Source organism: Schistosoma haematobium, chromosome ZW, assembly GCF_000699445.3.
Source record: "Schistosoma haematobium chromosome ZW, whole genome shotgun sequence".
In the NCBI taxonomy this organism is placed as follows: domain Eukaryota; kingdom Metazoa; phylum Platyhelminthes; class Trematoda; order Strigeidida; family Schistosomatidae; genus Schistosoma; species Schistosoma haematobium.
This window is the reverse complement of record NC_067195.1, coordinates 27,295,268-27,367,356: the sequence shown is the minus strand read 5'-3', so window position 1 is coordinate 27,367,356 and position 72,089 is coordinate 27,295,268. Positions and strand designations below refer to the sequence as shown.

At 36.7% G+C, this 72,089-nt stretch overlaps 2 protein-coding genes across 4 annotated transcripts in view; both read left to right on the top strand.

Moving 5' to 3' along the window:
• Positions 1 to 5,650, top strand: part of MS3_00003160 (uncharacterized protein) — a 6,590-nt gene extending 940 nt beyond the window's left edge. Inside the window, exons 3-5 of one of the 3 annotated variants that reach the window (XM_051210881.1) lie at positions 1,827 to 1,982; positions 3,243 to 3,451; positions 3,488 to 4,239. In XM_051210881.1, the coding sequence (XP_051070898.1) occupies positions 1,827 to 1,982; positions 3,243 to 3,451; positions 3,488 to 3,686 (564 nt within the window). In that variant the 3' untranslated portion in view covers positions 3,687 to 4,239. The other 2 variants (XM_051210880.1, XM_051210879.1) reach the window with 2 other exon arrangements.
• A 7,096-nt stretch (positions 5,651 to 12,746) lies between these two features.
• On the top strand, positions 12,747 to 51,782 carry MS3_00003159 (uncharacterized protein). The gene is made up of 19 exons (XM_012942223.3): positions 12,747 to 13,956; positions 15,312 to 16,322; positions 18,664 to 19,215; positions 21,132 to 21,383; positions 23,143 to 23,886; positions 24,418 to 25,110; positions 28,424 to 29,032; positions 29,609 to 30,184; positions 31,488 to 31,775; positions 33,784 to 34,037; positions 35,996 to 36,149; positions 37,119 to 37,361; positions 39,864 to 40,151; positions 40,347 to 40,817; positions 41,945 to 42,370; positions 43,535 to 45,078; positions 46,244 to 46,282; positions 46,994 to 47,152; positions 48,158 to 51,782. Exons 1-16 carry the CDS (start codon positions 13,006 to 13,008, stop codon positions 43,763 to 43,765), a joined length of 7,743 nt encoding a protein of 2,580 aa, XP_012797677.1. The 5' UTR covers positions 12,747 to 13,005; the 3' UTR covers positions 43,766 to 45,078; positions 46,244 to 46,282; positions 46,994 to 47,152; positions 48,158 to 51,782.
• The last annotated feature ends 20,307 nt before the right edge of the window (positions 51,783 to 72,089 follow it).

Sequence of the window (72,089 nt, the reverse complement as noted above, 5' to 3'; positions counted from 1 at the left end):
TAACTACTTGATACATCTAATGCCCGGTTTCACACAGCTTCTGAGATTTACCGGCTTTGAGATGTAATACAGGTTCGTTGGGTTTCTCGTAGTTAACTAATCCAGCTAAGAGTTTCATCATTAAACTAGTTCACTAACTTTTTTGAGCCGAATACCAGTCAGTCAGTTAGTCAGCTACAACGTAGGACCAGGCACATATATGCATCGGTCCAAGTTGTCAAACCTCATTAGCACAACAAGATGAACACCGAATTCGTAGTAGCTAAACCAGCAGTAGTAATGTATAAATGAAAGATTGCAAATAAAGACAGTACAGGAAGAAAGAATTTGTTCGTAGGAAGAAAGATATGAAGCGGTTTTAATCTCTTAGTTTAAGGGAAGACAAAGAATGTATACAGCTACGCCACTGCGAACGATTCTGAGTCATGTCACCAAGAGTCTCCAACCATTGGTCACGATAGTCACGCGGACCCCAACCAAGTAGCCTGCATCTTCCAACATGGCTCAGACTAGAAGTTAGTGACTTCAAGCACTGATGCCACGTTTTGGTTTGGCCGTCCCTAACTTTCTTCCAACCATCCCCAACACCAGTCAGCATTACGTTTTATGTTAATCGGTGTTCAAGCATGCGTAACACGTGGCCCAACCATCTCAGTCGATGAAGATTCACAACCTCATCAACTGATTTACCATCATTCCCTAATACCCTGCGTCTAATATAATAATATAATATAATATAATTATGTAAAAGCACTCGAGTTTACAGAACCAAATAGTCACAACTTTTTTCCCTCCTATTCCTTCATGCAATTTATGTATCTTACCCTTTGTTACTAGCTGGATTTACATCTGATGCCACCTCCCGCGCTCTTCTTGATCTCTAGATCATTATCTAATCTAATTCCTAAATTTATTTTACCATCTTAGTGCGTTTAATGTCCTATGAGGTGTAACCGTTGAGAATAGGTGTGTTTAGCCCTTTGTTTGTTCTAGCCTATGTAATGAATGTAGGTGGTCTGAAACAACACATTAATGTCATCAGTCGTCTAGAATGACCTCCACTATGGACAAATCAAACGCTTCCAAATAATCAATTACATATTGTCATACTATCGAAGACTGCAAGCTAAAATTTCTGAATTACTACTCCCATGTAAAAATGTTCGGGCCTAATATGTCGTTTATTGTGTTATTCAACTATCACCTTCTTAGGGTTTTGCCAATAAAAGATTAAATCTGTTATTCGACATAGAAACGGGAGCTCGAAACTCTTGTGCTGTGTTTCCTTGATATATGAATCCAGTGTGTATTGGCTTCGAAGTCAGTCATAGTTGCCAGCAGGACATTGACACCTTTGGATGTCGACTCAGCAGTCTAGCGGTTAGATGTGTCTACACGCGAAACCCAAGATCCTGGATTCGACGCCCACGTGTGGGTCCGTGGGTAAACACTCCTGGGAAGTCCCAGACCAGAACAAAACAAACGTCCAGTGCTTCCAGGTTTTCAACGATGACCTAACTTAGATCGGTTCGTGATTTCAATGAAATTCATAGCTTTTGTGAGTTAATGCTAATGGAAATAATAATAAACTGATCGTTTCATCAAATTAGTTCCCTCTTAGCGGTCCGAACTTCAATGTAAAAACCCGTTCATTTATTTTATGACGGCTGAATTTTTCAAACTCTTTCATCTATTCATTAAAAATTATATATACATCCCATGTATTCATCTGGTTGACTGTTGTCTGCTTCATAAAATAGGCTTGCGTGTATTGCGTACAGTATGCTATAATTTTCTGCCTTTTTTAAAAGATACTTCTATTTTAGATGTGGTTCAATGGTACACAGCCTAAAACACACATTGAGGAAGCTAATCGTCATCTCAACGCTTTAACAACTAGGATTAAGGAACTGGAAATACAACTCAAAACTAAGGAGGAAGAGTTAAACAAAAAGGAAGAAGACTTCAACATAGTTATGCAGGTATTATGGTTCATTATAACATATCTAGGTGAATATTTCATGCTCATTTTTGGTCATCACAAATCAGTAGAGTCTTGTCAAATCAGTCGGTTATTCAATAGTAGATAATAATACAATGATTAAATACTACGACTCATTTGTCGAGTACAGATTGGGATCAACTTGTGAAGTCTCATTATTACCAATCTATCCATACTGAATTAAGTGGGGTAAAATTCATATTTTAGATTTACTAGTTAAACTCCAAATGTTCTAACCACTAACCCAACATTGTAAATGAAAGCGACCAGAAGTCTAATAATAAATAAAGTTCTCCAGGTAGTATAGTGTCTGCATCAGTAATAATGACCAGATAAAATTGATTACTTCTCACTGACCGATTTATTTGTGGAGTCCTATTTAACACAGCTGAACTAGTGATGATACTTGTGACCGAAGGGCTATGTAGTAGGAGTTCGAATTTTTGAATCAAACTATACACCTTAAATGACTACCACTAAACAACGTACATTACTAGTGATTTAAAGATTTAGTCAGTGGAGTTGTAATTCACACCCTAAAACAATGATGTGGTCATTTAATAAATATGATTTACGATAGGAATATATGCTTTGCAGCACAATAGGTTGTGTACAATAAGGCTTAATTTGACTTCGTTCATATTTGATCATCGTTTTGCTGGATATTAGTGTTTTTATATGGCGTGATAAACCCTTATTTTTCAACAATCCACTTCAAAGGGTTAGTGATTCGTGGGGAAATATGGCATTTATTTAGATTTGTATTAATTGGTTAATCATCTTTAGCCACTATGCACGTAAATATTTCATAGTTTGCTTGTCAGTAGCCTAAGTAAATCTAGTAGTTTTTAAAGGTATTGTTGGTTTTTCTTATGAAATATCTAAACTTGTTATCTCTGGGGGGTATTCCCCTCTGTCATTCGTGTTGGAATTCATTTTAGTTCAGTTTTGCATCTTCCATGACAGTTGTGCTAAGGTTATGAAACAGTCTTATATGGAAAAATATTTCAAAGCTACGTGACTTAACACTTTAAAAGAGAATCTTTACTCTTGATTGAAATCCGAACTTCTAAAATCTTGGCAATCATTTTAGCAATAATATATTGATTTAAAACTTAGCAGTATTTTAAACTTGAATTATCACTTATATATGTGCTAAACAACGACCTCCCGTAGCATTAAGCACACTTTATCTGATGGTTGTTACTTGAATTTCTAACCATTTTGTCTTCAATTTTAGGAAGTACATGTAAAACGTGAAACAGAAGTAAACAATCTTAATGAATTAATATTTAAACAAAATGTAAAACTCCAACGTTTAGAACGTGATTTACTCAACCGGGACTCGGAACTCAGCGTTTTACGCAAACGTTGTCGTATGTTTGATGAAGTACTTAGATACAAAGCTACATTAGCGAAATTGACTATTACAATGGAGCAAGCCGAACAGTATGCAAATTTAACAGCTAAAAGTTACCCAGTTAGTGCTAATAGTAACGGTGTTAAGAGCCCTCTCGATGTTATCAACACAGATCCAAGTCCACTTATGATACGAAATGTTGGTTCGAGCACTGATATCACAGAAACTGATTGTTTAATTGAAGAAGTTGGGAAAACACTTATCCAGTCTGAAGGTCAACGAACAAAATCATTGGCCCATATTGTTAGTAATGGTCAGTTGTGATTTTCTTTTGTATATGTATTCTTGTTTACCTTTCTTACACTTTTCTATTCCTTTTCACTGTCCCTTAATAATTGGCTCTAAAACTGGTTATATTTTAACACAATAGTATGTTAATTATTCCAGTTTTGTTTTTTCGAACATTGTCTCTTAATCTCTGTGATTTGTTCTCTATAATGTACTTTAGTTTACACATAAAATTTTCAGTTAAAGCACACATGCCTTAACTAGAACTTTATGTGATCACTTGAGTTGACTGTGATATTTTTCAAGATACTTAACTTGTAATTTAACGGTTACTGGTAGAGTTTTATCACTGGAAGATTGATGGTAATTGGAGATGGAGGAAAATTCAAAGGAATCATCAATTTAAACTACAACTTGATTCAAATCTTAACACGATTTAGATTTTCGTGTAAAAACATTAGGTTGAGATTTTATGTGTATGATGAAAAATTGTATGTATTACTGTTATGGCCGCAGATTATTTCTTGTACACTGATAAATTGCAATTTGTTGTCCACATATGATTGATAAGATAGTTCATTTTCTGTTATATATAAGTTTTCAGTTGAACGGTAAATGTCATCCCGATAAACGACAGTAAAAAGTACAATACGTCATGCTTTTAACATAGGTTAAGTACTGTGACCTCAACTGATGGTATGCACACTATATTATAACCAAATGGGTGTAAAAGAAAAATGTACAAGATGAAGTTTTGTACTAATAAAGACTTCTTAACACATATATTTCTAAAAGCTCCATACTAGTTTCAAGAAGTTACTATTTTTTCTATCATAAACTTAACTCTTGCATAAAGAATATAAACGGATGATCAGAAGTACATTCAGGTTGTGAAGTATCCGACGGGCTAAATTTAAGGTAGGCACACGCTATTTCAAACCTAGTGTGTTTTGTCTTGCTTATTATTTTGATGTGTGCTATCAATAGCTAATTCTGTTCTTCATTAGTTGTCTGTAGACTACTTGAAATTATGCTCGACTAAATATCTCAGTGAATCCAAATAATCGCCTAAGTGTAGGAATTATTTGTTGTTAAACTTGAGGAAAGCTAGTAAACCAAAATAAAAGTTCCTGAACTTTCAAAATGAGGAATCTATCCAGCTGTTCAGACTTTATGAGAAACGTGGGCTAAATGACATTATTTAATCTGTACATTAGAATGGATTTGCCTAATACATTTTTCTAACAGTTAATTGTATGAAAATTAAGAAAGATGAACAATTCTTGAGAAATAAGATAAAAATGGATCGAAAGTTCGATAAGAACTTTGAAATATATTCCAATGGCTAGTATTTGAGTGGAAATGTAACCTAAAGCCAACATGAATTGTAAAATGAACTGAACTGATTTCCACTCATGACTTGTCACCCGTTTGAAAGAGAATAAAAATACAACTGCTGTTAAAGTTGATAATCGCATAAATATGTTTAGATTAAAAGCAGCACTCGGAATGCGCATCACATCAGTAGGTTAATAAATAAAATGTAAATCAGTATGTTTTGGCAGATGAAAATTTTGACAGTACATTAGTGAAGTGAGACTTGAGGAAATAATAATGGGGAGAGTAATTGTGTAACCAATAACAACAGAGGGTTTAAGGTAACAAATCGCGCAATTGGAAAAGTTATGGGTGTTGCAAAATCAGTGATAAAGTAATAATGAGATGCAGTTGTTATGGCAGTGTGATGTTGGTTAACCCACTTCTATATACAGGTGTTAGGTGGTCGAAAGCACTTGAAGACTCCTATAGGATGAATCACTCAATGCTTTCTGAGCGTTGTTTGCTTACAGGGTGTCTTGAAATGAGGTACCATCGAAAAGATAATTACGTCGGTACAGACGTCTTTTCAAACTGGTTTTGTATATCATCTCGTATATTTAATCCGTACGAGGCTTGCTCTGCTTCTTTTTACCACATTTCTCTGTTACCCGGCAGCGGGGAAACGTTCGATTTAGCACCAACTATTATAATTTCAATATCATGATAGAATGCTTTTTAGTGGCCATATATCTGACTCAATTTGGATTGTATGAATAATTGCTATCGAGACATACATGCCGTCAATCCTCGTATGTAATTATCGACTTAACTTCCGTTAGTGAATAACAATTAAATAATTCAAATACAATAATAGATTTCGAATACATGTATTTCATACAATCGTTGATCCAGAGAAACGAAGAAAAGAGCGAAACGAAATGACGATTAGTGGAGAAGGTGTGTGAGCCAATTTGATTCGACCAAATATAACTTAATATTTATAGTCAGACCGAAAATAAGTTACAGGCTCGTAATGAATAGAGTAAGCAATTGACCAATGGTGCATATGGGTTCCAGGATCCTGAGTGAATAAATGGCGTACAAACCTATTATAGGTCACCGGCTACCTTGGGACTGCATCTCCTAATGTTGTTCCACTGCCTTGTGGATTATACCTTCAGGTCAAAAGGTCGAGGTTCGGGCGCCCTGACAATATCACAGCCCTCACACAAATCAGTGATGACTACTACTGGCCTCATGGTTATTGTGTGGGGCATGTGTATTGGTTGACTCTGTACCATTGTTGTTATGGTCAAATAAATAACACATACGATCATATAAAAACAGTAAGGGTTAATAAACGAATATTCAATAAGTTCAAAATGTGGCTTGAGAACAATGAATAAATTAGTCTGTCCAGATACCGGGACAACCTATATGGTCTTGACATAGTACTGGACAGTACAAAGCCTTCTGTAAAAAACGCTATTAATAACAAAAACTAATTACCATGTATGACACAATGTACGTGATAAGATTGAGTATCCGTTGTAACGTGTTTCCTATGCTGCCTAATCTTAGCGTTAGCTGGGAAAGGGGAGATACAAATGAACCAGACCTTATATAAAGAGCTGGCAATAGTTACACAATATACAAACTGTTCCGGTGTTTGTTTCCTTCACACAGCTAATAGAACCGTTTCAAAGAATACGAACCTGTAAAGGGAAATAAATCCCTAAAATGAATTGTTCTGTAAGACTTTGACAACGATACTGACCTCACTAATTTTGCTGGGAACACTTAAATCAGAGCGTCCGGTTAAGCATCTGCACCAGATAACTACTGGGTGCGTCTTGCTGTGCAGTGATCAAAACAAGTCGATTATAAAGTTCTTGAAACACTGACTCAATTACTTACTCCTGTTGCCCCTTATGGAGGAGCATAGGCCTTCTACTAGCTTTCTCCATGGCACTCTGTTCTGGAAAATTATGAAAATTGGGAGTTTTCGGATTATTGTGCTAACTAAGAATTCCCGCAATAGTGAAATTTAAAGCCAGTGAAAATAGGTTGGCACAAACAAGAGTATTGTATTTGAAGGGAATCTAGTACACGAGAGTCATTAGTTCATGCAAATACCACAGGAATATCCTATCCATTTTCCTCACCTATCATTCACATTAGCTGAGTGAAGCATAGTTCCATCTTTTCGGAGATAGTCTCACTAACAGAAGACTTTTCTGTACCTGATTCTTCAAAAAGTCTGAATAGATGTCTAGTGTTTTTACCACTGATAACTTTCCCATCTCTTTCAATTTCGGTGATCACAATCATTTCTTAGGCCTTTTGTCAGTTTACGATTAAGTTGTCTTCTCTTCTGTCATGTTTAGAATTAGATGGAATGGATTTACGAGCACTTTCAAATTCGGCGAATACTAATAAAATCTACACGTCATTTCTAACTACCTGTTTTAATTTACTGAATGATGTTACTAATGTATCCCCAGATGTATGCATGTGATCCCAGACCTCTTCTGGATGAACATTAACTTCATGACTAGTTATTTGGCCCCGAAATGCACTTTTAACCTCTACATCATTGAGCTGTGCTTCGAGGAAACGTCCAATAATTCCTTTTGTCCATCCAGTAAAATTCAGGTTGATATCCAACCAACGCACATTGAGTGTCTTGCATAAACAATTGTTTATAAATACTTGTACATTTTTGATGATGTTTGTGGTAGTTCTACAAGTTCCAGCTCCGTACGGTAGAACTGTCTTGACGTTCGTATTGAGGATTCTGACTTTGATATTGGTTGACAGTTGTTTTGAGTTCCATATGTTCTTCAGCTGTAGGAATGCTGTTCTTGCTTTGCCAATCCTTGTCTTCACATCTGCATCGGATCCTCCTTGTTCATCAATGATGCTTCCCAGGTACGTGAAAGATTCCACATCTTCCAGAGTTTCTCCATCAAATGTGATTGGGTTGGTGTTCTCCTTGTTGTATTTGAGGACCTTACTTCTTCCCTTGTGTATACTGAGGCCTACTGATGCAGAGGCTGCTTCTACACTAGTTCGTGTGTATGGAATAGGAGGGTTAGGTCATCTGCGAAGACCAAATCGTCTAATTGGTTTTGAACTGTCCATTGAATTGCGTGCTTCCCCTCAGATGTGTAGGTCTTCATAATCCAGTCGACCACCAGGAGAAAGAGGAAACGCGAGGGTAAGCAACCTTGTCTGACACCGGTCTTTACTTAGTATATGTCTGTTAGCAACCAACCATCCAAGACTTTGCAGTGTAGTCCATCGCAAGGATTCCGTACGATGTTGACAATCTTGTAGAGGTAAGTAAATCCTTAAAATCAGTAGCTGTGTATGTCTTCAACATCTGATGTGAACAGAGAAATAAGAATCCCTGACAAACTACAGAAACTATTTTTTAGAACATTATTTCAGTAAATTCGAAGATTGTAAAACATTAACATTTATTTTTGTCCCTAGTCTATTCTACACAATATGAGCTTTTGTTTGATTTACGGTTCACTTCCATAGCCCTTTTTGTTCCAAAGCTTTTGTAATTTAAACATAATATTTTGTACTGTATTTTTTACACTAATCCCTAGTTTTGGACATAATTGAATTTTCCTAATTATTGTACATCGTTGTTGCGTTAGCCATCTTTTATTCATGTACTTTTTCTACATTAATCTGAAATCGGGAAGTCGGGGACCAGATCGGAATTGAGAATAAATCGACTAGTGTTCCAGTCGGCTTGTCTTCTCTCACTAGCGCTCCTGTAAGCCAATCAAGTGATAGAATAGTTTTCGTCTTGTAGCGGTAAATAAATCCCCAAAATAAATAGCCCTGTAAGTTTTCGACATTGCATGCTGACCATATGTTTTAGTGGACTCATCTAGCTGAAGGCACTCGGCCATGCATCCGCACCAGATCACGTGTGGTAACGCCGTGCTCAACATCTACCACAATCGCTAGCCAGATTAGATCAGAGAATTCCAATATATTGGTTATCGCCAAATATACTCTTCCGATCTCCTCGACTCTGTATTTTGATTTCTCTGGATGGTTACGAATTATATTAGGTGTTACTGGTAGAAGCGTTGCCAAACACTGAATACCTGTACCATCTTCAGTCTCTCTACCCCACTTCGAACTCACGCGTGCTAGCCTCAATGTTAAGCCGGTCAGCCTATCGCTTCAATGTCTTAATCTAGATTAGACAAGTGATCCTCAGCACCAAAAGTGGGTAGACAGATCAAGGACGTAACATGACTACACTAGTTTTAATGGACCCACGTATCTGAAGGTGCTCCGTCACGCATTGGCACTAGATCGCGAGTGGGAACGCCGTGCTCAACTTCTCCTTCAACCGACAGCCAGTTTAGATCAGTCGCTTCTTAATGTTTTGATAACCTATCAAATATGTCTTCGAACTTCCTCGCGCCTGACTTTCGATTTCACTGGGTGGTTACAGTTAAATTATAGGTGTTACTGGTTAAAGTGTTGTCAAACTCCAAATGCCTGTAGCATCTTCATTGGTGAATGCGATGTTATCTGGTACATCAACTCGTAAACTGTGTGTCTGTTCCTTTATGTAACTTCATATATCATTTCTTTATTTTAATTTTTATATATTGTGATATTATTTTCAGATATTTTTTCCTCCTTCATTTATGCACTTCATATTCGTCGCGATAGGTATTCGAGAAAATGACTATGACACAACCTTCATTCCAGCTAATGCCATGCACCGGACCACACCGAACCCTGGTTCTGCTACGCAGAGGCTGACTTCTACGTGCACGGCGTGACCGATACACATGCATAATTCCTCGCTATAGTTAAGGTACTACTGTGAGAATTCAACAGGTACGTCACACCTAGTATGTTTGCCAGTGATGTTTTTGAGCCCTATGAAACTCTAAAAAGGTATATTCTGATATGTTGAGATCGATAACATCGATTTGAAAAGTGTGTCAGCAACGCACATGTTAAAAAAGAGGAAGGTAAATGGTCAGAAGACTTTCGACGATGGTCTGTTCAGACAACTTTTCTTGTCTAGACTCCCTCAACAGGTGTGTTATATCTTGAAAGTTGATTTCTCGATATGCCGCGTATAACCGAGCACTAGAACACCGAAACCCTTCCAAGTCGCAAAAAGAAGACAGAAGATGAATGAAAGGAATATTATTCCAAACGGTGTCAGTATAGTACAAAAATTGTCAGGTATTTATAGTTTTTAGTGAGAACGAAATCACCATTACAATCTTCCAATCCGCATACAGGGGGTTATTAGCATCATCCAGTCGGGAAGCTACATTTAGGAATTCTAGAATATTCTTCCGAAAGGTGATTGGATGGAACGTCTTCGGCTCCTTCTGAGCCTCTCACAGCTTCCTCGAGTTCACCGGTGGTCCGTCGTCACAAGGTGCAAGTGGTGCTTGTCTCGTTTCAAAACAACGCTGTAGAGCAGCTGATTGCACCTGCAGACAGCATTTTAGAGATCAAATCTTTTAACACTGGGATTTTTTCTGTAAAAGAAAAACCTTAAGCGACACAGAATAACATTACGGAACTATGTCAAACTCTGACATGTTACCTTTGTATTCGTCATGACCGTGAACGATCCTGAACTCCTCGAAGGAGTTCTTCAAGAAGACGATTTGTCTCCAGATCACGAGGGACAGATAACCCCGACTGGTGTTGATATCAAAACCAGTAAGAAAATTTTTCTAGAAATGGAAAACTGAAAACACGAAAAACAATTCGAGAAATTTCCTAGCGGACACGCGGTAACGGCAACCGTAAACAGCGAACACAGCTGTCTGTTATACGCCACAGGTGTGATGACGAAAGTTCGCTACTTCGTCGATACTGGCGCAGAGGCTAGAGTTCTTCAAGCAAATCCTAACAACCGAATGCATGAACCAGTTGTAAACTCACAGGCCGCAGACGGAAAGCCAATCGCCACATATGGCAAGCGGTACGTCTATCTTAACGTGGGTTTATGCAAACACATCCACTAGATTTTCGTTGTCGCAGATGTTTCTATACCGATTATTGATATAGACCTGCTACACCATCATAATTTACTCATTGACACGCGCAAACGAAGGTTAGTGAACGAAAACACTAAGTTATGTGTTTGTATAACTTATTTTTCCGATTATAGATTATCTCCAGTCATAGTAAGGCACATCACCGATACATACTACCAACAAATACTCGATAAGTACCTCGAGATATACCAAACGCAACCGAAATTGCCATGTGTAGCCAGCAATGTTACACATCGCATCACGACTACAGGACTCTCTGTATTCTTGAAAGCGCACCGAATAGCTCCCGTAAAGCTGAGGTTGGCTAAAAACAAGATAGACTTGGCAATCATTCGGCCATCAAACAGCTCATGGGCATCGCCTCTGCATTTGGTCCCTAAAGAGGAAAACATCGATCGGCGTCCAAACAATAACGAACGGCGATTGAATGCGAAAAAATTCCTGATCATTACCCGTTGCCTCAAATTCACAATTTGACGGCTTCCTTGAAACATGCAACTGTTTTTTTCGAAAATAGACTTGATTGAAGAATATACTCAAATTCCCATGACTGCATACGACCGTTGTCAAGCTGCTATCATCACTCCTTTCGGTTTTTACGAGTTTTCGCGCACGTCTTTCGGCTTAAGAAACGCTGCACAAATCTTCCAAAGTTTCATCGATGACATTTTCCGAGATCTCAACTTTGAACATGTGTATGTTGATGACTGCTTGATTGCAATTCTGGACACAGGATCCCATTCCCACATCGGGACTTTGTCTTCAAACGATTAGCAAAGCACGGCATTAGTGTAAACATTCAGTAATGCCGAATAGGAACTAACTTGTTAGATTTCCTAGGACACATTATTGACGTTCAAGGCATCCGACCTCTGAGAAGCAACGTGACAGCCATTCTGTATTACCCAGAACCGACCACTACTAACAATTACGCACGTTTAACGACCTTGTGAGTTTCTATAGACGATTCATTACAAACTGCGTGTCCTTTATGAAACCTCTAACACACTTCGTGGAAATGTGAAATCTATCTTTTTAGGCGATCTCTCGAGAAAAGCGTTCAGGTCGTTTCCTGGAGACTTCGCTGTGTTCGATTTCAGCCTCTCATAAAATTGATCTTTATCGTCGTCGTTGCTATAATATAATATTGGATAACATTCATTGTGATTCTGTCCTTCGTTGCTTTGAAGGATGCTTTGACGATCCTGTATTCATGAGATTCTCACCCAATAAGTTCATTTCGTGCTTCTTTGGACAGCGTCAGATCGACCCCCTGAGTGTGTAGAGCATTTTCTTCTTTATGATTAGAATACAGCAGCATCTCTTCCGAGTCTAAACGTTTCTTCTCAGCTTTGCTTCAGTGTGTTTCACTTATTCGATATGAAGTATTTTGGCAATGGTTACCAGAAATGGAAAAATTATGATATTTAATACCTTGTAAAAAATTTTGGAATGTTTACCCTAACTTACAACCAGTGATTTTCAGTTTCTTCGAGCATTTGGTTATTTCTTCAATACATTCATCACCTAGTATTCTGTAAACGGAAGAACAATTTATCGTTATTGTATATTTGTTTTAGTATGTTAATAGGTAAATGTACCAATAGTTGCGCTATATGGATTAGCCAATAGTGACGTATCCTCACCGGCGCCAGCTAGAAGTATTTAAATTGTTATGTAGTTATGGTATTTATGGATTTAGTGTTATAATTATTGGATCATCTTGATTTCACAACCATTTTATCGCTTGCTATGACTTTATTGCCATCACTTTTAAGCTCAACTGAATTCCGTGCGCATGCTTACTTTTTAAAACGTTCTCTATTCCAGGTCATCATACACGCTTCTCTACACATACCCGTCTATAAACAACGTACTCAAGAAATAGAATCAATCATCTAAAACTCTGGACTTTATATAATCTCGGTAACTGGCTTTAAGTATTGTATTTGACACCGCGGATGTCCAGAAGCTCCAATTGTTTTCGAAAAGGATTTCCTCTGAGATCATTCAAAAAGGAATTAGATTATGCCAAAAATGAAAGTGGCGCTCAGAATCACGGTGTTAAGAATGATACAGAACAACCACTAGATGCTGAAAGTGCGTTAAATGAATCAAATGAACACCGATATTTGAGAGCAAAAGCTAACGACATAACTGATCGGCGATACGGCTTCGAAACATTTGTTGGTCCTGGCGAGCGCATCGGCTGGCTCGTAAACATGCACCCCACTGATTTACTAGATGAGTCGAAGAGACTGGTCAGTGGCATCGATCTTTATTTCCTTCAAACGGACGGGAACCGTTTCAAAGTTTCGAGACCTTATCTCCCATATTTCTATGTGCTGGTTCGTGGAGGTGAGGTCGCAGAGCGTGACGCCAACTCGTATCTATTGAAACGATTCTCCGGTCGTCTTGCTGGAATTGAAGTTGTTTCCAAGAACGATTTAGATTTGCCTAATCACCTTGTTGGAATCAAAGCAACTTACCTTAAGATGTTGTTTTATAGTGTGGATGAGTTAGTTCGAGTTCGCAGGGAGCTAGCTGTCCGGATCCGTGCAAATCGTGAGCTGGCCTCTTCGGGATCTTCTTATACGGATATATTAGCTGAACACTTCAGAAATGACGACTATGGAATTGTAACTAACCAGTTAAGCGTAAAGCAAAACCGTAGTGATCCTCTTGATAATTTGTTTGATCTAAGAGAGTCAGATGTTCCCTACTTAACCCGTGTATGCATTGACTTGAATATATTTGCTGGTTGCTGGTATATCACAACATGTAAGCCTGGATACCCTCCTGAAATTAAGCATCATGAAGATACGGTGGCTTGGCCTGAGCCTGTGGTATTGGCATTCGATATTGAGACTACCAAAATGCCTTTAAAGTTTCCTGATCCTGCAAATGATCAAGTTAGTATTACGTTTGTTTTATGGTTTTCTTTATGGTTGATACATTAGGACGTCGTTTTCGATAAGAATTAGTCACATTGGTCGGGACTAGTCTATTATTTCATTGAACAGGTTTCTTTCGTAGTTTGCTGCAAATCTAAGATAAACGGTGCCTAGTTCTCTTCATACTTCCGACTAGTATTTATTATCTAGCAAATATGTGTTTTAGAGTTCTTAAGAACTTTTCAACAACTAAATGATGTTTGGTTAGCTCACTTAACGACTTCATAGTTTGGCGATGTCTTTGTGACATCTTATTACATAACAAAATACAGGCTAGTTTACTCTGATTCATTTGGTCATTGCTATTGTCGCCTGATGTCTGCTCTTTGATAGTAAAAAATATGTATACTAGACCCATCCTCTTAGCGTAGACTTTATGTCCTGTCTGTTTGACAGTTTAGTAGGAGAAATATATTTGTAACTCAAATTTTAGTAACATGTTTGTTCTAATTAGTAAAGCACCGCTAACCCAAGTCAAATGATTGAATTCATTTGTTGTTTTGTTTTCGCTAGTCATCTGTTCTCAGACAGAAAAAATGAAAACGCCTGACAGTGTTGTGAAGAAGATTAGAAGTCATAGTTGGATCACTCAATATTCATCATTTCAGAGGTAGCAAATTTAGTTCATTTGCACTTTAAAGAGATAAAATCGTCCTCATCTTGATTTTTTGAGCGTTTCCAACGGCTTACAATCTTTCCACACGCGATGACTAGCTGCTTTTATTCAATACCAACTTTCTATGAACTATTCCAACTATTGCGTACAATTTCGTCATACGCACTTCCATCAACATCCGAAAACCTTAAGTGATAAATGTGAAAAATATGTTACAGTTGTTATTTTTCAACTAACGGCTACCTTTAGATCTTTGTACGGTTACCAGTATGTGTTGTGATACATGATATGATTGACTGAAATGTCGATTTCAGGAACATCCAGTTAATATACGCAGATATTTAAAAAATCCTAAGTGGCCTCTTCGTTATCAGTTTCAATAGTGTCACAATTTGCTGGTCATGGGTGTTTTACAAAAACGAATGGGCAAAACGCTCTAATTATTAAAGTTTGGATGATATCTTGGAAGTTTCATCCATCCCAAAGTTTATAACCTGGTTAATACAACTAAAAGCTCTTATCTTTCATGATAAATTATCGGCGTATATACGTTGTGCTATGTGTTAACGGGGAATTTGTCTCAGGTGAAAAGGCTTCTGTAAATTGATTTATGAAGCTGATTTAGGTGCTCAGTGATTTTTCAATATTGGATAGTACTACTTAACCTTAGCATACTTCTAATTTGTTTCTATTTTAGATAATTATGATATCGTATATGTTAGATGGAGCTGGACATCTTATCTGCAACAGGGAAATCCTATCAGAAGATATAGAGGATTTTGACTACACACCAAGACCAGAGTTTCCAGGTCACTTCACTGTGCATAATTTGCAAACAGAATTAGATTGTATTACATTTTTCTTCGAACATATTCAGAGAGTTCGACCAAACATATTGGTTACGTATAACGGCGATCATTTTGACTGGCCATTTATTGAAGTTCGAGCCGCTAGCTACGGGCTCTCCATATCCGAAGAAATTGGGTTCTCTCGTCAGAAAGGTACTGCGGGCCCTGGAAGAGATGGAAGTTCTGGCGAGTACCTATCACGACCAGCAGTTCACATTGACTGCTTATGCTGGGTTAAGCGTGATAGTTATCTTCCCGTTGGAGCTCGTGGTCTTAAAGCTGTCGCCAAAGCTAAACTACGATATGACCCAATTGAAGTAGATCCAGAACTAATGTGTCGTATGGCTCACGAATCACCTAGAGAGTTGGCGAATTACTCAGTGTCTGATGCAGTTGCTACCTACTATTTGTATATGAAGTATGTCCATCCATTTGTATTCGCACTATGTACAATACTTCCGTTAAACCCTGACGATGTTCTTCGTAAAGGCTCCGGTACACTATGCGAGGCTCTTTTGATGGTTCAAGCTTATGCAGCGAACGTTGTCTTTCCCCACAAACAGACAGATGGTGAATCTGGACCTAACAATTTGTTGTTGAGTGATTCTGGAATTTCTGGAAAGTTTACGGAGGACGGACATCTTATCGATTCTCAGACTTATGTTGGTGGACATGTGGAAGCCTTAGAAGCGGGTGTTTTTCGTGCTGACATACCCGTTAGATTTCGCCTAGTTCCTGCAGCCCTGGAAGCATTAAGAGCTGATGTCAAACGTTGTATGAGTCGAGCTCTACAGGCGGAGATAGGTGCAGAAGACGAAGATGCATTGTTTAGTGTCATAGCGAAGGATAATTTTAACAAGGTATAGGTCTGAAGTACTAAATTCGTTTCTACTTATCACTTTGCCCTAGTATTTAGTATGTTGTATTAACTTTTAATGCTTCACGCCGTAATTTATTTGAGATTACCAGTAATTACTTTGTGTTGTCGGCCTGTGGTCACTTCTTTGTCGCACACTGACAAAATTTGTGATCACTAAGCCGTCCATTGCGAAATGGATGCACACATTTTGTTCACCTGTAGTCCTATGTAGCTGATTATGTACTACATGAAACCCTCATTGTTAGAACAACTCATTCTTGATTAGATGTTCTAGTTTTCCCCAATTCTGTAAACTATAGAATTTTGAGAAGCAAAGGAACACTAACACTTGTCTTCATATGCTCATAGGCTGCGTTATTTCTTACTGTACTGTCTATTTGCTGAGATAGATTTATATCTTTTAATCCTATCAATTCACCAACTTGTAGAAAGTTATGCCCGTTAAGATGCCGCTGTGGATATATTTTTGAGCAGAGGAACATAGGGTTTTCAGTGATGATATACTTCTTAAATGCTAATATTATGATTTTATTATTGAAAAATTGTTGTGTTTTGCGAATTATGTTTTATTCAATATTAAATTTTACTGCCTAGTAGGAACTCATAACTTTCCTGCTCTAAAATGTTGCTTTTTTTACCCGAAACATTTTACTTACAAACTAACTGTCGGGATTGTATGTTGATATCTTATTCTTGTGATATTAGTTAGGAAGAGACACGGATATGACCCAGTAATCTATTTATTTTCATCCGTAGTGACGTTTCTATTCATGAGGATCTGTATTCTTTTTCACAATATGCTATCGAATAATAAGTTGTGAGTCGAACAGTTTATAATTTATTCGGATTTAAACTCAGCTGATGTAAATTAAATCGATATCAAAAATTTGTTAGGGTATTTTTTGATCCATTTGTAATATAGTTATGATCTATAGTAAATCCTCGTCAGTTAGCGTCTCTACCTTATTGGTTGCGTTTGTCACCATATAGTCATACTCAACCATCAGCAGTCATAATTATCTAAGTGTTGCGTTATCTCTGACTTTGTAGTTAAATAGTTTTCGGCCATAAAGCAAAAATAGTTGACTGGATTTACCAACTGTTATTATGGCACAGAAATTTCTTCTGGGTTTGAGAAATGTAGTTGGGTTAAGTTTAATTTAGGCCTTGAACTTAGTTTGTTCTCATGTAAGTGCCATTCACTGAAAGCTAAAATAAAGCCTATGGGACGTGAATGATAATCAAGAATTCCAAGTGGAAGCATATAATAGTGACAGTAATCGTAAAACAGTATAAGAATAATAGGAATGTTTTTGTTGATATAAAATAATTTGCGAGGCAGTGATCTTGTGAAAGGGAATGCTATAACGCTTTTATGCGAACAACCCAGATTTTATGTTGTGAGTGGCTATAACTTTTGCAATGAAAACGGGGTTTAGGTGTATACTTCTCGAAGTCTGTCTGCATCTTGTAAATAATATCAAAGCATGAATGTGAAGCTTATTATCCTAAATTCACTACATGTTGCAGAACTAAACTTTCAACATGTTACATTCGAAAAACACTACATATTTAGCTGTTTGATTTGCTTCTAATATGTGAATAACGACTAATTTCTAATTTGAACAACGTAGGTTATAACGAATGGATCATATGGTTTACAGAGAAAGATAATAATTATACGTTACACGTGTTACACAAATGATGAAGACAGAATACAAGCTTACTTAAGACAAAATGCAAGCTTATTATAGTGAAGAAATCTGCTCTATTAAAATACTTGTTTCAGATGAAGTCTTTAGTGAATCAAGGTGCACATTTGTTTCTAGAAAATAGGCAGGAATTGATACTCATTTTAACTTTACCATTAAGTTCTGAAGTATGAGCATATTTGAATAGGATTTCTATGCAGATTCAAATGGTGAGACGAACAAACTACCATGGAAGTTAGGAGAAACGTAAAGCTTATCAGTTTTTCAGAAGTATCTGGATGTTTGTTAGCAAATCGTTTACTGTATATTTACAAATCAGTAGTTAAGCTGCTTAATGTCAGCTTGAAGGCCTTTGATCAATACTCATTGTAGTAGTTTTTTTGCAGGTTTTGTATGCAATGCTTGTCAATATTCTTGCCAGTAAGAATTGTGAAGTGAAAGAAATTGATCCGCCAAAAATTGCATTCTCACTTAAGCCTTAGAGATTTTCGTGTAATGCACGGTTAGTAACTTTTACGTTCCTAAATATAGGTGTAGTTTCTATCCATGCTTTCCTCTGAATATTATCCCATGCTTATAGCTTACAATCTATTTGTTTTCATACGTCAGATTTGTGGACAAGTTGAGGACACCTTACAACAATTGGCCTCCACACCTAACCGAATTGAATGTCCTGTTATTTATCACTTGGATGTTGGTGCCATGTATCCAAACATTATTCTTACTAATCGACTTCAACCATCAGCTGTCGACTCTGGTTCTGCTGCTAAGTGTGCCGACTGTGAATTTTACAAACCGGGAATATCCTGTCAACGTTTTATGCCGTGGACATGGCGTGCAGAGCTCTGGACAGCTTCCAGACCGGAAGTTTATCGAATCCGTGCTCAACTTTCCCAAGAACGCTTTCCCATTAAATTGACTGACGCTAATGACAAGTTCGTCAAGACTGTGATGAAATCATTTCACGAATTGTCAAAGGAAGAACAAGCTGTAGTGGAGAAAAAGCGTATCACGGATTATTGCCGTCGAGCTTATAAACGTATTCACTTAACTCGAACTGAAGAACGCCTTGCTATGGTCTGTCAACGAGAAAATTCTTTTTATGTTGATACAGTCAAGGCATTCCGTGATCGTCGATATAAATTTAAGGGTTTGACAAAGGTAAGTATTCTGTAATAGGCACCAATGAGTACGTCTGACTGGAGTTTACATTTTGATAAGACGTTAATGAATGTAATGGTTACCCATAGTGATTTGAGGTTGTGTCGTGCTGAAATAACAATGCACATTTTTGGACGTATTGTACTCATTGACGAGGGTTTCCATAAAAATATCTATAATGCTGGTAGTATTTGCTGCAGAACATTTCCCATATGTCCAGTCACCCTATTTCGAACATTCTAGTTAGTTTTAACGCAATACCTTGCTCCCGTTGTATAAGAAGTCAAGGAGTAGTTGGCAAAATAATAAACTCTCCATCGGGTAAACTATATGGTAATTAGGTTGCATATTGACTTCAATTTTACAAAACGAAATTGTATCGTCTATGCAGTCCAGGTAAAATATAAGATCATATAAATGACTGTTACGTACTAAGTTAGCAAACAAACGTGTTTACATAGTTGGTACATTATTTGCCGACGCTGGGACTGGTTGGAAAAAGCGGAGAGGTGGTCAGTATATGACATGGTGTCGGGGTACGAAAGAAAGCTGCAAAGGGCTGGCTTCTGTTGGTTCTTCACGACTCCCTGACTGGTGTCCGAGAGATGGTGCGACACAGTGGCTAGAGACGTTATCAGATATGATTCAGAATACAAGCCAGTGACGATCCTTCTGTAACCATTTTTACCTTCTTCATAAAAAGTGGTTGTATCTTCCTTAACTGAAATTCTTCTGGTTGTACCTTTCCGTTTCCCCCATTATTATTATTATTATTATTACTATTATTATTACTCTACATTACCTTACACTGACCTCGTCGTCATCGTTCTTTTTTTCTTTCACGCTTCCTACCTTCCTTTTTTCTCTTCTCATTCTCATTGTTTTGTGTGACGCATATATATTTGGTGCGCCCTTGTACCAATATTTGTGTTCAAATAAATAAATAAAATAAATAAATAACATAGTTGGTGACGAGTACTCGTGTTGTTTCTGCTCTTCGGATAGATGTTGAAGAATGATAATTGATCATTACTGTATGGTTATCTGATGCACTGTATAATACAAGAATCCTCATTGTAATGTGGTTGGAGGTAAACAGCAGGAAACGCTTTATCTAGATTTCATGTTAGTCGACATTCGTCAGTAAGATGTACCTGTGATCATAAGGGGACTGATGCCTCCTGTGGGATTCATGCTCAGAGAACCCACTAAGGACTGTACAAACATGACATTAGTCACCAATCTGTAACCAATAAGCATTAGGATCCTCGTTCTTGTAACCTGGAACAACCAACCTTTAAGAATAGTTGAACGATTAGTGTGTGGCTTTTATAAACTAATAAGTGCTTTTATCCACTTAGCTAGCAATTCGCTTTCGGACCATGACTTTACTCTCTTGTTTCTAGCACTATCCAGACAACCTTTTTGGGATGTTAGGAGCTCAATGAGCGTGTGTTCCATCTGCCTATCTAATCCCGATCAGCACATCAAAACGACAACATTCGTTATATAATGTTGTGACTGAAAATAATTTAATCATGCTCATTATTTTTACTTTTTAGCTAGGGGTTGACTTATGCTCAAAAGTCTAGTTGTTTTCATGTAAATATGGTCTCAATGAATAAGGCCATTTCGTCCTTTGACCAGAAATCGATACTGGGTCGTGTTATCTACGGTTTTGAAACATGGACTTCGATTATCCTGTGCTCTGGCATGTCAATCAAAACGGTATAACAGTTATGAGGTCTAAAGTTTTTAGTCTATCCTATGATGAATGACATCTTTTTTTCTGTTTGTTTTCCAATGAATTTTGGTCCATGGTGGAAGCTTTTATCTGAGTAATATGTATTTACATGAATCATCTTTAGTCTTTCTGTTTGTTTCACAATTTTTATTGCAGTTTTCTTATTTCTTAGACATGGAAGCGTCATTATGATGATGCATGTGCAGCTCTGTCCGCTGGGACAGGTGATTCAAATGCTGTAAAAGAGGCTAATGCGATGCTTGTACTGTACGATAGCCTTCAACTGGCGCATAAGTGTATTCTAAACTCTTTTTATGGCTATGTAATGCGACGCGGTGCCCGTTGGTATTCGATGGAAATGGCTGGCATTGTCTGTCATACTGGTGCTAATATCATAACTAAATCGAGAGAAATAGTAGAACAAGTTAGTTGTTTTCCTTCTAAACTTTGTAATATTTCCTTTTTGAATATCTCAGTTCGAGTGTTCTTTTAACCAAAATATGTCTATAATCTTTTTAAATAGAACTCTGAACTGCTTTTGAGGTCCAATATCAGTGGATTTGTTCTAAATTTAACATTTAAAGGTTCTGTGTTTAAACCTACCATTCCTATATGTAAACTTGAATTTTCGAGGTTCTCAATAAATAAATTCAAATACGTTATCGAAAAATAATTTGTGCATGAACGGATACTAAAAACTTGTAAATTCTTATGTGCTTATCATTGTATTCGTTTTTGTTAGTGGGATGCAGTTTGTTTTCCGAATAAAATCTCTGTTCTTATGACCCCAGCCTGACTTCGCGAGATAATCACATTATTGTGAAACCTGCTGGATTGTCACTCCTCACCATGTTTCAGAACCTAAAGCAAATACTGTATTTAGGGTTCATCATGACGTTTGACGTTGACAAACATAAATGTTATTACGGCAAAGCATGTGTTGCATATTCTCTTTCTCCTTGAGAATTATTATTTCTTGCTTTAATCGATTTGAAGTGTCCGAACTTTGTTTTCATACTAACTTTTAACAAGTATCTGTTATGGTTTATACTTTTTGTACACTGTCGGTTTTTTAACATCTAAACTGTTTAGAAGAATTTCAAACATTAATTTTGATCCGTTCTACTCATTATCCGTGCAGTATCTTCAATGTCGTTTATATGTTAAACCTCCTACCTATTTCTACCTCATATAATACACCTCGCTGATGTTCTGTGATTATACCACTAGTCCAGTTAGATCAATAAAAGAAATCACGGACACATACTTTCTGGTTCGTTATAAATTTTCTAGGTTTCTTCCTACATTAGTGATTGAAATTATCTTTTGTCTCTGGGTTTCTTTTGTTGACAATCTGTTTGGCCTTGTTAGTGTCAAGAATAGTTTAAACTTTTCTGCCGAATATGCGTCCCTCTGACCTGAGTTCTTGTTGATTTAGCGTTATTCAGTAAGGTAGATCCTTAGATATGTCTACAAACCTTTAGGGTGTACCATTTAACTAAAGATATTAAAAAAGATTATGGTTAATAGTAAATTTAATGCACAGATCTAAGAGAATAAGCAAAATAAACTGTCATTGTCAAAATTCAAAGTATTATGGAGTTCAAACGACAAGATAACAGATGTAGTTGATGTACATGGAGTTTATGTGTAGATTACTAAAAGCTTTTTGAAATAGATTCTTTATTTCAGTGCTGAATAAAGCGAGAAATAATAATTATTATTATTATCGAGTATATTTTGTCGTTCTATTAATCAGTGAATGATGTCATTTCGTCTGAAAAACCCCATATTAACCTAGGCAAAATCAGCGTTTATATCATGTTTTCCTTGTGAGTTAGGAACGGTTGGTTTATCGCCACTCAATCTTCTAGTAGTATAAAGGAGATTTGGCGTATACTTTTTTGCTAATAATCTTATTAAGTCACTTCAACTTTTCTCGACCATTCTCCTTCCGAAATTGTAAATTAATGTCTGTTCCTTTAATATCTGTTTCTCTTAAGGATGTAAAAACAAATGAATCGTTAGCAAATCTACGTTTGCCGTATTACGCGTCTGGTAATGGCTCGATGGGCGGTGTCTCGCACAGCCTATTTGACCTTAGTTCCCATTTAGATTTTGTCTGTAAAGCTTGGATGCGCTTTTTTTTATATTGTCAGTGTGTTGATATTTTTTTCTTTTAGATCGGCCGTGCTTTAGAACTGGATACTGATGGAATATGGTGTATTCTTCCTGCAAGTTTTCCGCAAAATATTGAATTTACTGCTGTCGGTCCAAAGCCATCTCGTATTTCGATTTCATATCCCGGAGCTGTATTGAACATCATGGTGCAAGATTTTTTCACAAATCATCAGTATCATGAATTAGTTGACCAGGAGACTCTCACTTACAAAATTCGTTCCGAAAACTCCATATATTTTGAAGTTGACGGTCCATATAAAGCCATGGTTCTACCTGCTGCGAAAGAAGAAGGAAAACGTCTAAAAAAGCGTTACGCTGTTTTCAATTTCGATGGGAGTTTGGCAGAATTAAAAGGATTCGAGATTAAACGGAATGGTGAACTACAGCTGATTAAAATATTTCAGTCATCTGTGTTTGAGGCATTTCTTCGTGGGGATAGTTTAGTTGAAGCCTATTCATCAGTAGCTAGTGTTGCTGATCATTGGTTGGATGTACTTTACTCTAAAGGAGCTGATATGCCAGATTCTGAATTGTTCGATTTGATTTCGGAAAATCGAAGCATGTCTAGAAAACTGGAAGATTATGGGAGTCAGAAATCGACATCTCTAAGTACTGCTAGACGAATGGCTGAATTTTTAGGAGACCAAATTGTTAAAGATGCCGGTTTATCTTGTCGTTATATCATTGCACGGCAACCCGACGGTGCTCCGGTAACCGAACGAGCTATTCCTTTAGCTATATTTCAGGTAAACATGATGTTATGTCTTGAAGGCTTTTTAAATCTTAACGTTATTTTTATTGAATACGGATATACAGATACGGATACAGAATATTAAGAATTTTAATGATAATGAGACACTACTTACGTAAGAACTCTGTAAATTTTCCATATCCTTTGATTCCCTTTGTTTTGAACTGTGGAACATTTTTCTCCACAGTTGGGGAAATAGTTATTCCGAGTACCTTATGATTGAAATTTCCCTATGATGATCACTCATGAAATTTTATATACGAGGACATATATAGTGGTCATGGATTCCCTTTCATCTTATTACTTTGTGATTGTACTCTTACTCGGTCACATCATATCATTAAGCTCATCTAATGATTAACATTTTACACATTAATTCAAGCAGTCGAAAATTTTGTCACATCAACCACAAAGAGCCTCGATAATACTCACTTTTATGGTTATTTTTACCTAGATAGTTGATAAAAGTTAGGTTAAATATTTGCTACCCTTCTCGGTTCTTTATTTTTCCCGTTATATTTATTAGGCAGAAGGATCAATAAAACGTCATTATCTTCAAAAGTGGCTTAAAGATTCGAATCTTGATGAGCATACTGATATACGTGAAATACTTGATTGGTCCTATTATATTGAACGCTTGTCGAGTGCCATCCAAAAAATTATCACAATCCCAGCGGCTTTGCAGCAGGTTTCTAATCCAGTACCTAGAGTTAGTCATCCTGATTGGTTACTTCGTAAATTAGCTGAAAAAATGGATACATATAAACAACGGAAGTTAACAGAAGTGTTCGTCTTAAAAAATCCAGTGACAAATAAACCTCAAGAACAAATTACTGATTTACCAGATCTAGAAACACTATGTTCAAGAAATGACGAGAAAGTTAAGTCTACCACACCCATCATCACTCGACACCTCCCTGTAAAGCGATTCCGGTCACCTAACAGTCCTTTTAAATCATGGAGAGAACAGTTAGGTGAACCTCCAAACTTGGATGATGCTAATACTTCGAAAAAATTGACTGAATGGCTGGCGTTTCATCAAGCTAAGTGGCGTCTCCAATTAGAACAGCGTCAATATTTCACTAAATCTATGGGTAATACAAAAATAAATGGCGATTCCGACCATGGGTACTCATTCATACCATCTGCTAAAAGACAGCGTGGTTTGGCCAAATATTTGAACCAAACTCGAGTAAATCTATTCACAGCCGTATGGCAGGTAACATATGTTTTTTGGTATTTGCCGTTTTTAAAATTACTTTGCTCTACAGTATTGATCCAGATATTTCTAGAAACAATAGATTCGTTGCACAGTAACGTGTTGTGTTCCACTAAGCTGATCGCTACTTGCTAAAACCCGGCCATCCCTCATGAAGTCATAGGCTACCGATCAGGGATCTCAAAACGACTCTATCCTGGGCTCTTCTCTTTAGTTCATGGTCTTAAGGCCTGCCCTCAGTTATCTGAGCCATGTGTTTTCAGCTACCTCTTTTCCTTTGGTCTTATGTATTCTAGGACAGAGTTGGATGGAATAAGTGGCAAATCGCATAATAATAGTCACTAGGTTAAATGGAAGCTTATAATGAAAGAAATATGAATATGCATGTAATATGGTTACTTGACAATTATACGATAAGAATATATATAATAACAGTCCATAAATAGATCCTAGCAGTTACTATTTACTTATTTTTCGTCCGGATATAACACCTTGTGATGCAGACTTTTGTTTTCCGCAGTGTGTACTATCCACCCTTTTGTGTCGTCTCCTAGTTTTTTCCTCATCTCTCAGCTGGTTTATTTTCTTCTACGGTAGGCTTTTACTAAGGTCTTTGACCAATGGATCCGGAATGTGTTGGATAATTATTTTTTGTGAATACCTGTACTGTCTTGGTGGTGGTGGCAGTTGCCCAAGGTTTGGCTTCGTAAAACAGAACTGTTTACACATTAGTGTTGAAAATTCTGACTTTGGTCTTGGGTGGCCTTTATCTTTAGTTCTAGGTATTCTTCAGTTTTAGGGATGTCTTTGACATCACGTCTTTGTGTTTACTGATGATGCCTCTCAAGTACGTAAACGCTTCCACCTCTTTCTGAGCCTCATCGTCTCTTGTGATTTCGTTGGTGTCGCTGTGTTCTACTTCACGATTCTCTTTTTCCGGTCTGTTGATCTCGAAGTTGGGTGTCTGCTGAATCTTTCATCCAGTGCAACAACACTATCGGAAACTTTTCCTGGTACTGATAGTAGTGTGATACCTCTGTAGTTCTCACATTTGCTCAGATTTCGTTTCTTTGGTACCTCGATGAGATATCCTTCTTTCCAGTCAGTCGGTGGCACTTGTTCCTCCTCTCAAATCTTTGTGAATAGAAGGTGAAGCATGTTTGCAGTTACTTTTATGTCTGACTTCAGTGCTTCAGCTGGTATATTGTCAGATCCTGCTGCTCTCCCACTCTTGATTTGTCTGATGGTCGTCCAGATTTCTTCAATCGTTGATGAAGTGACATCTATTGGAAGGTCTGTGTGTGTTGATTCGATATCCGATGGATTCAGTGGAGCTTGTCTCTTCAACAGTTCCTCAGGGTATTCTGCCCATCTGTTCTTTTGTTCTTGAATCTCGGTGATTGTTTTGCCTTCTTTGTCCTTGATCGGTCTCTCTGATTTACTATATTTCCCTGCTGGTTTCGTCGTTGTATCATGTAGTTGTTTCATACTTCCTTCTCTTGCAGCTTTCCCCCCCGTCGTTTCTAGTTCTTCTACGTATTTCTGCTTGTCAGTTCTAATGCTCTTCTTCACTTGCTTGTTTCTACCGTATAATTTGGTTAATGTTTGTTCGCAAGGTTGTTTTTACGGGATGGTTTTGCTGACATCATTTCCAACCCACCTTTTTGTGTGTTCATGGGACCGGCAGTAACTGTAGAAGAGCTATTGACGGGGTTTACTCTATAGTACGTACGTACAAATCAAGTAGATTTTTAGTGACATAACAAATCTCCACGCATATTAGTGGGTGTAGACATTTATGCGCAGAGCGCAGCCGCTCCCTCTTTATGTTTGTGAAGCGCCTCTAAAATCATAGTCTACTAGTACTGTGATGTGCACTAAATATGCAGACAGTTGTAAGTAGTATGTAAGGGGAGTTGGAAGTAGAATGTTTACCAGCAGAAGAGTCGAATAAAAGGATGAAGAAAGAAAGCAAAGGGCTATCGAAACGATAACAGAATCAGAAGAATAATAAAGTAAGGGACAACTGAAGGATGATATGCAAATGACGCATTTAGTGTATGGTTTTCATATTTTAGAAAGCTACTGTTTGATTTTGCATGAAACAATAAATTGGTTTTCCCCACCAAGTCTTCCTACACTACAGTACTTAACCATAGATGTCCTCAAAAAATTGTAATCACTAAGTGATGTTGAGGTTTAACGTAACTAATAGGCAGATGGTTGATAGGTCGATATGATTACCAATCGTCATCGAAGTAACTGGCTAGGAACTTATATTACGTGTGCCTGATTGCAGTCTACTTCGACGTGCGATGTTGTCTGGCATAAAAGTAGGCTAGATGACCTTGATAGTTTTTCTATCTGGGGTCCTCGCGACTACCCTAATCAAAAATTAGAGACGCTGGGCAAAATGGCTAGGATCCAGTTATGTGTCGCAGATGTATATACTCCTCGTCTTCCTTAGATCCTGAATTTTAAAGTTATTTTTAACTTTTATTACTCAAACTCAGTCTTTCCTCTCCATACCTGCTTTTTAATATCACTGATTACCACTACTAATGCCGCTACCACCATCTCGACGATTTCATCTCGCTGCACTGATGCACGACAACCTAGAACGATGCACATACGTACCAGGTTCTACGTTACATATGACTGACTGATTTCATTAGGTTAATAAAAGACATCAATTTTAGTTCAACGCACGTAGTTTATTTTTACGTTGAGTCTTTATCCAAGTTTGTTTAATTTAAAGGGACTATTGATAATATATCCTGTCGAACTAATAGAAGTGATATTCCCACCTTGGAGTATTATTGCCATAATCATTACTGTCACTACAATTTGAGTTGGTTCACCATTGTTTTTGTTATCACTAACGGTTTATTATCATTTTGTTCATCCTATTGATAAGAAGTTGTACATGTTTTATGTGGATGATTACTCCGCAATCGCTTTCGTTGTCTAAGTTGTCATCGAGACTGAACTTGTATGATTGTTCTTCACTAGTCATTTGAATTATATGTTGATTTATTTATAACTTAATTTTAAACATACACTGCGTTTAGTTGTTTGAACAGCAGTTAACTACATTAATGTTGAATTACAGACCGTCACATGATATTCCTAGTTCAAACCTACAACTTCATTTTACTAATTTTCAAGTAATATTCGATACTCTCATGATTATTTACCTGAGTTAGTTGTTCTTCGTACATTATATTCTATGTGTATTATCCGCTGTCTTCCTATTATAGACAGATATTATACTTGTTACTTGTTTGTCCATTTTCTTACCTGCAATTTTAAGGTGATTGAGATTGTCCCGGATCCTGGGCAAATTGGTCACTATACACTATGGGTTTTGATTAATTCACCTGATTCCGGGTTAGTTCCTTCGCTAAATGCTGTAGATGTAACAGTATCCAGAAATTTCTATGTTAATATGCGTACACCCAAATCCAAGGACTCTGGCCCACTCTTCCGTAAAGTATCTGGCAATGTATCGATGGGTAATGAAACCAGAAGTGCAAGTGGTCTTATTCTTCCCAGAAATCACACAGTTTATCATCTATATGAGTACAACGTTCCAGAAAGTGTTTACACTGAACACGCTCCAGAAATTGCTACGGATTTAGCAAGGCCAGATGTTGAAGGCGTGTATGAACTTGGTGTTCCAAGTTTATTTCGTATACTAATGAAAGTAGGATGTTTGTGTACAGTTGACCGGGAAGCTTTTAGAAATAATCAACATGGACCAGTTTCGGACGAAGGCAGTTTTAATTTGGACCAACTATGTTTCTGTTCTTTGGTCCAACATCCATATTTATCTGGTTGCGGTCTGAGGCACTTATTCTTATTTCACCATCAGTTGCCTTCAGTAGGACAGGCCATAACAAAAAAAGATTCACAAAGACAGGTACGTTTTACTGTTACTACATAGTTTGATATTTTCTCTTTAATAAATACATTATTAAAAGGTGTTAAAAATTATGTCCATTTGTTTGTTATTAGTGTAGTGAAAAACTGATGCCTAAAACTAGGTACTAAAGAAAACTTTGATAAAGCGTACTGCTCTTTCTATCATCATATATATGAACGATTTTCTTCGGGACTGTTTATATATTTCTATTCATCCCTCAACATTGAGGTAGACAACCTACTATGCACAAGGTATCACTGAAAAGTTAACTTAACATGAAGTCTTGGTTGAGTCTTATTCAAATTTCGGAGGAGTACTATGTGGTCAGTAGTTCCCTTATAGGATTTCCATCATTACTTGTATAAACAATGATAGGCTTCTCATATATTGAACATTCAAATGAATTTATCCATACACTTTTTTATGATTTATTGTCTTCATGTCCATGCTTAATAATTCTGTCACAGACTTCTAAGTTCATGGCAGCTAGATAATAATTTCACAATATTCTATAAACATTTACAAATGTTTATGTCGACTAAAAACCATTCTATCAAATAACTTTGTTTTTAGCTTTACCTTTTGATTGTGCCATGGACTAGGTGTGGTTATGTTTGTGTAATTGATAGTGCAAGAATTAATCAGCTACCGGATTTAAATGTTTTGTATTTGAGACAACGTACTAAGTGTTTTCCTCAATATGAAAACGAAGATTTCCCTCCGGATACTTTAAATTTTGAAGTGCGCACTGAATCAGATGCAGTTATTGGTCGTCGAATAGTCCAACGTTGGATTACTGGGCTATGTAAAAGTATGGGTGCACGAGAGGCAAATTCCAAGGAAGCAAACATAACTAGCTCTCAGTCAGCTGCACCAATTGTTATTTTGCTCCATTCTTCTCTATCTGCTACACAACAAGATATCTCAAGCGGTTCTAATGAAGTAAATTGGCCACTGAATGGTGAGATAATTGGACGTCGTCGTAGCCCTCAACTACCTGTTTTATCTGAATTTCCTGTAATTCAGCTTGGTGGTACTATGAATGATGGTGAAAGCCAAATAGGCGATGTAGAGTATAGCATGGACGCCTATAGTCTTTTAAATTGGCAACAAGCGGCTGTAAAACGGGGTATTCGTTATTTTTTACAGGTAAGAATTTATCTAATGGATCGTATAAACTTTTTTAAGAATCATGTCATCTTAATAATGTTCGGCATATAAAGAATAAACCCGGCTTTTTTATCGTTCCAATTTAATGTGTATACGAGACTCAGTAATAAATTTGTAATGTTCACTACCTTGTTACTCTTTGGCCACAAAATTAACTTTCAAGCCTGTGAAAATTGTTCGATTTGGAGAGTTTATACTACAAATTAGATTAATATGAATAACCATTAACACCTAAAAAGCCATGTGACAGTTATTCTGTCTTGGTATGTAACTTCTCATCAGTGAACGTAAGTGACCATACTGAGGATCGAACCAAAGGAATTCCAGCTTTTCAATACATTCAGACCACTAAGTTCCCCACCCAATGGTCCACATTTCCAGCTCACTACTGAGGAGGTCCGTAATAGGATAAAATGTTTTCAGTGCTCTCTAGCTTTTGACGACTCTCTTGGTGATATCAGTTTACGATGTAAACGAGTTTCTCATCATTATTACCCATATATTACCTGAAGACAAACTAACACTGAAAATAAATAACATACCACTAAATCGTTCTTCTAATTAAGTTAGTAGCAGAGATTTATGAGAACTAGTGCATCGATGTCTTAAATGACCTCTGCAGTATAAAATCCATCTATTTTGTTCCACTGTTCTAGTTAGCATAATCTCCATATCAATCTAGGTTAATTGGTTAATAAATAAAATGACATTTTTTGAATCTGAACACTACACTTAAGTTCTCAAGATGTTCAGTCCTTTTTTCTGACGAAAGGCGAAGTATTACCAAAGCTTATTTACAACCGAAGGCAGTGTCATAAATCATGTAGATAAAAATTCCCCAGTAATTACGAAGACGTTAGGTGTTTGAATACGTAATTAAGTAACTGTGAAAAGTTATTTATTTCTGATTACAATTGATTGGTGATGTAGTAAAAAATACTAAATATAAAGTGTTTGTTGAAGTGTCCGCGCTTGTCGATTTCGATAATCAAAAAACAAAGGTGAGTAGTGAAATGAATTACAAGAAGAATGTTATTAACAAACTTAGTATGAAGAGTACTTATTTCTATACATCTGAGCCCAGTTAATGTTCATCGATTTGTGTCGAATCGTATCCCTTCTGTTCTAGATTGGTCAGTTAGTAAGTTTTGTGTGAATTAATTCATTTTCAATACAGTTTCCTCATAAACTGGACCAATTCTGAGGAAAATATTTACTAAATAATGTAATATTTTTCAAGAGATAAGTGCTAATCTTTTAAACTCACCAACAATAATTCTAGTCTGAAGCACGTCTCGAACGTCAGTTGGAGTTGGCGCGTTATTTACACATTCCTGTTGGAAATATACCAGTTTCTGAAGCTCCTTTACCTGTTTCGTTGACTCCAAGTCAAGATATTCAACCTCCTGCCAGCTCTATAAATGCTATTGAACTGGGTTGTGATCTATTTTACGCTAGACATTTGGTTAAGCATAATCATGTTCTTTGGTGTTCGTCCTCTGGTCGTCCAGATTTAGGTGGGAAAGAAACAGACGATCAACGTCTTCTACTTGAAATGGAAGAATCTGGAGTAAGTTAATGTCATAATTTAAAACACATTTTAACAAATAAGTGAGCATATGATGAAGTCATTTCTTATCACTTAATTTATACGATCTACCACCTCGTTTATTTGCTTTTTGGTGTCCACATTAAACAGTTTGTTCAGCAGTCAGAACTGAAGCATTGCAGGCAGGTGGAGTAGAATGACTCTTTCTACTCAAATCTCAACCATTAAATCCCATGTCCAAAACTGTGCTCTGATTACTTTGATTTGAATAGCTTGATAGTATCTCAAGCCTTCACAGAATTGGTGTGGATTCAATGCCTAGTGTTGAGATACTTAATGAATTATTATTATTATTTTGACACAATGTTATGCAATATTGTCAGTGATAAATGTTCTGTAACTTCAATCGTAAACAAAACCTATGAAATTCCTCATCTACCTTAGGTTTATTCCATGATAATGTATTATGCTTATCTAAGCTAATCATGAAACCGTAATTACTTCATTATAGTGACTTTCTTCATTGCTTTAGTACTGTACTTCGTTTTATACCCGTGTGGTTCATCTTGTTTGCATTAACTTTAATCTTTATTTCCACTATCAGCTTTTTGTTTGAAATTCTTTCCTGTCCATACTATCTTGAGTTACTGGATTGTTGATTTGTGGTCATGCCTGAGGTCTTCATTGGGCGAATCAGATTTCAGTGCACAGAAAAATCCTTTAGTATACTCAGTTGTGATAGGGCTTGTTCAAACGATGAAACGTCTCAGCGTCGATTCAGATACACTTAGTAACGGAATTCCCCTTCACTTCTAACCCCGGCTTACTCAAGACAAATTTACCGGAAAAGATTGATTGGTCGAGGACAGAGAAGAATTAATTCAAAACCACTCTGATGTAATTGAGTATCGTCATGTAATTATAGTGAACAACTGAACGCCGCTTCAATAACTCAGAGATTACTTGACAAAATTGCAAGTTCACTTACATGAAGGCAGAAAGTTATAGGTTTTCTCAATAGTAGTATAACTAATCACTTTGTATTGTCCACATCCATGTATTTCCATGCACTGATCGATCTTCAGGCTGACTAGATAATGTGGTTAATTTATTAAAATGATAATTCATCAGCCAATTGTAATTCAGCTGGTCTAACTACAAGGTTACTGCGCACAAATACATTTACAAAGTCTTTGGCAGTAAGTTGAAACACTAGCATTTTGAATGGAATAAGAAACTAATAAAGAAAAGTTTCCCTTTGATGAGTGTTCGACTGAAAAACAGACTAGAATGTCACTTTAAGAGGATGACAAAATAACGCCATTGATTTTTCAGGTAAACTTGTCCAATAAATAAGAAACTCTTTGATCACAGTTCGAACCCGTCTTCTCTAGTGCAAATCAGAGCTTCGTCAATTGTTTTGTCGGTCAACAAATTTTCTGTCCCAAACAAATTGTGACGTAGACCTATTGTGAATTAATATAAAACCAAGTTAGGCTTAATACCTAGCTGTGAGCTCGTTGTAAAACGTATATAAATTAGCTCCGTTTACAAAAAGCTAACCAAACGCGGATGAAATCGTCTTTTTGAAACGTTCCACCTATTAACACTGAAATTTGTAAACTTCTTGTGACTCGTTAACGGACATCAGTTTTTTACAGTTGATTGCTGATACGATAATTCTCACAAGTCCTTCACAAAACTTGCGCGAAGAATGCGAATCCTTCCGGTCACAGTGAGCTAACAAAATATTAGTGAAAGGAATCTTCTTGTCAGTGAGACAATATGTAAGGCTGTCAGGACACCAAATAATAGTCTTTGGAGGCACCTCAAACGCTGAGCAGAGCACTCCAAAGGATATTTTTATTGGTCAGTTATTTCAGGCCTGTTATCAGGTTTACTTGAGTTCCTTGGTGTCCATATATACATTTTTTGTGCTGAAACTGTAACACTAAGAGTTTTATTTCTTATGAATAAAATGCTTTACTACTTCCTTTTGATTACAAGGTTGTTTTGCATACCTTCATAGGTAGTTGAAATCAATCGACCTGGTCTTTATCCATACGTCAATGTTGAATTGGAATTCACTAATTTGGCTGTAAATACTTTGATAATAGCGAATCGTATTCCAGAACTGGAAGGTGCTACACTATTGTCATTCGACCGTTTATCTGCTGCAGATAGAACTCTTGAAGAGCAGTTAAATCAAGGTGTTAATTTAGGTACACATATTACAAGCTACGATGAAACAGCTGCATGTAGTGCTGCCTTTCGCATTCTTCGGTAAGAAAACGGTCAATATTCCATTTCGATTCGTCATCAAATATTAATTGCTATCATACTGATTTTTATACTATCCATGGTACAGATAATAATATTATAATAGAACACTGTGATTGTAGATAATTGATAAGATGTCGACTGTGGATTTCGAATTTCATCGGTACATTAGAAAAGCTCACAGTGCTTGGAAAACTCCAAACCTACTTGTTCAGTTTTCATAGAGCTGATAATGTCAAACTTGCTAATTAAAACAACCAAGCACTTCTGAAAGCCTGATAAACTTTACGTTTCTCCTAACTTCCATGGTAGTTTGTTCGTCTCACCATTTGAATCTGCATAGAAATCCTATTCAAATATGCTCATACTTCAGAACTTAATGATAAAGTTAAAATGAGTATCAATTCCTGCCTATTTTCTAGAAACAAATGTGCACCTTGATTCACTAAAGACTTCATCTGAAACAAGTATTTTAATAGAGCAGATTTCTTCACTATAATAAGCTTGCATTTTGTCTTAAGTAAGCTTGTATTCTGTCTTCATCATTTGTGTAACACGTGTAACGTATAATTATTATCTTTCTCTGTAAACCATATAATCCATTCGTTATAACCTATTCTGTTCAATTTAAAGTTAGTCTTTATTCTTATTTTAGCTTCCTATTCGATTGTATATACACATGGATGAGTTAGCGACAACCGACAACTCATGTGAACCAATGGCGACTCCATTGTTTCTTTAGTGTAAGGTCCCTTTGATGATGATCATTGTTGAGTCCTAGTATAGTTTAAAAGGTTTTTTTGTGATTAAACTGATGCCTAAAGGACATCTGATAGAGTATTACAGTTCTTTATTAGGGATTGGAAAGCTAGTGCATTACGACTCATCATAGCTTACCAGTCTCACTTACTGTGATTCATAAATCTTGAACTTTAAATCATAATAATCTTTAATAGTGTTGTGCCATTTGTCTTGAAATAGATTCATTATGCTGCTCAGATATTTTGAAAAGGCATATGTTATTTGTGTTTGTCAAGTCCACTGTAAGTCTTATCAGCATATCTTATTAGTCATATAATATACCCTTGTGGACCAGGGTAATTTTACATTGGTTTCCAGGAGAACAAGACACCATCCGGACTTTCACGTGACAACCCAAACAGTACAACTCAACCCCTTTTAACAGGAGAGCCAGACACCGCTCAGGCTTAAATTTTATAAACCGAGCAGTACAGCTCAATCCCGCTTCACAGGAGAACCATACACGGCATAGGTTTTAACGCTACAATCTGAATAGTACAGCTCAATCCTGTGGCGCAACCTGACAGGTACCAAGCACCCTGGTGGACCGTTCGCATCATTCATATACACATTCACATCACATGTATAGTTATTCCGACAATGATCGTGTGAATCAATTATGCACAGCGCGAACAGGCCAAAGTTGACCTATTCCGCTTACGCGACAGTCAAAGTCATTAGTGTTAGCAATGGCGACATGCCTTACAATGTCCCAATAACAATGGTCCTCGAGAATATTGAAAAGGAACCACCGGTATGAATGAAATCGGTTAACCAGCAAACCAATTCTGTGCATGAATAATCAGCAAAACTTGCCAAAGCAATGCCGAACCATCGAAAATACCAATGGCGAACCTCCTTCCTCATATGAGACCTTCAACTCTACATAGCCATATCAAGCTAATGCATTCTCAGTAAAACAGAAGCTTGAGATAGTGTGTTGTTTGAGATATGAACTTGTTAATATAATTCAGTTATTTTTTTTTTTCGATGGAGAACCGAAGTACACTAAGTGCTGAAACGTCAGAAATTCAGTTGACTACTCATTGGGGTATTATAAATATATCAATATTTTTATTATAAATTATCCACCCAATGGTTTTTTTGGAATCATCATGTCAAACTTTCTCACTGATCATTACAACATTTCTTGTGTTTAGTAACATGGTTCTTGCTTGGGTTCGTGATGTTACACAATACCAAAATCCTTTGGCCGATGAACAAATCATTTATTTTTACCAATGGCTTCGATCACCTCGTTCATTATTTTATGATCCTGCTTTAAGACGTACTGTTCAAAAATTAATGAAAAAAGTAAGCTTTTCTATTTTGGTAATAACTATTTCTGGTAACTCACTGGTCGATTCCATCCTTCTTTAAATAAAATTCAGGAGCTTACTCTGTAATGAAAATATTTAGAGAAGTCGGTAAGTAAACATAAACGCAGTTTCGCAATCTGATACCTCGTTGTCCTTTTGGTGCTCTGCCATATTGTTTTGGGCTAGGAATGCTAATCGTTTCAGTATCATTCAACGTATTTAATTGTACTTTCGTTGAATTTGTTTAAACGAATCACTAAATTTGACGATGAAGTATATATTACACTTAAATATAAACCAGTTAATGTGTAATGTCTTGACAGGTACTAATTTTTGTAATAGTTACAAAATACCCAACTTGAAAACGAATCGAGAAAATGCTTTAATTTTTTAATGTGCAATGTAGATAATTATTATTTTTATTCTCGGTTCTGGATTTTTTCCTTTTTGGTTTATAGCTGATTACAAATATCGACTACCTAAGATTTTTTTAAAACAATTATACAATTCTTGCAATGCTATCGAGATCTATTATTACATGCTGAAAAAGTATTCATTGTGTCATATAGTAAACCCACAGGTCAATCGACCTGAACCTATTTATTCGAAACAGCTCATCGTTTAGATTAAAACTCAAGGACCTAGGTGATAACTTAGTCTCCATAACTACTGAAAGATTAGGTTTTAAAACGATGGGAAGGCTTGTAGCTTAGTTGAGTGCTTTCGGTGGCGTTTCGTACTATAAATCCAATAGTTTAATTTCACTTATTGTCTTTAGGCATGATCGATGACAGTAAATGCTTCTCAATCAAGCCATCGATTCCAAAGAATACAAGTTCACGAAATATTTAGTTTTTGTTCACTCTGTAGTTGATTTATACTCAATACTTGAATCAAGATTAGTTTTCGGTTTGCTTTCAAATATTTCAAATTAATTATATATATATACTCACTTTTTCCTCAGGTATTTCTTAAATTGGTCGATGAAATAGGTCACTTTCATGTGGACGTAATCTATGCAAATTTTAGTCGCTTAATTATGTCTACTCATAGAATTGAATTACCTGAAGCTTTAGCACGCGTAGATTATTTTACACAATTATTGCGTACACGCCAAGGAACTCTGTTCACTCACCTGGACTTGCAGTATGTAACTAGCTGGCGTCAGTTAATTTGGATGGATTCAGCCAATTACGCTGGTATAAAGGTTAGTTATGTACTGTTTATTTTCCGGTTAACTATTTAATTGGTTTTCCTGGGATTGTCACTAACCGCGTATTTGTTTTTTGTCAGATTTCCAGTCATGTCTGATTAATATTACATGAAGAACATGTTTCACATCCTTTGAATCATCACCATAGATATTGTGGTAAAACAAAGTTGGAAAAAAATTAACAGTGCCATTTATTACCACCATTGACTTAACTACTCCTATGAATCCGGTGTTTATCTTGCTGTGCTAATGCGGTATGGCAACTTGGACCGATGCATGTATGTGCCTGGTCCTACGTTGTAGCTGACTGACTGATCAAATCAGTCAGTATTTGTTGGTTGGATTTGTGTTTGAAAGTTTTAGCCACCTTGCTGCGTTATTAAACAGTATCATTAAGCCTTTTATACACTTTATATCTATACCTGTTAATCTTTCTGAGGTTAGTAAGATGATATTTTGCTGCAAAAATAAAATAACACTTCGCGAGTCGATGACACATGACTTACTCCTTCTGTACGTCCGTTCTGTTAGCTTAAATGAAATCCAAAAAGAATAAGTCTCGAGATAACTAAAACTCTATTTCACACCTAACATCGAGTGACTGATTATCAATATTTTTAGCATGAGATTTTGTTCTAGTTGCCTATAGCTTTACATACAGCTATTTCTGTTTGGTCACAGTCCCATTCAGCACGTATTAATATCATCCCATTCATTTTTTAAAACTGTGCTAAGATGGAAACATTATTTCTCCGAATTCAGCTAGCTAATTCCAATGGAATTGTTGTGATACTTTCATTCGTATTCTACCTTATCTTTATTTAAATATCTGTTTAGTAAAAGTTAGTCACTTTATATGTAAATTTTGTCGGAGTAAAAATAAATGTTTTGTCTCAACTCGTGGATTTTCCACGGATCTTCTTATGGGTACTGTATCAGTGTTAATTAAAGCAGTAAATTCATTTTGTGAAATCGCTTATAGATCAAATCTAAATTAATCAAAAAAGTCAGTTTAATTTTAATGCAATTACTTTGACTCATGATTTCAACCTGTGAAATTTCTAAAACTCTCCACAAAAACCCATTCTGATAATAACCAACTGCTCACTAGTGACTGACTTCAGGAAAATACTCCTGGAGTTCTAGTGAGAAGCCGTTACCAGTGGAGTTCAACAAGGTCTGTTCTGAGATAACAACTCACTGAAGACAATGGTGTACGGTGGCGCAGCTTCGTGGATTGGTTGAAGTTAGACATTAACACCATTGGATGCCGGCTCAGTGATCTAGTGGTTAAGTGCTCGCGCGCGAAGCCAGTAGGTCCTGGGTTCGAATCCCGCGGGATCGTGGATGCGCACTGCTGAGGAGTCCCATACTAGGACGAAACGGCCATCCAGTGCTTCCAGGTTTCCCATGGTGGTCTAGCTTCAATTGGCTCATGAATTCAACCTGTGAAATTTCGAAAACTCTCCACAAAAATCCATTCTTTAAATTTTCTGTAAATTCATTTATGAAGCTATACGTTGAATCATTGAGCATAAAGATCGATTAATGGCTGTTAAAAATTCGTGATATTAGTGTTTCAACATTTAGTCTGAGATATATGTTTTCGTCTTCTAGTACTTCTCAATTGTTTATTATCCATTTTGTCTGCATAAATGTGTGATTTAGTTGATGTAAAACTTTGTCCTTTATTGACTTCTCATCGTTTAGCTTTCATCATCAACAAATACATCTATATAGTTACCTTAAAAAAAGTATTTGTTTTTCTTTTCATAAAAGTTGTGAGAATATCTTCACTTTATTATGAAGCAGCCGTTTATTATGCCCGGGAAGATTTCGTTCAAAGGTATTTTGAAGGTTGCACTATTTTCATACTTAAGTATCTGTAATTGCATGAATACTTCTGGTACTCGTTTTAACATTTCTCGTTTTGTAATGTGAATTTCTGGTGTGGCGATGCTATTAGTAAAGTATGCTTTTCTAATACATTCTGGGCGTAAACTTTTCACAAATCGGTCAACAAATGAAAACCGGGTCGCTTTTTGTTTTCTCGTATTCTTCCTTCAGATATTAAAAGAGCTTATCGAATGAAAGTAAGGATATCGTTTATGCTATTTACTAACGACCCCGATGATCATTAATTTTATTATGCTTAGTAATATTCGACATTCACTGTATACTTTGGATGCTTTCACCTGTGTTTAACACTTGTTGGATATTATACCTGAACTATTCACCGTCTCGATCAGTGGAAATCGAATTTTCTTCTGCATTACATTCATCTCAATAATCTTTTGATGTTTATCAAGATTCTTTCTCTTCTCCGTTAACATCAAAAGTTGAGATAATATTGACGTGGTTTATCAAATTTCCAATAATTTCATTGTACTCTTATGGTTTTTCCAACCGATCAGCCCAACGTAATCCGTAAACTACCTTGATCACAAATTTATCGGTTAAATGGATTTTCTACCATCTCTTTATTCATCGTTCCAGGCCTCTGTAGAAAATCTAGTCGATGGTAAAGATGTTGAATGGGGTAAAGTGTTAACCATTCAACATCAGTCTCATACTCATACTGAAGATAAGGAAAACAATATAGAAGGACAACCTAATCTTCCCGATCCTGAGCTTGATATGCATTGGCATTTAGCACGTTATTTACCTGAGACACGTGGTTTAAGAAGTAAATTTCAAAGTCTTCTGGCAGGCTATCTTTTGGCTATTTACAATGCAGTTCGAAATGAACATCGCCGTTTGATTGAATCCATTAGTTGTTCTTTGGTAAGTCGTTTTTTGTATGATTTTTATAATATTGCAGTTTACAACCTCTTATAAAGAGGGTTTGAGATGTTAACTTTTTACATTTTTATGAAGGACACCCATTTTTTAATCAACAATTGTTTTCTTAGGCGTTCACTTGATTTTTCGTTAGTTCCTCTTTAAGAGCCATGATAGACAGTTCTATACTTTTTTTAGAATGAACCACACGGATCTCTTGAATTTGATGCTGATGTGAATAAAGATCCTAACTGTGTACATGAAGCTGAAACAACACCATACAAGTCAGACGCTACTGTCTCTCCTGGAGTTAAGGAATATGAAGAACGTTTATTTAGAGATCAATTGGCCCCAGAGTTATACAATCTAATTATTCGCCTACAACGGAAAGCTGCATGGATTGATCCAGAGTTAGTGAGAAAAACTGACCCGTCAATTGGTAATAATAGGACCTGCCAATTAAATAATGGTTCAAACATACCTCGAAATAACGATCTTGTCAGTGCTTACCTTGCGGAAAAGTCAGTCGGTTCAGGCATAGAGTTCGATGCTACCAACAACAACAAAAACTCGAGTCCGAACTTAGTTCTACCTCTTTTACCTGCACATCAGGCTATTTATACTCTGAATTTCACTCCGCTTCTTGATTTCATCAAATCATTGTGTGAGGTATGTTGTTCTCTCTCTCTCTCTCTCTCTCTCTATATATATATATATATATATATATATATATATATATATATATATATATATATATATATATATAATTATTACTATTAAGTTCAAGGTGTTGCTGCGTTACTTTTAAAGAATAGCACTGGTCCCAGATATATAACTTCCCACATCATAACTATTGGAATTCGCGTAAATTTAGGTGTCTTCCTTCACTTGTTTTCCATCAAGTAGCTTTTGAAATTGGGGTATTAAAAAACGTTTTCGTCTTATTATTGAACTATCCAAATACCAAACAACTTTGACCTCTTTTGTCATCGAAAAAGAAAAGTTTAATTATTGTAAAGAATCACTGATGGTTCTCCTGAAACGCGTCATTGATTCTATTAAACTCTGTTATCAATACTGTCTGCGATGTATCGGCAATCAGGATTGAATCATTCGTCTCTTCAAAAGTGTATACACTAAATCCTAAAAATCAGTTCACTCGTAAAACAATTCATCAGACGCTGATTATTCAGTTTTGAATTTTCTTCTGCTCATTTTTTTGGTTATCATGCATCCTTTCCTTTTTTCGTAACGAAGAATTTGTTAAATCTGTCTACTTTGTTTGCACAAAAGGATTAACTTTGATATTTTTAATTCCTTCGACCATATATCACTAGATAATCTGTTTAATGTATCTATATATTCAAGTTATCGATTCGATTCAGCTGGAAATTCTATGTGAATAGTAGTTTTAAACTCCCGGCTGTGTTAAAGTGGGCGATCTTTACAAGCAGCTGCGGATTTGGTCTATTGTAATCAATAAACCATCTTCAAGAATGATGCATTTCTAACAGTCATCCTCAACACAAAATAGTCTAAAGAGAATGAAATAGTTTCATTTGTCGCTTTTCGTATTAGGTGCTTTCATAAGCTACGTTCTGGAAACCATGCGCCACTGGTTTACGTTCGTTAACGGATTTTCTCAAGCATCAAAAACATCCTAGTCTTAGTATGCTATCACTACGTAGTTCTAGTTTTTGTTTTCCGTTTTAAGAAACTGTAAGTCGCGAAGTTGAATTTTTTATTTGGTATTTATTTTTCTGTTTTCATACTTTTTTTTCCTTAATCCGTAAAAGGTTTTGAGTTTAGAGCCATTCGCGAAGTTACACATTGAAAGCATTAGACATGATTTACTTCGTTTAATAAATGTTGGAGAATTTTCACCTGAGGCCATTTGGATTGCCCCTCATATGGTTAGGGATTGTCCGTTGAACCAAGATCCAAATAAATATACTTTTGAAACAACTGCTATTCGTTCTCTACTAGTGTATCTCCCAGAGGTTGCTTGCCCAACGTGTAATTTTACACGGGACATAGATGTTTGTCGTGATATACATGTTGTCTGGATAATGGCATCTATGGATTCAATGCACGTTGAAACTAGACCATCAGGTTATTGGGCTTGGATATGCCCACATTGTCGAACAGTTTATCCACGTGATAGGCTAGAAGAAGCGCTTGTTCAACAGCTTGAACAATTCTCACTTCAACATTGTTTACAGGTTTGTTAAATCCAATTCTGCTATTGCAATTCTATTCTATTAATTGTATCTCATATTCCAGGTATAGTAAGTTAACTCGGTTTCTGTGGTTTTCTGAGTGTTTCGTTAATGTAGTGTTAGTTATACCTAAAAGTCGAAATCTTCTGAAAAGATGGCTTTATAACCTTGGTGCACCGGATTGCTTAATTTTCAAAATCAAATTGTATCGTACAAATAAATCTCAGTCATATATATAAATACACAAGAGACCTCCTAGTCCGATAGCTAAGAGGTTTCTGTCAAACTGCTATTTCAACATACAGTAGGTTTTATTACACCTTCTGTTTTACTCGCTCTATGTTGCACCGAAGGTACCTATTCTTTTCACTCTTCAGTCTATATTTGCATAAGTTTCATTATTTGCTGCAATGTGTTTTATTTTGAGGATCATTCATGACGTGCATTTTCATGGAGCAGATTACTGAAATAGTTTGTTGTCACTATATTTTTCATCACTAGTAATTCTTCTTTACTGTAAACCACTAGTTATTCGGATTTTTTATCATTCTGTCGTGCTTTATGCATAAATTGTCGTCGCGATCATTAGATAAATATTACATCACTTTTAGTTTTGAAATAAAGGGAAAATGATTTTCATTCATGGTCATGTTAATATATATGTGACTTCACTTCTCATCTAGTTTTGACTAATTGTGACTTTCTGACTAGCTTTCATTTTCGTCGCCGTATCATATCTATCAGAACATCTAAACGTTTTGCCAATAACTCAATGAATAATTTGTTTTCTTGATATTTTACTATAAATTATTCCTTCATGTTTTGTTGTCGGCCTAATGTGAAAAATCGAAGTCATTTATAGTTCCTTTAATGTAGGTAAAAAGTGTACTCTTTCATTAACATATTTTCTCCTTTTTTAATATGTTTTGATAATTATATTGACTAACCATATGTACATAGTTTAGTTATCAAGTAATCTACTGGTACTTGGTATTCCTATACAACTTCATTTTGTAATCCGTTATGGTTTTTCTATTGATGCCAGCTTCTGACGAAAACAATTTCAAATTTGATCGTGTATTATTTGAAAATTTTTGACGATAAATGATTGGTTAAACGCACATATGTGCATTAAATTTATTTTACTGCACTTATTATCTTTGATAGGATCTCCAGTGTCCTAAATGTACTGTAGGTGGTGGGATACAGGAGTTGCTGATTGCAAATGGTGGGTCAGTTGCTCAGTGTGCTGATTGTTCTACGAAGCTGACACTAACTGTTCCAACTGGTCATGCAGTTTATCGTCGTTTAGATGTTTATCGTAATATCGGCGTACATTTCGGTTTTGAATACTTAGAACAAATCGCTTATTGGCTTATCCAAGGATTACAACAATAGACAGATTCTTCATCTTTTTCATATGAACCGATATGTAATGCATTTTTATAACATCATTTTTGCTAAAAGAATATTTTGTATTGGTTTCCATTTTTATATTGCAGATTATTTGAAAATTTGATCTTTTGTCTACCTTTTTCAAATAAAATAAGTACCCCATTTTTCTTAGTGTTCTTGTCTTTCAACAAGGAAATTTTTTGAAAACACTCGCAACTTTTTTCAATATTGTGTGTTTCACTGTGTATTTATTGCTTAAGATAAACGTGCTTGCGTGATGCCTGAGGTTTTGATATGGAATGAATATTTGATTGTTGAATAAGTATGAACATTTCGTTACATATTGAAAGTATATGGGATGCCATTGAAATCTCAATTGGACTCTTGAAAAGTCCACATACTTGATCTCACTATTAATCCACGTTTCCTATTTCTGTCATACCAAGATATAGCCTGATTTTCAATTGCCACATATTATGACTATCTCATTGCGTTAACTAATGATTTCAATTAGCGACTTTAAATATGCAGCTGAACGCAACCTAAAGTTCGGCTTCAACATTCCTGTTCATTGTGTTGGATCCTCTAGATAAACGAATATATATGCTTCACCACTAGTCATTACAGAACAATTCCCAATGTTATGTATCTTTGATTCCATGTGAAACTCATTTATAATTAGATTTTTCATCTTTTGGTAGCTGACACGCAGTGCTCTTACAAATTACCAATTTCAGTCTGTGAGTAACCAGTAATTATTATTCGTTGGAGTATGTTGATTAAAAATAAAACGATTAACCATTAGAAGTTCTGTAATCTTGTTGTTCATAAGTTCGCCATTCCCACAAGTTTGCGAACAGAATGAACTAATCACTTTTTAGTTGGAAGGTATAAGACTATCATAATAATTGTTCAAAGTGAAACTAGGTTGGTCTTAAACTGGCATTCACGGTTCACGTATGCTATTTTCGATAATTCATTAAATAAATTCCCTTTTGTCAAACTTACTAAACCTGAAAGGAGCTCTTAAATAATAAAAAAAGCAAACCGTTAGGTGGTAGTTTTTTTTTCAAGTATGACATGTTTAATCTTGTTTGTTTATCTGTTTATGTTTTCGGGTTGTAGATTGTTGTGTGACATATATACGTACCATTCTTAGTGGTTTTACTCAAATTTTCAATTGTTTTTTCGTAATCATGATTGAGGATGTTTCACCGTTTATACAAACTGTGCTGGGTACTGGGTTAACATGGTTTGTAACTGCGATTGGCTCTATGTTTTGTTTCATCATTTCGAATTCCTCAACGAGTCTAAAGGTATGTTTTTATTTTATGCGGTTGTGTATTCTGATGAAAACAAGTGTAGAAAAATCTAAAGTCAGTCAGTCAGTTACAATATAGGACCAGGCACATACATGCATCGGTTCAAGTTGCCACACCTCATTAGCACAGCAAAACGAACACCGGATCCATAGGAGTAGTTAACTCAATGGTGTAATATCTAAAGGAAAGATTTTATGTAAGGATATAGTACAGAAAGAATCTAAAGATCTAGGGACTTTCATTTGCGAAGGCGCACAATTTCTCTTTTTAGGAAACTTGATTAGTTTCAGTATCCTCAATACAATTTTTTAAAGACATCTTTTTCCAATTAGTTTTGAAATTTTGTTTACTTAGTGACTGTGGATCAATTTCTTCTTACCCCAAATGTTTTTACGACAAATTCCTAGATTTTGTAACTAAGACTTGTGATCACTATCTGACTTTAGTGTTTTATTAGACTTTTTAGGAATTACAATATAATTTGTTTGGATAACCAATCTTTTGGATACCCATAATTCATCCACTCACTTCGGTCCCATATGTCTGATTATATGTAGATGGCTTAGTTTTGTCTTGTGTTCGAGCTACATTACGATGCTTCAGTACATGTGTAATCGGACTAGAATTTCTCCTACTCCTGTTCCGAAGATTATTGTAGTGTATGCTGTTCTTGTCCTTACTTAGTAAAAAATATTTGCGACTACAACCCACTATGAATTATACTGGCTAACATAAGGTTCCATTGTGAAATCGCTAATGATATGACCAAACTAAGATGTACGGTCAATCAATGTACCCATTGAATGATAGATCAACAGGTATTGGGAGATGCAATCCTTCTGTTTTAGATCCGTGAGATGATGGTTATCTATGTTGAAAGCTTTAGGTAACGGATTAGAATTATTTGCAGTTGAGTGAACATTCATCTTTAAGTTTTTACTTAATTCTCCTTGTATTTTAATTCTCGACTACTACTGTTGAAACTTCAATTTTCATCTTGTTAAGTTCCTCTCTGTAGTGGTGTAAATTGTTACAACATAGGTCTTTGCATATATATATATATCCAAGTACTTTTGTACAAAACTGTATAGTTTTATTAAAATTTATTAAAATTGATTTTGCTGTTTGCCGTCTCTATCCCTTAATTTGTTGTGTTTAGAATCAGATTCTTGACGGCAGTTTGGGTTTTTCATCTGGAGTAAGTCTTACTAGTTTTCACGTTATCATCTCTAATCTGTTAAATTTTAACAATATGGAACAAGTCATATTGTTGTACCACCTTAAACTGTTCAACTATATTAATGTCCGTACAATAAGAAAGGAGTTTTTAAAAAGTAAATCTAGTTCGCACTCATGAATTTGATCAGAATTACAGTATATCCCGTTGCTGGAACAAATAATCGCTTGGTAAATCAAATCATTTCCAATTTCTTCTCTCCTTGGCTGTATATACGTTATTTCATACGATTGTCAAATTGTAACAACCATTACCCTTCTGTTCCGAAAAATCAAAATTCCAATATCTTGATGGTATCTGGAAACAAATCAGTTGAAGTTTTTTGTTCAGTTTCTTTCCCTTTTGATTTCATCGTTATGGATTTTACACAAAGTGATAAATACCTGATTAATTTTATTATGGAATCCTAGGAATGGTGCTAAAGGTTGGTTAGACTGCTCTAATGCTTATTCGTTCCGACTTTCCAGCTGCATGCATTAGCTTTTTTATCTGTACATAATTATTCACTTTTACAAGCTGTGTTTATTAGAATTATTGGAATGGTTTTTGAATTATTTTCATCAATTTTTCACAGATGTATTGTAGAATATTATCCTGGTCAAAACAATTAAGCATGACTACCTTATGGTTGATTGTATAGTTGCATATATTGTTTTAATTTTGCATCAATAGATTATGTTAGCTGCATCATTCTGGTCCCTGTTAGAACCAGCATTGGAGATGGCTAAAATTGACTTAGGTCTAGGTACATATTGCGTCTTCCCTGTAATGTGTGGATTGTTCATCGGTGCAGCGTTTGTTGGATTAGTGGATACTTTTTTACCTACCCAGGTAAATTTTTATTTTAGTCTTTGATTCATACTTTTCAATAATTTAACATGATGTATAGTGACAAGGTGCGTTATTGCTTAGTAATACATACATATGTCGTTGAATAGGGCTTAGTTTGCTTAGTTTGACTATAGGGAGTTGAGTATTGGAGTGCATTAACCGCTTTCATTATCTTGGAAACCTCTTCAATTTTAGTAGCTTAGTATTTGATGAAATCTCGTCATAAAAGGGCCTTCACCAACTTTGCTAAATCTCACCACCTATCATGGGGAAAGTATCCATCTGTCAACCAATGGGTGAATATGTCCCTCATTAATTTTCTCGGTATTGCTTTGCGGGTCCGAAACATAATATATAAAAATAGAAAACACTTAAGTTGCAAGTATTTGAATTTAGGTATCGTTGAAGCAGTGCTCGTACATAATGAAGCCACTGGGTGAACAATGTTGAGGTTGTGCATATAATACTAGATTAATTGTAAAAATGCAATGATCAGGTTGTAAACCCTTATCGACTTGAGATGGGATATATTTGCAGTTACTTAGACACCATTTGATGTAGTTTACAGAAAACTAGTAAGCTAGACAAGACATGAAATCAGTTCATGAGCTGACATGAGGTGTAGTAATTTGAGCTCGATGTACACTTGTGTCTAGTTCATCGTCGGTATTAACTGATCAGTGAGAATCCGCTGCTAATTGTGCAAAAGAAGAATAAACTTCTAATCAGAACCAAATAAAACTATGATTTCTCACTAATCTATCGCATATGTATGTTGATTACATTGGTAAATGTAGCGTTTTAGACATAATACATTGATCTCCCTTTTTGATCTCAATTCTAAGAGCAGTTAATATCCGTAAAGCTGTTAAATGAAGACTAATATTCAGAACTAATATCGGCTCAAAATATACTTGTTTAGGAAAATTTATACAAAACCTCAAGTATTTACAACCCACATATTGATTATCTGTGTCACTTAAAGCAATATGTTTATTCACTCAGTGTACAATTGAAAAGTTATGCTGAAATTCAGAAATGGTCAAAGGCATTCTACAAGCTTTTGGTTTTATCGTGTTTATGTGTGGAGTATAACAATTACAAATAGCAATATTGAAACCTCTCATTTTAACTATAATATTTCTGGTGATTTTTAGTGGCTCGAAACAGTGCCTGTGGCAATTAATGATTCTTGCTACTCAGTGTCTAATCCAAGCTCTAGCATTGTATTTCGTAAGTCATAATAATTTATATCTAAATCTTGTATAGATATTTACCTCCTGTTTATTTTTCTGCTCATAAAAGTCACAGAAAAGCAAATCTGTTGAGACATCTATTTTCGGATGACATGTATAAGTTGATGTCAATCAAAATTTCTGGTTTTATGTGTTCATTCCCAAGATTTTTACGTATTTGATTTTCAACTTATCATTTATTATATCTGATGTATTTAAAACGGATTATAGTGTAATTTAGTGTTTAAAACGTCGTCTCGGAAGAAAATAAGAAAATAAAAATTCAATTAACAACCCACATCTACGTGAATCCAGGTGTTGTCGAAATTACACACCTGGAATTCAGTATTCAATATATTGAGTAACTCATATAATACCAGCATCTGAGAATTTGAACGTTGGCTTCAAAACATCGTAAACACCTTTTCCGAATAATTTATTTTGAATATCGGTTACCTTTTTTCTACATTGAGCAACTTTTCATACTCCACTGCATACCTTATAATCATAAATATTTCACACCATAGATAAACTGTTATCTAACAGACTAGCTATTGTGACTGGAGTCGGTGGTTATACTAAGTTAAGTTTTGCAAACTTGGTAGTTTAACGTTTGAGGCCTGATTCTATCTTGTTATACTAAATTATCTCTATTACAGTGATATTTATTATTCCTCTGGAACTTATATATCTTTATTACTACTACCAGTACATAGTACATACAAATAAGTGAGTGTAATATACGATATTACTAAATTTCTGGAAGGTTTCCTTGTTTACGTCTGGTATTTCTTTTTGGTCCAACAATGTAGGTTTCTTAAGATGACTCATATTCATAATTACTTTTATCTTTTTGAATGTATTTGCTAGCTGAACTTCAATTGTTTACTCATATCAAGAACCTACGTAAACTGGATATCAGTTGAAAACTAGGTAGCACTGGAATGCTGTTTTGTCTTAGTTTGGGACTCCTCATCAACACCCGTCTACGATCTAGACAGAACATAAAACTAACAGAATGTCAATAAACATCCTGGTATCTCCTACTAATACTCATAAATGCTTTAATATTTCTGTTTTAACGGTTGGTTTTCCACGTTTACACGAATGTGACGTTAATTTACCTTAGATGAATATCTACACTAGATTCCCTTCCAGTATTTATTTTACAGGACTTCAACACAACTCAGATCAAGAACACGTGATTAGCCTGACTAGAACGTAAATATATTTCCACACCGAAACCCAACACAATCCAACAACAATGAACAACCAATAATAATAATTGGGTAGGGGAATATATAACTCATCTAACACCTGTCAGACTATCTAAATGTCTAAATGTCAAAATTTTATTATTAGAAAGTAATGCTCATATTCCATTGTTTGTTAAACTTATTTGCATATTAAGGTAAATCGTTCCCTTCTGAAACAGTAAAAAATATAACATAATGTCTGGTGATTTTTGAATTGTTGTTTTCCTATGAGCTTAAATATTTCTCATGTATGTATACTTTTGAATCTCAGTTTCGCGTTCCTGGTGGAAACAGTCAAACCTTTAGATCATGTTCGACTTGATCAATATTTTGACCCTCATAGGATTACTCAACTTGGGGCTAGTATCTCGATTTAATTCTCTGTTCTCGATAAACTCAATCAAACTTTGATTTTAATTAGATATAATGGCTGAAAATTAAATGTGACTGGGAATTAATCATATTCTTTACAAAAACTACGCATTTTTTAACAGCGGGACCGTTTATTTTTCAGCAAACAATCATGTTATAAAAATCAGTATAGGGTTGTGGAGGTTAATTGAGATCACGAACCGATAAATGTTCGACCACGAATAAAAACCTGGAAGCACTGGACAACCGTTTTCTCCTAGTGTGGGACTCCTCAGTAGTGCATATTCACGATCTTGCACGCAGGACTCGAACTCAGAGCCTGAACTTTCTACCGAGTGATTTTTCATTTATTTTTTTGTTATGTCTCCAAATGACAATGTGGTCAACGAGTATTAAGGAAAATGATACAAATTCCACTAAAACGGCTTTCAATAAAAGTTACAAAGTACCAATGGTGTAGTAACATAAAAATAAATAACCTAACTCGCTCAAAAATATTTTCCCGAATTTAAATTTTCATTTTGTCACTTCACCCTAATACTCGTGAATCGATACTCTGTGATTATGCACATAAGCTTAAAGAAACAGGTGATTTCTACCAAACACCTAATTCTCACCAAGAACTACTAGTTGAAAATCATGTTCTATTAGTGTCCTAGTTAGTTTATATCATTTTCGTAAACTAGACTTTTTATTTCCCTCTCGTTATTATCACGCTTCCTATTTATTTATTCAATCACATGCAACATAAAACCTGGCACATATATCTAACGGTTCAAGTCGCCACATCCCATAGAGGTAGTAATTTCAAATTGACAAAACAAATCCCAGAGCTATAAAGTTATTGTAAGAGTAGGCTGTAAGAAAGCTAGGCACATTTAAATAAAACGCGGTATCAGTCCTTAAATTCATTGATTGTTGGAATGAACCATGTATATATGTGCAGACTACATGATCGAGGTAAGCGCGATTATCGTAACCAATCTTTAGAGACTGAATGACAAAGCTCAGAGTCTTTCACAATGGTGTAGGTGCATTCACTTTTATTTTCCCTTAGAACATGAGCCCCAGGATCTTCTAACACCATTTTGTGTGTCTGATCTTTCTTATTATTACTGATATTGCTACTGCTTGATAGTTTTGTCTCTCTGTGCTAGAGCAAGAGAGAGATGGAATACGGTTTTCTGAAAATCCGAGCTTGATACACCCAGGTATTAGATTATTCGATCACTGCGCTCGATACAAGATACACACTTTCGGATGAAACTATTGAGAATCAGATTAAATTGGTAAAAATTTACTAACATAATTACAACAACTCCACGCACTGTTTTGAATCCAGAGAAATCGATAGTAGAACGAATTCAAAGTATCATATAGTCTTTTGATACTTCCTACAGGTGAATGTCTATCTTTGCTCGGTGGCCAGTTATTTCTTATTTTCTCTTGCCACATCATATGGTAATAAAAAAATCATTAGGCGTATAAATTTTCATAAAGAAATGTAACGACTTACGACATAGGGCAATATAGAATGGGTACACCTATGCAAATAACTTTGAGCCCAGTCTTCCAGTCTCTAAAGATTGGTTACGATAATCGCGCTTACCCCAACCATATAGAAGGCAGTGGCTGGACATACGTAATTGCATGTGCGAACCATCTCAATCAATAGAGATTCAGTATCTCATCACACCCCCCTACAGTCAGCTGTCCAACTTCGTCCTCAGGCCTGAAAATATACTCAATCAAGACTCTAAACATGCGTTTATATATATATATATATATATATATATATATATATATATATATATATATATATATATATATATATATATATATATATATATATATATACCTACGGAATCAGTATATGGCGGGTCCTTTGTTCTCCTACCCCTTCCAGTTGAGTCCAGAACGCCAATAACGGCTTATTTCAAACATAATTGGTTCATATACCAGCCAAACAGACCACATCACACCACAAAACAGGAAGTAACATTTGTACAAGATCAGGCCAAAAAGTGGCTGTCAACGTGGAAGACTGTAATTAATAAACTGGACATAGCTTAAGAACAGCAAATCGCATAATAATAGTCTACAAGTTAAAATAAAGCTTATGATAAAAGGAATATAGATATACACAATCTACTTACTGAATAGTTATACAATATATATATAATATTTGTTCATTAATAGTTCTCAGAAGTTACCTATAATCTAATCTTCACTAGGATATTTATTTATTTATTTGTTTGAACACATAAATATTGGTACAAGGGGGCACCAAATATATATGTGTCACACAAAACAATGAGAATGGGAATAGAGAAAAGAGAAGGTAAGGAGCGTAAAAGAAAAAAGGAAGAACAATAACAACCACAGATTAGTGCAAGTTAATGTAAAGTAATAATAATAATGGAGAAAACGGAAAGGTACAACCAGAAGAATTTCAGTTAAGGAAGATACAACCACTTTTTATGAAGAAAGTAAAAGAAGGTTACAGCAGGATCGCCACTGGCTTGTATTCTGAATCATATCTGTTAACGTCTCTAGCCACTGTGTCGCACCATCTCTCGGACACCAGCCAAGGAGTTGCGAAGGAACAACAGAAGTCAGCCCTTTGCAGCTTTCTTTCGTACCCCGACACCATGTCATATACTGACCACCTCTCCGCTTTTTCCAACCAGTCCCGGCGTCCGCAAATGATGCACGACGTGGAATTCTCTGGGACGACATTCGTAGAACATGTCCAAGCCACCGAAGTCGATGTTTCAAGATGGTGCCACCAATCGCATCATCGTCTCTGTGCCCGAACACACGATGCCGAACCTCTCCATTACTGACATGGTGTTGCCACTGGATGTCAGCAATCCTTCGGAGACAACGATGATCGAACACAGAGACTCGTCTGACATCCTGAACTAGGAGAGGCCAGGTTTCACAAGCATGGAGCAGAACTGCTCTCACCGACGCGTTGTAGATCCGACCTTTTACTGCCAGACTAACATCACGAAGGCGCCAAAGATGACTCAGATTGGCATAAGCCGCTCTGGCTTTCACTATACGTGAATTGATCTCATCACTAACGCCACCACCAGCACTTATGCAGCTACCCAGACACACGAACATCTCGACTACTTCTATCTGCTCACCATCCAGGGTGAGTACAGGATTACGATCCTGCCAGTCTTGTAGAAGTACTTTGCACTTCGAAGGTGCGAAGCACATACCCATACTTACGGACACTGATTGCCAGCTGATTAAGTGCGGATTGCATGGCTTGAGCATTATCACACAGTAAGACAATATCGTCCGCATACTCAAGGTCGAGAAGTCTTTCTCCAGGCAACAGATCCACACCACCATTACTTACATTCATCAGAGCTGTTTCCAGAATGTCATCGATGGCAAAGTTGGAGAAGAATGGTGAGGTTGGGCAACCGTGCCTAACCCCACTGCTCGAATGGAACAATGGAGAGAGGTGGTTGTATGCCCTCACTCTGCCTGAGGTGTTTGTATATAGGGCTTTTAGGATGGTAATAAACTTCTCAGGCACACCCTTCTTCAATAGACAATCCCAGAGAACAGTCCTGTCCAACGAATCGAAGGCAGCCCTGATGTCAAGAAACACTACGATTGTTGGCCTTTGATAAGTATGACGGTGTCCTAACATTTGGAGGAGGGTGAAGATATGATCACTAAACCCTCGACCAGAACGAAACCCAGCCTGATCCTCGCGAGTCAATCTTTCTCGGGTTTTGAACAACCTACGAAGTATGACGGAAGCCAATAGCTTGGAAGAGCTTCTGGTAATTACCAGATGCAGCTGCTGCTTCCAGCTCATTAGCACGCTTCGATCACCAGGCTTCTTGGTCCTTACGCAAGCTTTGCCCAATTTCCTTACGTAACATCCTTCGTTTGTGGTCAAACTCACGGTCACCCGGAGTAGACCGACGGGCTTCGATGAGTTGTAAGGAACCTGAAGAAACCCAGTGCTTATAAGCGGGACGTTTCTCGAAGCCGCAAGCGACTTTACTCGCCATTTCCATGGCGTCATGCAATTGCAACCAATGCTCATCTATGCTTTTCGGTGGAATGGTAGCTAGCCTAGAGGCTAGCTCGGTTCGATACTTACTAGCAACAGAAGTTGCAACCAGCTTGCTAATATCTATCCGTTGATGGCGGTCACTTCGTTGTCCACTGAAAAGTAAGGTAAGATTGGCGCAGACCAAGGCATGGTCATAGTCCAGATAGGTACTCCTAAAGGAGCGTCAGTCTTGTACACAACCACGTCAGCGGTAGCTGATCGCGATGTGATCAATCTGAGTCCAGGCTTGGGATGCAGAGGGAGGACGCCAGGTGGCACATCGGCGATGACTATGCCGAAAGTTAGTGCTAGCCAGAAACAGGTTGTGGTCTGTGCAAAGTTGCATTAGACGATCCCCGTTATCTGTTCTGCGACCATGAAGTCCCCGTTGGCCACCTAAACGACTCTCTTCTGTGCCTAGACGCCCGACCTGAGCATTCAAGTCTCCGGCTAGTACTACAATATCTGTCGAACGCACTTTCTGGAGAAGAACAGATAACTGGTGGTAGAATTCATCTTTGATCCCATCCGGGCTGCAATCTGTCGGGGCATAGGCGAAGAGGAATCGTTTCTCACGCCGATTTCTTCTCACTTTAACGGAACTTTCTAATCTAACAGCACATAACCGACTGTTAATGGGGATCCAATCGATTAGTGCTGCTTCAGCTCTAGCACTTAGTTCGACCCGACCGTTGTTGCTACCTTGACGTGGTGGTCGGGCTTGCCTATCGTAATGAAGCAACCGAGCTATACTGACTGGAACAACTGTTCCTCAAGGTCCTACGACGTCAGAAAGGTCGGTTGAAGAGCGGTAAGACTAAAAGCAACAAACCCAAGGTCCGAAGACGAAGTACTGCTGACTGTACAGAGGTGTGACAGCAGTAAAGTGTTTCCTTCAGACAACCAGCATGACAGCGATGCTGCCTTCCCACAAGGAGGGGTGGGGTTAGAAAAGGTCGACCCTAAGAATGCACACCTCGCCTTATCCCACGGATATCCGTCTCCGGCGGTAAGGTCTCAATAAGTACGGAGCTAACACAAAAATTACCCATAAAAAGGTCGTGTGTGACCGACCTCAAGCAGTTGTCCCTTGGGCACTGCGGTCACGCTCCCAGGTCACTAAGACCACTTCTAATCCGATTTCCTTTTCAGGTACCTCCAGAAGAACCCTTCCACGGTGTGGGCAACCGGGAAGTGATAACCGCCCTCAAGACCACTGTATTCATGATCAACCTCCTTCTTCACTTCCTATTATTGCTCCTACATTGACTTTCACCTCTAAACTTCCTTTTTCGGCTTTCCCCTCAAGTGTCACCATAGCTAACGATTCTAGTGCTCAAAACACTGTCCCAGGTCTACTGAAATCTCGCTCCACATTACACATTGCAGCCTTCAATGTACGCACCTTATGTCAAATCGGTCAGCAGGCTTCCTTGGCTAAAACCCTAGAATCTCGTACCATTGATGTATGCTGTGTCTCCGAAACACACATACAGGATCCCAGTGTGGTCATTCACTTGACCTCACCTCGGCAAAACGGAGAGCCAACGAGATACACCCTACGTGTATCTGGTGACCCGATGGCCAGCTCTCGTGGACTGGCAGGAGTAGGGATAGCCCTGAGCGTGAGGGCGGAACAGGCACTGTTAGAGTGGATCCCCGTCAACAGTCGTGTATGTGCTGTTCGGCTAAACGGCTCCGTAAGAACTCGGAAGGATAGGGACACACGTCGTTGCCTTTTTGTCGTTTCTGCCTACGTTCCCACCGACTGCAGCTCAGATGATGTGAAAGATGAATTTTACAGAAAGCTATCTGAACTTCTTCAGAAAGCTAAACGTTCAGACATAGTACTCGTAGCAGGTGACTTTAATGCCCATGTAGGTAGTTTAAACCAAACAGAAAGGCATTTAGGTGGGTATTTTAGTATACCGGCACAACGAACAGATAATGGTGATCGTCTGCTGCAACTATGCTCAGACAATCGTTTGTTTTTAGCAAACAAATTTTAAGCATAAGGAAAGACATCGTCTAACATGGCGACCCCCTACACCAAACCAACGATGGACTCAAATAGACCATATTGCCATCAGTCATCGTTGGAGAGGGTCGGTAGAGGATTGTCGCTCATTCTGGAGTACCTGCTTGGACTCCGACCACGCCCTAATACGGGCACGCATCTGTTTGCGCCTCACTGGACGCAAAAACGCCACATTAAAAAGACCAATTAGAACTGAGTTGAGTAACGAGAAAACCAAAAGTAGGTTCCAGGAACAACTGAGATCACAATTAGGTAGTTCTGAAAACGAGGCTGACCCAGATGTTGCTTGGAAAGATATACAAACAGCTGTGGAAACAGCAATGAAATCTACTAGTGACTTAAACCACAGAGTTACAAAGAACCAGTGGATTTCTTCAAAGTCTATCACACTGATGGATTCTCGCAAACTCATCCCATCAGGTTCCGAACATGATGAAGAGCGACAACAAATCAGATCTAAGTTAAGAAAAAGTCTAAGACACGACCGTGAGCAGTGGTGGGCAACGAAAGCAAAAGAGATGAAAAAGGCGGCGACTATAGGGAACACAAGACAGCTTTATAGATTAATAAAAGAAACCGGAACTAATCAGTCAAGTGTAAGTCAGATTATTTCAGAAAAAGACGATACTCTCATCTACTCCCAGTCCAGACGTTTAGAACGATGGGTGAAACACTTTAGGGAACAGTTCAGCTGGCCTTCAGCTACTCTACAACTACCCTCCATTCCCAGACAGTGTGAATGGAACATTGAAGAAGGTCCCCCAACTCTAGCAGAAGTTCAAAAGGCTATAGTTAATCTGAAACGAGGAAGGGCAGCTGGTCCAGATGGATTGACTCCAGAGGTCTTTAAGGATGGTGGTCCAATTTTAGCGATTAAGTTGACCAATATTTTAGCTAAGATCTGGGAGTTAGACGTTATTCCATCTGACTGGTCACAATCACTTATCGTCCCAATATATAAGAGAGGGATAAAATCATCCTGTGATAACCATAGAGGGATTAGTTTAACTAATATAGTATCTAAAATACTAGCCTCGATAATTATCTGACGCCTAACTAAGACTCGTGAACTGCAAACACGAGAGAATCAAGCTGGCTTCAGACCTGATCGTGGCTGCATCGACCACATATTCACCATTCGTCAGGTTCTAGAACACAAGCATACTTATCGACGTCCGACAATGGTGTTCTTTATCGACTTAAAAGCAGCATTTGACTCGGTAGACCGCGAGATTCTGTGGCAGTGTCTGTCATTGAAAGGCGTACCTCAGAAGTACATAGACCTTGTGAGGGCTCTTTACTCGAACACCACTAGTCGAGTCAGAGCTGATGGCGAACTGTCATCTGCTTTTGCAACCTCAAGTGGTGTCCGTCAGGGCTGTCCACTTTCTCCATTTTTGTTTAACTTCATCATAGACCTACTGATGGAAATAACATTCTCATCGACTGAATTCTCGGGTATTGATCTCCTTCCAGGAGGTCCACTTATCGACTTAGAATACGCAGATGATATAGTCCTGTTTGGTGAAGACGCTGATAAAATGCAGTCTTCTAGTAGCACTAAGCAACAATGCCAGAAGGTTTGCAATGCGCTTCTCTCCCTCTAAATGCAAGTTGTTGCTTCAGGACTGGTCTGCGTCAACACCTGAATTAAGGATAGGGAGTGAAGTGGTCGAACGCGTCGACAACTTCACTTGTCTTGGAAGTCTGATCAGCCCTAACGGGCTGATATCGGACGAAATCTGAGCACGGATTTGAAAAGCTCGTTTGGCTTTTGCCAACTTACGTCACCTTTGGCGAAGGCGAGATATCCGTCTATCAATAAAAGGACGAGTATACTGCGCGGCATTCCGTTCTGTCTTACTTTACGGCAGCGAAACATGGCCTTTAAGAGTAGAAGACACCCGTAAGCTACTAGTATTTGACCACAGATGCCTTAGAAATAATGCTGGCGTCTGTTGGGATCACCGAGTAAGTAATAGTGAGGTTAGACGCAGGGTATTAGGAAATGATGGTGAATCAGTTGATGAGGTTGTGAATCTTCATCGACTGAGATGGTTGGGCCACGTGTTACGTATGCCCGAACACCGATTACCACGACGTGCAATGCTATCCGGTATTGGAGATGGTTGGAAGAAAGTTAGGGGCGGCCAAACCAAAACGTGGCATCAGTGCTTGAAGTCACTAACTTCTAGTCTGAGCCATGTTGGTAGATGCAGACTACTTGGTTGGGGTCCGCGTGACTGTCGTAACCGATGGTTGGAGACTCTTGGTGACATGGCTCAGAATCGATCACAATGGCGTCGGTGCATACACTCCCTGTCTTCCCTTAAACTAAGAGATTAAAATCACTTCATATCTTTCTTTCTACTAAGTAATTCTTTCTTCCTGTACTGTCTTTATTTGCAATCTTTCTTTTATATATTACCACCTTTGACCTAACCACTGCTATGAATCTGGTGTTCATCTTGTTGTGCTGATGCGGTATGGCAACCTGGACCGATGCACATATGTGCCTGGTCCTACGTTGTAGCTGACTGACTTAGTGCGACACTGACGTCAGCAAGATCATACGAAAATGCCACAGGGTCCCTGGATGAACGCATGTAAAACAAGCTTTTTGAAGCGACAGATGGAGAGCTATTTTGTAGTACTTCGCCAGAGTCTTGAACACGGGTCTCGGATAGACAACAAACGTCGATATTAAACCTTTCTAAATACAGCCAGCCCTATCTGTTGTCCGACCTGCATAAGTGTGCGAACGTTGAAGGCAGCCAGTTTGAATGGCGCACGTGGTTTAAGAAAAACTGCTTCAGCACTCATATTCGGTGGTAACATACAATTTTCAACCGGACAATGATTCGAGAACGTTTAGATAGTATCGAATTTCCACCAAAGACGAGCTGCTGTATAAGTTGAAAAAATAAGTATAGACAGAGTAGGAATAAAAGAGGGTGAATAATGTCGTAGTAAATAATAATAATAATAATAATAATAATAATAATAATAATAATAATAATAATAATAATAATAATAATTTAAACCATTTGATTGTTATTCGAAGCGAGAAAAGTAGTTTCCATAGATATAGAGAGTTCATCATTTGCGTGTGGGCTGTGATGCTGCCCGGGTGCCCAAACCGAAGCAGGTGGTTATCTTAGGGGGCCACTCCCCGAGCCTTTGACCTGAAGGTCTAACCCACATGGCAGTGGGGCATCGTGAGGAAATGCAGTCCCATGGTAGCCGGTGACCGAAAATTGGTTCATACGCCATTTGTTCCCTCAGGATACTGGAGCCCATGTGCACCATTGGTTTGGGATCCGGTTAAAGCGTCTGACATTCGCTTTTCGTCTTGTCATTTTCGTAGACAACACGCCCACCACGAGAAGGCAATCAGTAGGACTTCTCTGGCAGAGGCCGTATACGCGTGGCACACTTTGGACCTTTGAAACGCAGCGTACTTTACCAAACTGGAATAATTATACTTCTACACTCACTCTTTGTGATGGGTTGTTAGAGTTATTCGAAAATTAGTTTATCTGTATTTTTGTGAAAGTGCCGATGGTGCTATGATTAGTAAAATCAATCTACATATAATGAAGTCACGCATAAATACTAACAATTTAGGTCGTCTCTGTTTGTAAAACGTAGGGTTTACATCTCTTCGCTAAAGCATTTTCGCTTCGTACTTGTTTAATCTGATACCTCTAGGTTTAAGATGTTTTGTGACTCACTGTAACTGACCACCATTGTTTCTCAAAGATGGCTTATATCCAACGCAACACCATGTCAGTAACCCTCAGGTCAGACAGCGTACACAGTGACGAAAACTCAACCGATGTCACGTTTTTGAAATATTGCTGCTGGCAGCCTAGGGATCGGTTACGAATACCATCACAAAGGCTTTAGCATCACATATTATTTACCGACTCTGATGAGTTAAAAAAGCAGAGTCGATCATTTAATGACGCGGCATCGTGATATGAAAGATAGTTATATTGGACGGACATCTGTTGATCTATGGTGAATTCCCGGTTGGTGGTCTTAAAGATCGTACTAGTTAGTAGCTCGAAGTGTCATTAAATATGACTCAGAATAGAAGTCAGTGATAATTTTGGTGTAGTTTCTACTACATTCTTCATTAAAGCAGAATGAACACTATTAACTGAAGTAAACCTTGTTTTGGATGTATTTTTAACTGGACTGTATCTCTTACTAAGTAGTACTCTTGTTCATTTATTGATTAATTATGGAGTTCTTTTCTTTTCTACTTCTCCGTAATATGATCGTTTCATTTGTGTATCTCTGTAGTGTCGTGCTGTATTATAATGTACATATGTTCTAAATAGCTCTGGCGACGTACAAGCTACTACTAAATTTTTTTTTTTCGGTATAACCTGTAGATACGTCTATAAAACAACGTAACTATTTGGTAAATAGTTGTATGGAATCCAACATCAGGCATCGTTCTGAAAACACTATACAAGCATATCCATCGTCTTCATCGATAAAGGTTGATAATGAAAAAAATCAACTTCCGAAAATGGTGATAACTCGTCGCTTATGGTTGTTAATCATGGCGATTACAGTACATAATATACCTGAAGGTTTTGCAGTTGGTATTGCATTTGGTGGACTTGGACAATATTCAAAAACTACTTTCTCTCAAGCGTGGTGAGTGGGGGTCACGTATTTTTAAATGCCTTTGTAATTAAATAACTTTTAGATTTATGACGAATACTAGCACGCTGTTTGCGAATTGCAACCTGAACTTCATTTTGCTTTGTTGTCGTACGAAATACCATTAGATCGTGTGTAAGATATTTTATATTTAACTGCCATTACCTCGAAGGTTTTAGTCATTTTTCAGGGAACTACACTCTGGGTTTTTTTATTAGATCGCAAATTGTAGATAATTGTAATTTGTACTTTACATACTCAGTAGTAAGGAAAAGGTGAAATGATATCTCCAACTGTCAATTTTGTCTTCATGTATTGCTGTAAAGCATGGTAAATGTAGAACCTGTTCATGATCCTTTTGAATGAACGTTTACTCACTCGCAATTGACATATCTAGTATTTTTTTACTGTTATTAATTCATTGGTTTTTTTACATTTGTTCGAAATGCAAATCAACATTTAGAATATAGTTAATAAATAAAGTTCTATTTGACTTCCAGTGATGCTTTCTAGGTGAATGATCAAAGAATTGCTTAAAGATCATATTACTACTAACCATCATTTGCTAAATGCTTTTATGTTATCAGTACATAAACTGTTTTCTAACTAACTTTTCCATTTCTGTTTTTTTTCTACATTAGTAATCTGGCGATTGGTATCGCTATTCAAAACTTTCCTGAAGGTTTGGCTGTCAGTTTACCGTTATATTCATCTGGATATGGATTTTTCATTAGTTTCTGGTAAACTCACTTTTTTATTATTTTATTTATCTAGTTTGTGCTTTTTGAAGGTTTCCATTCATCTTTAAAATTCGTAATCATTTACTACTTCTAGGCTTTCGGAAATTTTAAGTTAATTTCAAGAGCATTAACGGCATTTAGTTATGATATTCAAATTTATTAATATATATATATATATATATCACGATGAGTAGAAAATTTGTATTTCTGACATTTCGTGACTTAGTGTAAACCACTTCTTCAGAGTAAACAAATAACCGAATTATCAGAGTGGGGATTTGTGGAGATTGTAGTATTTTAACAGTTGAATTCACGAATCGATCTTGGCTAGACCAACATTGAAAACCTGGAAGTAATGGACGGCCGTTTCGTTAAATTGGTCATGTACACCTTATTTTAAAAAAAATAACTGAGGCTTAAGCCGTTTCCGATTTCTATGTCTGATTTCAATTTTAACTTTTATCTACATCTTTTACAAAGTTAACAGCTGTCCTTATTTCCTATGGGTACTGGAGTCGTTAAATCTTTTTAAGACTATTTTATTTGTAACTTTTAAATAGGTATGGACAATTGTCCGGTCTTGTAGAACCGTTTGCCGGGCTTATCGGTTGTTTGGCCGTACATTTCTTCCGAAGACTTCAGCCTTATGCGTTAGGCTTTGCTGCAGGAGCTATGCTATTCGTTGTAGTTGATGATATTATCCCTGAATCTCAGTCCAGGTAATTCATTGTTTGTTTTATAACTCTCTATTTCTCTCTGAGCAAATCCATTCATTTAAGTATGTACAAGACAGATATTATATATATCGAGTTAGGCATTCTTACACAGTTATTTGGTAACTCAAAATTCAGTAGAAAAGTCGAGGGTTTATTGATATTATTGACTTATGAAGGCGTTAAAAGCGCATAAATATGAGGACCTATTTTTTTTAAAAACATTGTTTGAACAAGGAAGGTTAGGTTCGCTAACTGAAAGGCAAAGTATTTTTAAGACGCATTAAAAGTTTAACTGTGAATAAAGATGATTCATCACACAGAAGTATTCGTTTTGGAATTTAAAGAACCTTGAAAGGTACAGAGTTATTCAGTGACGCGGCATCGTGATATGAAAGATAGTTATATTGGACGGACATCTGTTGATCTATGGTGAATTCCCGGTTGGTGGTCTTAAAGATCGTACTAGTTAGTAGCTCGAAGTGTCATTAAATATGACTCAGAATAGAAGTCAGTGATAATTTTGGTGTAGTTTCTACTACATTCTTCATTAAAGCAGAATGAACACTATTAACTGAAGTAAACCTTGTTTTGGATGTATTTTTAACTGGACTGTATCTCTTACTAAGTAGTACTCTTGTTCATTTATTGATTAATTATGGAGTTCTTTTCTTTTCTACTTCTCCGTAATATGATCGTTTCATTTGTGTATCTCTGTAGTGTCGTTCTGTATTATAATTCATATATAGTACAAAAAGACAAGAATATTGTCATCTGGTTCAGTTGTAATTCGTCTGTTATTTCATTAATTCAGGAATATTTTAGTTAACCAGAATTACTCTTCAGTCACCAGTTGCGCATTTCATGCTAAGTATATTAGCAGATATAAGTATTATGTAACACAGATCAGAAGTGCAAGCTTGACAAAAGGTTTATAAGTTTTGAACTTGAGGAAACAGAAAGGAATTGAGAAGCGGAGGAATCGTGAAGGATGTAAAGGATAATTGATGGAAAATTTGCAAATGAAGTATTTAATGTATGGTTTTCGCAGTTCACTAAAGGATTCTGTAATTTTGCATTAGATAATACTTAAGTTTTCCTCACCAAGTCTTTGTTCACGATAACTGTATAAGAGCGTTTCATATAACACACCTATTTGTAAATCTAATTCGTACCTACCTAGGCGTGTCTTCATATATACCATTGGTGCCTCATCTGTAACTCATGTTAGATATTCATATAATCGTATTTTAATATTTGATCGATAACTGTCTTTTCCCATTGGTTCACAGAAAATTGTATGTGATTTTTTCTGTTGCCTATCTTACATAACACTTTATTGGTATTATCACTACTTTATTGTCTCCTTTTGTTCTGTCTTCTCGTGCATTTGTCTGTCGCTCTCATTTTAAGTTTAAGAAGAGATGCAAAGTAGCCTATTATTTTGTGTTATTTTTTCAGGAAAATTTCATATGCTTTAATCTGTTACCATTATATTCATTTCTTTATCCAGTAACTCTTACAACTTTCTTTAGGATTGGCAAAAACCTGGATAGCGGAAATAATTTTCGCAATCAGCACATTGATTTGACCCTCATTTTTGTCGAAACTTGATGAAGGAATAACGTATCACTTGCATAACAATTACATATCTATCCTAATTCTATGTTTCTGTATTTTTTCAGAGGTCATGGCCGACTATCAACTGTCATGGCCCTTATTGGCTTCGCTATTATGATGTGTTTAGAAGTGGTCACAGAGACCTAGTGAAGAAAATAGTTAGGTTTCTTATTGGTGGAGCTTAAATTTTCACTTACTTTGCAGTTGGTTGACTTACTGTCCCTTACCTAATACAATTATCTGATTGTGATATTAATAAAACATAACAAATAATCCGTTTTTTACATGCACATATCAGTTGTTTGAAAAATGCTTACGTACACCTTAAAATATTCCCATGTTTACTGTTAATGGGTGCTTGTACCTTTAGTCTTTTGTACTCATCTCAATAATTTTGATCCTAATTTTTGACGTAAAGAACAAATATTTAGGGAAAGCAAATCATGTAGTTTTTCTTGTCTTCGTATGAATTTGTATTTTTTTTCTGATACTGATGTTCTCTTTATACTTTAATAAAATTAGACTTAATATTGTCTCAAATCTTTCAGGTTTCATGCTGGTTTGTTTGGGATTAGAAATCTGTCATGTATACCTCGTACTTTTTTATATTCATGAAGAATAAATAGTTTTAATTTTTGATCTCTGTCTTCTATCACTTTTATTTGGTAGATAACTGTTAGTATATACAAATTGAGTGGTTGTTGTTGCTCAGGATTTGTGAAATTAGTGAAATGATGGATTGTCTGTATAATTTAATTAGTCTAAAAATACCTAATTCTGTGGGCTTACAAGCGATACAGAATTTGAGTTAAAGTTGCTGCTCAAACTGGTAACTTAAGTCTCTACTTGTTTCTCAATAAAAAACACGTTCGGTAGGGGCTCAGAGAATCATGTATCCAATATTGTTGGCATACAACTTCAAGTGAAAGCGTTATCGCTTACAGTATACCAATGACCATCCAGTGTCAACTTTTCACGTCAGCGGGACAAATACGTTTGTCGTATTTCCTCAGTATTAGAAGCTCCTTAGGGTAGGCACTCTGAGTCTACTCATTAGATCAAACGGGTCGTATGCCCTCTGTAGATATGAAATATCATATCAATGAATTGACGAATGAAGCCAATCACCGTTCCCGGGCACCGAACCGCACCCACGCTTCCTATTTCTTGGTAGTATTGCTAAGATATACAGATCTCTGAAAAAACTCAGTGTATGGTTAACTGCATTGATTATTTGTTAATAAACTTAGTCCAGGCCGTTTATCTAATTTTCCGATGGGTCTTAACTGGCCTAGTAAACCTATCCTGTCTGAACCATGCAAATGATCTTAAACAATGACGTTGTTTTACAAAACTTAGAACCCGCTCTCCAAACAGCTAGGAATCAAACTCTACTCCAACAGTCACTGTATACTTTAATAATCGAAAGCTCACCCGTCTACATATTGTATATTAATTATTATTATTTCAACACATAAAAATTGGCACAAGGAGCCACCATATAGATATGCGCCACACAAATCATCCGATTTGTATGAGGACTGGGATACTGCCCGGGTGCCCAGACCGAAGCAGGTGGTTTTCCTAGGGGGCTACACCCGGAGCCTTTGACCTAAAGGTCTGACCCACAGGGCGATGGAGCAACGTCAGGAGATGCAGTCCCATGGCAGCCGGTGATCAACGATTGGTTCACACGCCATTTGTTCCTTCAGGGCACGAGCCTATGTGCACCATTGGTTCGGAATCAGGGTTTTCCAGCTTCCACAGATGGGTCCTCCGTGTTCACCAACCCGTGAAAGCGCTGGACATTCGCTTTTCATTCTTTAAATTTCGTAAACAACACCCCAGCCTCGAGAAGGCAGTGAGCAGGGCTTCCCTGGCAGAGATTATTATTTAAATTTAAGAGTTCGAGTGATTTTGATCGCAAAGTAAATAATAAATTGTAATATGTATATCAATAGGGTATACGTGGTGCAGAACTATGTAAGAAGAATTTGTATACAACCACAGTTTATAAACAGTAGGAAATATATTAAGACTCGATAAGCCACATAGAAGCTTACACTTCGGAAAATCTGCAAATGTACGTAACAGAAATATGGATTTTCAATAAAATAGTGTACAAAGTACTAGAATCATTTATCCCTTCTTAACGTTCGAGCCAGTTTAGAAAGGTAGAAACTAAGCTGAGAAAAGCTAGATGCTCTTACACCTGTGGGAGAGAATGGCCGAGATATCCATTGTGTTCCATTACCTTCTAGTCGTGTCTACGATAGAGCAAAAGAAACTGTCATATGTGTTTGAATAGGAGCGTCGTATTACTCAACTTCAATATGTATAATAAACCTTTTTTGCAGCCAATCGCTAGTGTAAATCCACTGCAAAGTTGATGGAAATGGTTTAGCTGCTTAAGTCACATAGCATCATGTCGAAACTACATTGTCCAGTTACTTTCTGTTTTAAACCACCACTGTCTGGTGACCGGATGGTCTTTTTCTTTAAATATAAGTAGTAAATGGAGTCTGTGGTAAACACACAACGAAAGGAATTTAATATAAGAAATGAGTATAAACCAGTCGTATAGAAGGTTGTTAGCTCATAAATGCGTGTTTAAAAATTTTCAAAATAATGAGATGGGATTTGTAGGTACACGACAACCGATGCACTCGATTTTTGCAATTGATAACCAGTCATTATTAAAATGATTGAAGCACCAACTGAAATTCAGTCAACAGCTATGTTAAAACCCTGGTTTTGTAAGAACGGCTAACGAGCGAGAAAAAGAATTGGCAAGTAAACACGTAAACAGTATCTACTGAACAAGACAGTTTTACACAACCACTTGGACAACTTATGTTTTGACATGTACATCGATGTTTCATTATCAAAAAAATTTTTCCACCTTGAACTTGAACTTTATTTATTTATTTATTCATGTCGATCTCTTACACATACATACATACCTGCACACTCACACACATACGATTTGTTACTCAGTTAAGTATTTTCATGTAGTTGAATTCTTCACATGATTTGTAGTTAACTGACTCATTTGATCCTATTTTACAAAAAATCAACATCCAAATATGATTGGTTTAACACAGTATAATCCTGATTGTTAAAAGCTATATATGTCTTTGATAATTTTGATTTTGATTATTACCCTGAAGAAGTCCAGACAAGTTAGCTGGACGAAACGTTGGAATTAGTTATATTTCAATCGCTGAGAATATTTCAAATATAATTTTCACATATAATGATTATATAGAAAGGTTTGAAATCTGGAATATGACCAAGGAACATGTTGAGGATGTGTATCGGAACAGCTTATTAAAAACTTTGGCATTTCCAGAAAATCCAATTTCATTTCCTTATGCAACTCTCAAGGAACTACTACTAGTCTATGCAAAGGCTACAAATTGAAGATGTTATTATTATTATTATTCACAAACATCTTATGGGTACATCAGTGTTGTGAAGAATCCATTTCGGGTTTCTTCAAAAAAATGCAATAATACACAATTTTCAATAATGTTAGCATTATACTTGCCATATTAAAAAAAGGGTAATAATAGTAGAATAATAATAATGATAAATCAGGTTCTGTGTAATTGAGAAGAATATTGAATTGAGTTTAAAGAATGAAATGGAGAAAACAAGGGAATAGAAATAAATAAGACGTGAAATATGCAAACAGTTTAATAGGCGTGTTTATGAACATAAAACAAGAACAAAGGACAATGTATATATCGTCAAATTAGTAACAAAAAATAATTAAGAAAAAACAACTTATTATTGTAGTAAGATATGACGCTAGAATAAATGTTTGTGCAGTTATAATTTAGAGTGATGCTATGAAAGTTACAATTTAATGAAAAGGATAATAAAATATCAATATGTATGAGTAGTCATTTATGCATAGTGAAGATAAAACGGGTCTGAGAACTTAATTTAAGTGTAACACAAGTTATTGTTTTAATTACAAACTTCGTAATCTTCAGAATAATATTTATTTAGAGGGAAAGAAGAGAAAGAAAAGAAGTGAACACCTAGTGAAAAGATTCATCCATGATAAGAATAATAATTGTGTAATGAATATCAACCTCAGAAGGAAACCAACAATTTAGAAAAATAAAATAAAAATCCTCTAAAGCACTCGGATAAATACATTTAGATTTATGTAATAGTATACAGAGTGAAACCGGATATTAGTGTAAATATTTGTGCAATAATAATTAAGATTGATGCTATGAAAGTCAAAATTGATTTCAAAGGACAATCTGGAGTTAAATATGTTTAGAAGAATAAGAAGATACAAAAAGAATGTCTAATGTGTCGGGGAACTAATAATGATATTAATAACGGTAATAATGATAAACATGAACATAAGCAGACTTCATATATTAAGATAAAGAGAAATAAAATAAAATAGACGTGAAAAGATTTAAAGGTTTTATTTTGCTTTTCAGGCAATTAAATGGATGACGGACCTTGTTTGTATAAATCATTATTGAATACATTGATATTCAATAGGTGACATAATCCACTTTCGGAAAGAAAACCATCAAGAAGACTTCTGAACCGGGTTGTAGTTTCACTGCAACGGAGGTTCACTGGCAGTCTGTTCCACATAGTTGAGTAGCGAATAAGGAAAAAATTCTGACGTAAGTTTGTATGGGTTCTTGGAATCGCTAGAATATTCTCCTTATTGAGTAGATTGTGGAATGATATCATAGGGTATGAAGGGGTGGATACCGAAGAGTAGGAAATACCGTTAATAAGCCGGTAGATAAAGACAAGATTTAATTTGATACTTCTGATCCAAAGAGGTTCTAAGTTGAGTTGTTGACGTCTTTGGTGACAGTCTTTGTTATCGGAATACCCCAGAACAGCTTTGGTGAACTTTCTTTGAACACCTTCAATTTTAATCAGGTCATTATGTCTGCAATTACTGTAAACGAATTGATCAGGTAAAGGAGGAAATCTTCATAAAGTGACTCGTCAGGACATCAAGAACCTCACAACATTAATACGTCATCTCAATCCAATACGTACTCAAGGTTATGCAGATAACAATTCATTGGGGAGTTGTGTTCATCTTCATGACCTGCATTACAACTTTGTTCAATGTTTTTTCTATAGCAAATATCACTCATGTAGTTCATGTGTATTTCGTAATGCTAAATGCTTTAAAAGTGGAAAAATTGGACACATACAAATGTCAAGACAACATATGCCAATACTTCTTTGTAAAATTTAAAACGTTAGTTTTTTATTACTGTCGTTGTTAATTGCTTCATTTTCAACCGGTCGGAGAGTCATAATATGAAGCACATCAACAAATCCAATAATCACAAGTTTATTGTAACTTCCTATCTTCCGATCAGTCTCCTTTAATTTTTCTGACAGCTCAAAAATACCCGGAGGATTTTTAATCGTAGTTTGTCAATACCTGGCGCGCGATTAACCTCAACGTATTTAGTATCGATTCAAACTGCCGTAAAACCTGGTGAAGGAATATTTTAGGGCCGGTGGAATGACACTAAGTTGAGGAAAGCACTCAAGTGAGATTTGTAATGCTAAAACGAAAAATTCGTCTGCTAAACAGCTGAGTGTTATTTGTTTAAGAACATTGAAATATGGACCAGTTTGATCAATTATAAAACAATACAAAGTGAGTTGTGTTGTTCCCATTGCTCAGTATAGCCAATGGATCCTTTCTATGGACCTTATTATCTTCACAGTTGCTGTCAAACAATACCTTGCATCTGTTGGTGCAGGTTGGCTATTAATTTATCATAGTTCTCGCTTTAGGCTCGATCATTCTGGTCACGGTTAGGTAGTCGATAGAAAAATTCTGGTCTTCTTCAATGCAATTACCTATCTCGAGTTTAGATAAACGAGGAGGGTTAGGAGTAGGATTACCGACCACACCTCATTAAAAATAGAATTTCCCTAAAACCCTAATCGTAGAAAACCAATGACATCCCTAGGGATGATATCTCCCCAATAGTAGAAGAAATTGCCACGTTCGTCAGAGAAATCAAGAGTGGGAAGCGGGAGGACACCACACCACCTGAAACACTAAGGTGAGATATGTTAGCAACTGCAATGACGTTCCGTGTTTTCTTGAGAAAAATGTGAATGAGAGAGCAAGTACCAACATGCTGAAAAGGATGAAACTTCATCAGCAAACGAAAACATTACTGAATCCATGAAATATTGCGTGTAAAGTGTAAGCTATAGCGGTAAGAAAATGGCGCAAAATGAACGGTTTGGCTAGTTTTCCACTCTAATGCTGATCTCATTAGCTTTACCGGACACGCTTGTCGTTTAAAGCTTATGGTGACATATATTCAGTGATTTTTGTAACAACAAAAATAGAAACCACATTTTTTCTCTAATTTGTCACACTTTACTTGTAACCACATTTTTATGTAATATCTGTTGTTTTGCTGTATCACTTGTTAAAAAGACGATAATAATTGTTTCGATGAATGATATACACTTCTACTACCGGGTTGTTTAAAATATAGAACAATACCTACGCCGTTTGTTCTTCTGTTTTATTGGCCACCGTTTTGGTTGAAGACTATAATAGTATTATAACATCATTATAGGCCTTTCCACTCAACGTTGGACTTTTGGGCACGGATTACTATTGTATAATACTATTGGACTCAGTCTTCCTCATTATGTCTTTGGTGCAGTCACTTGCAGAGGAACACCTGTCAACCAAGTGAACTCAGTTTGTGGTCGTTGTCCTCACGAGGCAGTTAACAAGTAACATTCATTCCATAGTAACTGTTAGCGTCTGTTTTGTTTAATATACCTTTTGTATTGCTAACGGTATTTCATTACCTTTGTTTTTACTAACGGACAGACCTCTAGGTTTCTTAATCATTAATCCGTTTTGGTATATCAGTGTTGACCTAGTGTATCAATATATTTTGTGTAAGCTCCTTTTGTTTGGGGACGACCACAAGTTTGGTGAGCCCGTAAATTTTTTTTTCTCTCTCTCAACTACTTTTGAGTTCACTTACAGACATTACGGCGTTATTTTACCCTTGGTAGTATTTAAATTTTCTTATATTCGTAATGTACTCATCCGAAACTGAAGGCATCAGCCAGGATAACATTTCAGCAGAGCTACATGCTCTAAATTTGATAAATGTGCCCCCATTCAGCCGATTAAATCCTCGCATTTGGTTTGCGCAAGTAGAAGTACAATTTCAGCGTCGCAACATACGCTCACAGGCATCTAAATACTCTTTTGTGCTTGGATTACTACCCACTGAAGTTGCATCTGAGGTGTCAGATTTGATAGATAATATTCCTGCACCGAATCCATATGATCAATTGAAGCAGGCAATTATTCAACGTACCTCATTATCTGATGAAAAGAGATTACAGCAATTACTGCACCATTGTGAGCTAGGCGACAAATCACCGTCTCAATTATTACGACACATGAGACAATTAGCTGGCCCATATAAATTTGATGACGCCTTCCTCAAGGAGATTTGGCTACAACGTTTGCCAACAGTAGTTAGGCAAATTCTTTGTGCCTCTAGCCAAACATTAGATTTAGAGAGTCTTGCTAACATGGCCGATAAAATTTTAGAAGTTACACCCGGTACAACACCTTACGTACAGGCAATATTAGAAACTTCGAACGATAAGCAAACTCCCACCATAGCATCGTTAACTGCTGAACTAGGCGAACTACGAGCACAACATGAACGAACTGTCGCTAGTCTTGAAAATAAACTGGATGCACTACAATTATTAATCTCCAGTTTCACATCTACAAGACCTCGTTCTTGTTCTCGAGGGAGTAAGAATCCAAATAACTCAAAAGGAAACAAAAACGACGACAACATATGTTGGTACCATAAAAAATATGGTGACAAAGCTAGGAAATGTGTTACGTCTTGTAAATTTTTCAAGTCATTTTCCTCACCAAAACGTGTCAACAAATGTTTCTGGTCGTGCGCCTACTCGTCTTTTCCACGTTCTTGATAAAACTTCAGGGTACAAATTCTTAGTAGATACTGGAGCTGAAGTTAGTGTCATCCCAGTTACCTTAGCCAATAAACCTATTGCTAAGAGTGGAAAATATACCCTAAGGGCAGCTAATAAAACCGAAATAAAGACATTTGGCGAACAATTTCTAACATTAGACTTGGGAAT

Bases quoted from the DNA above. Each gene is read 5' to 3' on its own strand.
- MS3_00003159 (XM_012942223.3), top strand. From the start codon at position 13,006: ATGTCCAGAAGCTCCAATTGTTTTCGAAAAGGATTTCCTCTGAGATCA. The intron at 34,038-35,995 runs GTAAGAAAACGG...TCTTGTGTTTAG, and splicing joins GCTGCCTTTCGCATTCTTCG to TAACATGGTTCTTGCTTGGG. The intron at 36,150-37,118 runs GTAAGCTTTTCT...CTTTTTCCTCAG, and splicing joins TTCAAAAATTAATGAAAAAA to GTATTTCTTAAATTGGTCGA.